Raw genomic sequence first — 72,089 nt, forward strand, 5'->3', positions numbered from 1 at the left:
ATAGTCGTGTTGTAGCCCACGTCCCTGAGTGTGACGTGCTGCTCACCCGTATGGCTGGCGACTCGGATCCCGTGTATTCCTCGCTCCTCTGTGGCGGTACTGGTCCTTTCGTGTGACTGAGCCTCCGGGCTTCTGTAGGCCAGGAGACCTGCAATCTCCTGCCTTGCGGTATCTGCTGCTGGGCTTGAAGGGTCCCACAGCCTCGGACTCCGGTGTCCGGTTCTCTGTATCTACTCCGGCTAGGACGAGCTCTGCAAGCTCCAGTCCTCAGCTCCTTGCTCCTTAGTGTCCTCAACTCGACTACAGCCCTGTCTCAGACTCAACTGACTAACTCCGCCTCCAGATCCAGTTATATAGGGCAGGATCCTCCCCTTTTCTGGTCTGGAGCAGGAGGTGTTGCATGTAGTGTGTTCCCTGACCAGGAAACTCCTGTTTTGCTCCTAGACATGGTATTACTACCACTGTGGCAACCAGACCCCCTGGGGTGCCACATATGTATTTTTTATAACTTTTTATTCCATTTTTTGTGTGTCAGTATGATGAAAAAGCGACATTTTTGGTGTTATTTGTTTTTACTGTGTTCACCATACGGATTAAATAATGTGACAATTTTATAGATCTGGTCGTTTCAGATGCGACAATTCCAATTATGTGTACGATTTTTTGTTTATTTTTGTTTCAACGCAAATGCTGCATGTTTAGTGGCAAAACGGCTTTTTGTGATTTGTGTGTGCTTCTTTTAGCGTTTTTACAGACATCATCTTCCTCTGCTGCCAGAAGATCCAGAGATGGCCAGAACCCCTAAGGCTATGTGCCCACGTAGCGTTTTTCAAGCGTATATGCTGCGGAATTTCCGCAGCGTAAACGCTTGTGAAACACTAGGTAATCCGCTCCCCATGGTCCCCAAGGGGATTCCGCAAGTTCTATGTACATGCTGCGGATTTTTCCGCAGCGTTTATGCTGCGCTCAAAAATCCACAGCAGGTCCATTAATTTTGCGTTTCCGCAAGCGGAATTGCCTTTGGCAATGCAATAAAAAACGCAAGGCAATTCCGCATGTGGAAAACGCGCGATAAACGCGTGCGGAATTCCGCATGCGTTTTTCTGGGAGAGGACTTGCAGAAATTTTCTGCTTCATTTCTGCAACGTGGGCAGATAGCCTAAATCTAAAATGGCGGCCCAAAACAGGATAGTATGTTGCAAGATGGAGGCGCTGTGTGGTGAATGGCTGTGATAAGAGCAGGCAATAGACCTTGCACATTCCCTGCCTAACCAGCCCTACTGTTATTGAGTGAAAAAAAGGTTTAGCAATCATTTCTATTGTCTCTGTTTCCTATGCTAATGAGGCTTTGGCTAGTTCCCCAGACTAGTAAGCCCTCTTTGTTGGTGTGATTACATAATTTGCACGAGCAGCATCATCGCCAGCTGATGCAAACCCTGCACATGCGCCGCTTATTCTGGCAGCGTCACTGCTTCTCCGAGGCCGGGTGGACACTCCCCCGCATCAGAGGCGCACTACGCATGTCCGGTGGTTCAGAAGATGGTTTCCGGACATGCCCAGTGCGCCTTTGTAGCCGAGAATCGTCCACCCGGACTCAGAGAAGCAGTGACACTGCCGGAATGAGCGGCGCATGTGCAAGATTTGCATCAGCTGGCGATGATGCCGCTCGTGCTAATTATGTAATCACACCAACAGGGTGTGATAACATGGAAAGAGGGCTGACTAGTCTGGGGAAGGAACACCCTATCAACTAGTCAAACCTTCATTAGCATAGGTAATGGGGAACTTGTAAATGCTTTTGACGCGCCCCCTGGGACATATTCCTTTTTGAGGGGAATACCCGGCACCGGATCAGATGGGGGGTTGTAGTCTCCGAGCGGCTGTGACCCGGTCCCGTGCCCAGGGCGTCAAGCTCAGGGTTATGTGGCAGTCTTTACTGATGTTATTAAAGTTCGTTGTGTCGACTACGCCACCCGTTGTGATGCGGTCACTGTGGCCGCCGCTGCAGCAGGGTCCGCTGAGGCTGATGGTGGATGCGCAGCTTGGTGGGATAACCCCCAACGGGAGGGGTATAGCCTCAGAGGGGACAGGCGCAGAGGATGGGGGTTGTGGTGGTGCGGTGCAGCCGGTAATGATGACAGACTCGGGTAGTGCAGTTAAGGGTCTTTACTTACTGCAGATGTTCCTGGTCACTCTAGCTCCAAGTGACCTCCCGAGCGTGCTGCGTCCACCAGGTCCTGGATCCGGCCAACCCCCAAACAAGTCCGGAGCGTGGCCCTGAGCTCTCCCTCTGTCCTTACTTCAGCCGTCCCCACCAGTGATTCACCTAAGTCCAGCTCCCTCGGGCCTTCTGTTGGGCAACCTTTGGCCTTAGGTTCCCTGACCCTTCCTGTGGTGTGCCTTCAGGGTGAATGTAGTGGGTGACCGTGACAGACACTGCCCACGGTCTCCGGTCTCTGGCTGGGGAATGTCCTTGCCCCCACCAGCTTGGGTTCCGGTACCCTCTTGCTGACTCCTCACCCGGTGTTCTTATTTGGGTTCTTGGGTCCCTTCTTTGTCCCCCTCTGGGTCTTTCTTCACTCCACTCTCTCTCTCTCCAGGGCTGCTGTTTCCTGCTCTCTGCATCTGACTTGTCCTCTGCAGCTGACTGACCCTGATTCTAAGTTGGTGCCCTCCTTATATATCCCTCTATGTGTGAGCTCAGGTGACCAGCACCCAATGAGCTCCTACCACTACCCAGACTGCTCCCCCTATCTGCCCCTACACTACATGGGATGTTCCTCCCCCCTCCCACTCCAGCCAGGAACAGGCTCGGTCGCACCTGCACATTTCTAAGTGGGAGTGCCGTCGGCCTGCTCCTCTGGAATGGGATGTATGTAGTGCATGCAGTCTATCTGAGCTCAGTTCCACACTCCATCCTTACCCGGGAGTGGAATATCACACCTCTGGGTTGAGGTGCAATACTCCTGTAGCAGCCGAATCCTCAGGGTGCTACATTCCCCCCTGGTAAATCACAGCACGTCCTCGGGCTGCAAAGACAAAAACACCAAAACATACAAATTTTTATAAACATATAAAACATATAAAATATTATATATATATAACTTTTTCATATAGACATCATTATAACATTCTCGTCGTCTCTTTCTTTCTTCCTCCTCTGGTCACCGTGCAACTCGTGACCAGGTAAAGTGCGACAGTCTTTTGATAAGCAGTTTCTCATAAAACCAGTAGGGGGCGCTTTAGGAAGCGCAACTATATACAGGGGAATTTGAAAGTTGGCCGCTCTCAGTCCTCGGCCAGGTAAAGGGAAAGGGATGGCTGCTCACAGTCCTCAGCCTGGTTTGGGTAGGGGACACACGGGTTGAACTGTTCACTGGTCCCAACGGGGACTAAACTTTAAAGCAGCCACGGTTACTTGGGTACCCCGACAGGTAACTATATACAGTCCTTTGTACTATTTCAGTCATAGTACCTTCTAGCCTTGAACCCGTCCGGGTCTTCTGGCTCCTCCTCCCTACACCGCAACTCCTCCTCTGTCAGGCGATGCACGTGGAGGGCATAAGGTCCCTTGGCACACTTGTGCCGGGTGAACGTTACCTCGTCACCGACGTAGAGGTCACGGCCTTTGTGACCCTCTGGCAGGTGAGACTCGACATCCCGTCGGGTAACGAAGACGTCACCCATGGTGTTCCGGTCCTTTATGAAGCCCCACCCATGCTGCGCATTAAACTTTATTACCGTCCCGATGGTACGGGGACGATCTGCTGCATAGGGGTCCCTTCTGGTCCGACTCTTTTGCTCCGCGCTGCGGGTCCGGGCCCATTGCTCCCTGGCCCGCCTCTCCTCCCGCTCTCTCTTGAACTCTGCCAGCTGTTGACGGCAACACTCGGTACGCTCTGCTGCAGCTGCCCGAGTCTCTCCGGTGAACCCCATCAAATCTTCTCCCGTGGGGTCCCACACGAACTGGGCTTCCTCGAGTGGAGGCGAGACCCGAGTCACGGGCTTCGGAGCCGGGAATAGGGGCTCACACAAGGGCCCTAGTCTTTGCTGCCGCTCTAGCTCAGGGTACCCTTCGGGCCAGATGAAGGGCCGCCCGTCCGGCCATGTGAGCTGGCCGAAGAGGTCCTCCCCCAGGTGTGGCACCCTTGGTATTGCGGGCGCGGGCTTGGTGGTGATGGCGCCCGGGTTGCCCAGGCCTTGCGGCCAGGCCTGGGGCACCTGGAAGGTGAAGGGCACCGTTAGGACGGCGGCGCCCTGGGTCACCTGGCCTTGCGACCAGGCCGGAGGCTCCGCGGAGGTAGATGGCTCTGCTTTGGATGCGGCGCCCGGAAACGCTAGGCCCTGTGACCAGGCCGGAGGCTCTTCTTCCTGCGCCACGCTCCGGGTCACGACGCGTGACGTCACCGGGGTCGCGACGGCGGCTTCCGGTCGGGGCCTAGTCGGTGGCGGTGTCATGGCGGTCTCGGGTACGGCAGGGGGACCTTCGGGCTCTGCGACGGGGAGCTGGGGCAGGTAAGCGGTCTTCCGGTATGGGGTATAGGCGTCCCCCTTACCTGCTGCCATGCGTCTCGCTCCCTCTTCTGCGCCGTCTCCGGCCTTGGGTCCTCCCGCGTCATCCGCAGAGGCAGTCGGTGTCTTCTTCCAAGGGAGCGGGTTCCGTGGACGGGTTCCAGCTTGCTGGGCCATCTCCCGGCCCCACTCCGCCAGGATCTCCCTCTGCACTCGGGCCATCCTTCCCGCGAGGCCCTCCAGGGCACTCCGCGCGCACTCCCGATCTCGGGGAAGCTGCGCCAGGATCTCCGCTAAGCCTAGCGGGGTTGTTGACTCCAGCAGGCTCCTGACCATCGGGTCGGTGCTGCTCTGCTCTGCTTCCGGCAGGCTCCTGGCCAGCGGGCCGGTGCTGCTCTGCTCTCCTCCTTTTTCCTTTTGCAGGCTCCTGGCCAGCGGGCCGGTGCTGCTCTGCTGCTGCTCCATTCCCGGGTCTACTCTTCCTTTTCTCGACTCCGGGTGCTCTCGCTCTGAACACCTTGCCTCCGGGTGCGCTCGTTCTAGACTGCTCCAAGCGACACCCATCTTTTCTCTTCTCTTTCGTCTCCTCCCACTTCGAGGGCGGTCCCGGGGCAACTCGGTGACTGTCAGCTCCAGGGGTAGTTCTTTCACGCTGACAGACACCTCCAGCATCACAGTCTCTGTTGGTGGGGGCGGTTTCCACTTTTGGCGCCATTTTCTGTCCTGGCCCACGATGGGAGGTGGCCTCTTGCCCTCCTTTGGCACGCCCATAATGGCGTCCGCTGCTCTTCCAAGGCGGGAAATCTGCGGTTTTGGCGGGAAGCGTCGCCCAGTGGCGGGAAACTCTGCAGATGGCGGGAACAAGCTGGAAATGGCGGACAATCGGCGGGAAACGACTGGTGATGGAGTCCGATGGCGTGGACCCTCCGGAACCGGCAGGAGTCTTCTTTCTGAGGTAAACTTGCACTTTTCTTCAGGCACGCAGTACCCGGGTGTTGCGGGCACGTAATCCTGCCGACTACGCCAAAGTTGACGCGCCCCCTGGGACATATTCCTTTTTGAGGGGAATACCCGGCACCGGATCAGATGGGGGGTTGTAGTCTCCGAGCGGCTGTGACCCGGTCCCGTGCCCAGGGCGTCAAGCTCAGGGTTATGTGGCAGTCTTTACTGATGTTATTAAAGTTCGTTGTGTCGACTACGCCACCCGTTGTGATGCGGTCACTGTGGCCGCCGCTGCAGCAGGGTCCGCTGAGGCTGATGGTGGATGCGCAGCTTGGTGGGATAACCCCCAACGGGAGGGGTATAGCCTCAGAGGGGACAGGCGCAGAGGATGGGGGTTGTGGTGGTGCGGTGCAGCCGGTAATGATGACAGACTCGGGTAGTGCAGTTAAGGGTCTTTACTTACTGCAGATGTTCCTGGTCACTCTAGCTCCAAGTGACCTCCCGAGCGTGCTGCGTCCACCAGGTCCTGGATCCGGCCAACCCCCAAACAAGTCCGGAGCGTGGCCCTGAGCTCTCCCTCTGTCCTTACTTCAGCCGTCCCCACCAGTGATTCACCTAAGTCCAGCTCCCTCGGGCCTTCTGTTGGGCAACCTTTGGCCTTAGGTTCCCTGACCCTTCCTGTGGTGTGCCTTCAGGGTGAATGTAGTGGGTGACCGTGACAGACACTGCCCACGGTCTCCGGTCTCTGGCTGGGGAATGTCTTTGCCCCCACCAGCTTGGGTTCCGGTACCCTCTTGCTGACTCCTCACCCGGTGTTCTTATTTGGGTTCTTGGGTCCCTTCTTTGTCCCCCTCTGGGTCTTTCTTCACTCCACTCTCTCTCTCTCCAGGGCTGCTGTTTCCTGCTCTCTGCATCTGACTTGTCCTCTGCAGCTGACTGACCCTGATTCTAAGTTGGTGCCCTCCTTATATATCCCTCTATGTGTGAGCTCAGGTGACCAGCACCCAATGAGCTCCTACCACTACCCAGACTGCTCCCCCTATCTGCCCCTACACTACATGGGATGTTCCTCCCCCCTCCCACTCCAGCCAGGAACAGGCTCGGTCGCACCTGCACATTTCTAAGTGGGAGTGCCGTCGGCCTGCTCCTCTGGAATGGGATGTATGTAGTGCATGCAGTCTATCTGAGCTCAGTTCCACACTCCATCCTTACCCGGGAGTGGAATATCACACCTCTGGGTTGAGGTGCAATACTCCTGTAGCAGCCGAATCCTCAGGGTGCTACACTTTTTAAACCTTGTTTTCACTCATTAACATTATACGGGGCTGGTTAGGCAGGGATTTTGCTGATACATAGGTGAATCCTGCTGTGTTGGAGGGCATAGAGGACCTGACAGGCTCCCTTTAAAGGGAATCTATCACCCCCTGGCACTTTTCAGACCGCTAATATGGGCCATACAGGTAAGTATAGATTCACATTTCTGTAACGTGTATACCCATATTAGCGGTCTGAAAAGTCCCAGGGGGTGAGAGATTCCCTTTAAGCGTATTCACATAAGGGCAGCATGCTGCATTGTATTTTATTAATGTATTTTTTTCTGTCGTGAAACCTGTAAAAAGACAGAAAAAGATAAATTGCTGAATAAGAAACCTACCGTACTTCGGGATCGTGCTTGGGCCTCTGATCTTTTCTGACCTTAAAACGCACCTGTCAGCAGGATTGTGCTTAGTAAACCACATACACTGTCAGGTGGGCGCCATTACACTGAATAATATGATACCTTGGTTGATTAAATCCGTCCAGTGGTTCTTGTTTAACCCCTTCATGACCAAACCATTTGTCATTTTTGTGTTTTCGTTTTCTGCTCTACCTTCTTCCCAGAGACATAACTTTTTTTTATTTTTTGGTCAATATGGCTATGTGAGGACTTATTTTTTTGAGAGACGAGTTGTACTTACCATGTTTGCTGAATGCTAAAACTGACCTACCATTATTATTTTCCATGTCATTACGAGTTCGAAGACACCAAACATGTATAGGTTCTTTTTTTAAGTGGTGAAAAAAAATCCAAAGTTTGCTAAAAAAAATACTGCCATTTTCCAGGACCCGTAGCGTCTCCATTTTGTGGGATCTTGGGCCGGGTGAGGGCTTGTTTTTTGCGCGCCAAGCTGACATTTTTATTGATGCCATTTTGGGGTAGATCCGATGTTTTAATCAAGGTTATTGCATTTTATTGCAATGTTGCGACGACCAAAAAAGTAATTCTAGGTTTTTTAATTTTTTTCTCGTTACACTGTTTATCGTTCGGATTAATTATTTTTTTATATTGATAGATCAAGTGATTCTGAACGCGGATATGTGTATGTGTGATTTTTTTATTGTTTTATTTGAATGGGGCAAAAGGGGGGCGATTTAAACTTTTATATATTTTTTAATTTTTTTAAAATATTTTTTAACTTTTTTTACTTTTTGCATGCTTCAATATTCACAATGGGAGACTAGAAGCTGCAGTTTTCTGATCGCCTTTGCTACACACAGGCGATGATCAGATCACATGTGTGTAGCAGAAATGCTCACCGGCTATGAGCGCTGACTGCTGGGCGGCGCTCATAGCAATCTGGCAATGACAATGGCTACAGTTTCCTGCAGACCCGGGTTGTCATGCCAACCCATCAGCAACCCGCGATCATTCACGTGGTTGCCGATGGGCGGATCCAACGATGCTCTTCCAGGAAACGCAAGTTAAATGCCGCTTTCAGAGATTGACAGCGACATTTAGCTAGTTAATAGCCGCGGGTGTATCGCAATTCCACCCGCAGCTGTTGCGGGCACATGTCAGCCATATATATCAGCTGTCGTGTACCTGGAAAACTGCGGGCTCAGTGCTGGAGCCTGCATCAAATAGGGGGTTCTGACGTTTGTCTTACTATTACCGCACACGTCGGAAAGGGGTTAATTTTTACTTTTAGTTTGGAGATAATGATATGCTCGTGCTCCGGGACGGCCTGTGGGGTGGGCTCTATCTGGTGCTCTGCTTATACAGTCAGCTATATGCTCTTATGACAGCTCACTGATCTTTCAATTATCTGCCAATTTTACATAGTATATACATTATGTGGGGGATAGAAAAAAAAATGACATCACGCAAAATGGTGCCCGCACAGGCGCAGTAGCATCTATCGCTTGGCCATACATACTACTGCGCACGTGCCATTTTGTTGGAGCAAAAGAAAAATTTGTCTCCAGCAAAATGGCCACGTCGCATGCACAGTTGCATCTATCAACAAGCGATGCTCTTAATCTACGCAAGCCCAGCCCACTGGCGGCTGGCGCTTGAAGCAGATTGAGAGCATCGCTTGGCGATAGATACTACTGCACTCGCGACGCTGTCATTTTGTTGGCGCAAAAAATCTGGCTCCAGCAAAATAGCCATGGCACATGCGCAGTTGCATCTATCGGCAAGCGATGCTCTTACTCTGCGGAGGCTTTGCCTACTGGTGGGCGCCGCTTGCGCAGAATAAGAGGATCGCTTGCCAATAGATGCTACTGCACAAGCGCCGTGGCCATTTTGCTGGAGAATAATTTTTTTACTCCGACAAAATATCCGTGGCACGTGCGCAGCAGCATCTATAAGCATGAGATAGATGGTATTGTGCAGGCACCGGCGCCATTTTGCTTGATGTCATTTTTTTTCCCCACATAATGTATACACTATGTAAAATAGAAATAGGAGGCAGGTGAATAGATGAATATGTAAGCAGAGCACCAGATAGAGCCCACCTCACAGACTGCGCCGGAGCACGAGCATATCATTATCTCCAAACTGAATGTAAAGAACCACAGGACGAATTTCATCAACCAAGGTATCATTTTAATCTGTAACAGCGCCAATATGATGCTGTATGTAGTTTACTTAGCACATTCCTGCTGACAGGTTCATTTTCAAGGCGTTGTCCGTTGTAAATCGATAAGTCTGCAGTCACTCTGTGTGCCTGCAGACTTCTGAATCCCCACAGAGCACAAAGTTTAAAAAATATTTATATTGTCCCCCTTTCCTATGCTAATGAGGGCTTCGACTAGTGAGTGTTAGTTACCCGAGAAGAGTCAGCCTCCTTTCCATGTTATCACTACAAATTTCAAGAAGAGAAAGGGGTTATGCACCTAGGCAGTGATCACCAGAAAAAATAACTAATCAAAAAAATGATTTGGATATAAATTACATCAATTTATTTTTAATATCTCCTGACACATATACAAATAATGGACATACCAAAAAAATATTAAAACACCATTAAAAATAGTGGAAAGGTCCACTACATGAGGACCCCACTACTTAAGAAACCTTCCTGTATTATAATGATATAAAGTGCACAAATGTGCAGACAAATAAGTAAGCCCACACAGGCTATGTGGATGTCTGTAATGGTCAATATTGCACAAACCCAAACTATTCTATATAGATAGAAAGTACAAAAGAAAATATATACGTAAAGTGCAGCAACAGGTACCTATGTGCGAGTTAATATGGTATCCCTGTGTATAGGGTGATGGGTCAATAAGACAATATAGTTGTAAATTTGCTGTTACAGATACACCCTTTACCTCACACTGAAGATAACCACTGCATAATCAATCATATATTCAGTTACGGTGACCAATGCTGCCCCTCACAAAAATAGAGAACCAATTATGCAGCATGACCATAGATAGAAAATACCCAGTCAAATCAGCCTGTTAATAGGAAGGTGTAGATGGGACCTCAGTGCCCAACGCGTGTCACCACTCACGGTGGCTTCATCAGGGACATTAAAGGTACATTTCCCTGTGTCACTATGTATATAGCCCAAGATCAAATAATTACCGAAAGATCAGCTGTATTCCGGAAGACGCCGGAGCTCCGGGCATCGCAGAGTGGAAATGCAGAACACATTCTATTGAAAAAGACACATTCCTTAATGTAATCACATATAGCTCACAAGATTGTGTAAATGAACGCCACCCCCATATCCAAAGGAGGAGGCAGCCTCCCTGAGATCACAGGGGAAAGTTAGACTATCCCCTGGTTTCAAGTGTCCCTTTATATCTACTTTGTGTCCATTGACACAGGTCTGTTATACATTTTTTTTACAACAGGCAACCAAATCCCTCAAAAAAAATCTGTGGTAAAAATAGAAGTATACATACATCTACCCCATCATAGACTCTGTGTACACAATACATCAATCACATGCCCAAAATAATAATAAAGGCCCATATCACCAGCACATGAAAATTATGGAGGGATACATTCAGTTGACCGATCCTCAATGAAATCTACAGGCCCACAAGATATAGTGGCATGGGTGCCCAAAACACTTCACAAGGATAATTAGATGTCATAATTCTGTCGGGCCGATACAGCCGCTCTCGGCATTGTCATCATTGTTTATCACCACAGGCATATCCCAGGGATCTAACGAGATGACCCATATCCCTTTACCTAGTCGAAGATTATGGAGAGGGGGATTTTTGGGACCACATTAGTAATATCTCTAGAGGAATCCATTGATGCAATGGAATACAAAAAGGGTGCTTATTGTTCACAAGATTGTGGACATGTGCGTCCAAACCCCTCCGATATCAAAACTCTGTATAGCTGTTATATATTCCGGAAGCTTCTAGGAATCTCCCTGATTCCCCAGCAGATCCATGAAGCTGAAGGATATAGGTATCATGTATTGTGTAGGAAATTACAACCCCCCCACCACCACGCCGTAACCCAGCCACAAGGCATATTCAATAAACATATGTTCACTGGAGATAAATATACCAATTTTTATTAATCGTCAATGCAATGCACTGACCTGCATGTGACATGGCGGGGTGAACACCTGGGTCATCTCACAAAGGAGACTTAACAGATGATGATATAAGGCAACGTTATGCTTGACCGCTATGTATACGCTCCAAGCAATGTCATCGCTATTGGCCACCACAGACATATCCAGAAAACAGAGGCACAAGCCGGAGGCAGCAGCAGAGATGAGACAGGTTTCCCACTAAATGAATAAAAAATGTGAAAATACGGAATGATCACCCAATTAATTTTCTATAAAGTCTGCAAGACCATCGTATTTGTCCTATTGGTCTTTCTCATTCCAATTTGTCTTAAATTCCGGATGAATCCTGTGAAGTGGCGACCATTTTTGGTTCAATTTTTCCAAACTTTTGGTCCACAGTCCAATGTAGTGCTGATTAAATGAGCACTCCTTATCCCTTCTTTTCTCTCCTTTTGGTCACACCATAGCTGTATGTCACACAATCAGTAAACTTCCTCCCTTCATCCATCACAGGTCAACTTTTCTGTTCATCCAATATATGCCACAAGGTGAATGTTGGTTTTGACCCAATGGGCACCAACCCATACTGCTCGAAACGTAAACCTTAAGGGAGAGAGGATACAAAAGGGATGAGGGTGTGTACCAAATCATCTCACAGCTGTTTATAGAAACCTGTGAATAGGAGTTCGCCATTTAAAACCTCAGGAGCCAAACTTTGCAGATTGAAGATCCATTTAGATTCACACCTCAAAAGGGCATTTGTGCGGTCTCCTCCCCTTATGTTCGTTCTTATCTGTTCTAATCCAATTACCTGTAATCCGGCCAAGCAGCCATTATGAACGTCCAAGAAGTGTGCCTCCATGGACGTTATTGTTTTGTCCTTGTCACGGGTCCTCCTAGCCGTAGAAATGTTTGAGATGTGATGTTGAATCCTTTTCCTGAGTTCTTGTGATGTCTGTCCGACATATATCTTTGAGCAACCGCAAATCAGGGCGTAGACCGGGTTTCGTGATCTACAATTAAAGTAAGCCTTTGGTTGGATCTGGTAAGGAAAAATGGAAAGTGTTATACCATCCTGTGCCACTGCATATTGGCACATGTTACAGCCACCATAAGGGTAGGTACCAGAAATCCCCCCCCCCCTCTATCAAGTCTGGTAGAAGGTCGCGTGTAATGGCTCCGACACAGTTTGTCCTTTAGGTTCCTTGCTCTGCGAGCTACTATATTGGGGGTCATTGAGATATGTTTGATCAATTTCGGCTCACTAAGAAGAATTCCCCAATTATTTGTGAGGATATTCCGAATATCAAACCACTGGTTATTAAATGTGGTGATCAAACTCAAGGGCCTAGAAGATCTAACCTCTTGTGTCCGTAATAAATCATCGCGATTCCTACCTCTTGCATTCTGGAATGCGCCAGAAATGACACGTCATGGGTAGCCCCTCTTTTGAAATCGTCGCGAGAGATCCTTGGATTGTAGCTGGAACTCCTCAACCGTGGTGCAGTTCCTCCATGCTCGGAGAAATTGTCCCTTCGTGATCCCGTTCCGTAAATGCAATGAGAGGAAACTTGTATAATGCAATAAATTATTTGTGGCAGTGGTTTTTCTGAAAAGAGTAGTACAAATTTGGTTACCCGTCTTTATTAACTTTAGATCCAAATAGTCTATCTCCACACTGGAGAGATTCGACGTAAGTCTAATGTTGAATGCATTGTTGTTTAAATCATTAATAAAAGCCTCACATTCAGTTCGGGTGCCCGACCATAACAGAAACACATTGTCAATGTATCTTAGCCATGTGAAAACCTTGTTTTGGAAGGCCTCATGTCCATACACTACCGTTTCCTCCCACCACCCTAAGTACAAATTTGCATATGAGGGCGCACACCTCGGGCCCATAGCGGTGCCTGCAATCTGTCGATAGAATTTTCTATCGAAGACAAAATAATTTTTGTCAAAAATGAAATACAGCAAATCCAAAATAAATGAGTCGTGTTTTCGGTCCCCCCGTGGAACGATGGTCCAAAAAGTACATAACTGCTCTCATACCCAAGTCATGTGCAATACTTGTGTAGAGGAACTCTACATCCAATAAAACCAAGATGGTGTTGTCGGGGATGACCAGTCCATTGAGATGTTGGATGAGGTGGGAGGAGTCCCTGACATAGGACTTCAGAGATAAGGCCAGTGGTTGTAAGAAATGGTTTAAATATATACACGGGCATTCGAAAAGGCCGCCAATGCCTGACACAATTGGTCTACCGGGCAGCTCAATCAAGGATTTATGCACTTTGGGTAACAGATAGAAAGTCGGCACTATTGGGTGGGGGGTGGTAAGGAAATCCATCTCTTTTTTGTTAAGAATGTTGTTGTGTCCAGCTTTCCCAATCAAGGTGTCTAATTTATCCTTAAAAAACATGGTTGGGTCTCACGGTAACATGTGATAGCAGGTGGTGTTAGATAGTTGCCGACTGGCTTCTTTAATATATAATGCATTGGGCCATAACACAATATTGCCACCCTTATCCGCTTCCCGGATGATGAACTCTTGATTTGTTGTCAATTTAGTGAGTGCCTGTCTCTCTACCCTGCTTAAATTGTTATTTCTATGTGGGTCAATTTTTAAAGTTTGGATGTCCCTGCACATATTGTCAAAAAAGATTTGTACCACTGGAAACATGGAGAAAGATGGTGTGGCCTGTGAGGGAATTCTACCTGTGAATCTGTTGCGTGATCGAGGTTCTTCGTTTTCCTGCAGTAAGTCTAAGAGATCTTGAAATGTCCATTTTTCATCAGATGGTAGATCATCAATGAGTGAAGGCTGATGGTACAAGAGTTTGAAAGTCAGTTGTCGACAAAATAAATGCACATCCTTAACCAGTTCAAACTTATTTAGGGTATTCATGGGTGAGAAAGACTAACCCCTTGTTAAAACAGACCTCTCAACCTCGGTAAGTGTATAAGTTGATAAATTAATAATTTGTAAATTACCTTCATTGTTTTTGGGATGACCATTTGTATTTAAGTCTAGCGTCTTCTGTTGCGGGTTTCCCGTTAGTATGACGGGGACCAGGCTCTGTAACCCCTGTTCCTCTTCCCTTTTGTCGCAGGAGTAGCTTCTTGTTCTCCTTGTTCTTCTTCTTGTTCAAATCGTGTATTTACATCCACCTGAGGTCTGGCCTCCACTGTACCCCGACGTCTATTTCCCCTATGGCCCCACTTGAAGGTCCTTCCATTGTCAAAGTTCATTTTGTCTCTGTGGAACTACTGTTTCTTTCCATTTATAATATCTTTTTCAAATTGGTCAATGGACACCTTGAGGTGTTCCTTGAAAGGTGCAACAAGGGTGTCATTATCAAAATCCTTCAATTTATTTTCTCGCCCCCTGATGTCCTCTTTAAGCTTATTGAGTAGCACCTGACCGTGCTCAATCAACATGTCCATTAAAATGGTGGAGCATTTGAGGAGACCTATTTCCCAGGTCTTTTGAAAGACATCATCCGCTTCCCATGCTGGGAAGATCTGTACACGGAGGCCCCAGGGCACCAGACCCAGTCTCTTATACTCCTCTAAACTTCTCACATTCCACCAAACTTTAGTCAAAGATTTATGTAAATTGGTTAAATCTTTGGTTAGTGATTGGAAATCCGAATCACTGGCAGCACCCTCGGTTCCCTGTCGCGATTCCGTTTCAAAAACACCCAGTGCCCGATTACTCCAGGCTATCTCCCTAGCTGAAATATCCATATTTCACGGGGCCAAATGTGCCAACACTCCAGAAAATTAGAAGGTAAATGGTCCAAGGAAGGACCACTTCCAAAATATAACTATACAACTACCATTTTAGGAGGGCACCATCCAATAACCGGGATCTACCTGCAACATGTCATAAGTTAACAATACAAATTTCAAGAAGAGAAAGAGGACATGCCCCTAGGCAGTGATCACCAGAAAAAAATAAATAATCAAAAAAATTATTTGGATATAAATTACATCAATTTATTTTTAATATCTCCTGACACATATACAAATAATGGACATACCAAAAAAATATTAAAACACCATTAAAAATAGTGGAAAGGTCCACTACATGAGGAACCCACTACTTAAGAAACCTTCCTGTATTATAATGGTATAAAGTGCACAAATGTGCAGACAAATAAGTAAGCCCACACAGGCTATGTTGGCGTGATAACATAATTTGCACGAGCGACATCATTGCCACTCCTGCAAATCTTGAACATGCGCTGCTCAATCCAGCAGCGTCACTGCGTCTCTGAAGCCAGGTTTACTTCTGGAAGTTTAGAAGATGGATTATGAACATGCGTAGTGCGCCTCTGTAGCCGGGAAGCGCACACATGGCCTCAGAGAAGAAGTGACGGTGCTGGAATGAGCGGTGCATGTGCATGATTTGCATGAGCGTCGATGACGCTGTTCGTGCAGATTATGTAATCATGCCAACAGGGGCGTGACAACATGGAAAGAGAGCTGACTAGTCTGGGGAACTAACGCCCCTTCGACTAGCCAAATCCCTCATTAGCATAGGAAATGGGGACTATGTGAATGTTTTTTAAAGCTTGTTTTTACTCAGTAACGTTATACGGGGCTAGTTAAGCACAGAAGTTGCTGATACATAGGTGAATGCTGCTGGGTTGGACTGCATGGGGAACCTGACAGGATCCTTTAAGCGTATTCACATAAGGGCAGCGCACTGGATTGTATTTTAGAAATGTAATTTTCTTTGTCGTAAAACCTGTAAAAACAAGCTGAAAAAATAAATTGCTGAATAAGAAACATACTTCAGGATCGTGCTTGGGTCTCTGATCTTTTCTGAATTTAACCGGTTCCCGACCGCCCACTGTAGATAAACGTCGGCGCTTGCCGGGCTCTGTGCAGCGCCGACGTTTAAAAACGGTGGGTGGTCTCGCAGCGCTCAGGACCCCCAGGGTCCTGCAAGCGCTGCGATTCCGGTGCAGAGCGTTAGCTCTGACAGGGAACATCATCGGGACCTGATTAGATCAGGTCCCAGTGATGTTAACCCTTAGCTGTCTTCTATATGCTGTGATCTATAGTGATCGCGGCATATAGGAGACAGCAGGAGGAGAGGGGGTCGTCAACTTACCTCTCCGAAGACCTCAGAGTCCTTCCAGGACCTGGGGTTGCTATGGCAGCTGGAGGTCACATGACCGCCTCCAGCTCTGCCATATATGGTGTCCTGTCTGGCTCAGCTGCAGCTGTAGCCAGACAGGAGACTCTGACTGAAACAGTCAGGGAAGATCTCATGTAATGTAATATATGTCTATTACATTACATGAGATCAGAGATCAGAAAAATAAAAATTAATGTCCCATACATGGACTAAGAAAAAATGTGAAAAAAAGTAAAAAAAAAGTTTTTAAACTATTAATAAAAAAAACACAAAATAAATAAAAATAAATAAATAAAATATTAAACCAATAAATCCGTATATTTTTACAAAACCAAAAAAAGTACACATATTTGGTATCGCCGCGTCCGAAACAACCCGAGCTATAAAACTGTCACACTAATTAACTCCTTCTGTGCACACCGTAATAAAAATAAATAAAAAACGGAGCAAAAAAATATGCTTTTTCATCATATTGCCAAACAAAAAGTGGAAAAAAATGCGATCAAAAAACAAAATAGAAATAAAAATGGTACCACTGAAAACGTCATCTTGTTACGCAAAAAAAAAGCCGCCATACAGCTCCATCAGCCGAAAAATAAAAAAGTTATAGCGCTCAGAATAAAGCAATGCAAAAAAAATATTTTTTTCTATAAAATAGTTTTATTGTGTAAAAGCGCCAAAACATAAAAAAAATACAGTAAGTGTAGTATCGCTGTAAACGTACTGACCCGAAGAATAACGCTGCCTGATCACTTTTACCACACGCAGAACGGCATAAAAAAAAAACTCAAAAAACAATTCCTGAATTGTTTGTTTTTGTTAATTTTACCTCCCAAAAAACGGAATAGAAAGCGATCAAAAAATGTCACGTCCCCAAAAATGGTACCAATAAAAATGTCAACTCGTCCCGCAAAAAACAAGCCATCACATGACTCTGTCGGCCGAAATATGGAAACATTATAGCTCTCAAAATATGGTGATGCAAAAACTAGATTTTGCAAAAAAAGCGTCTTTTAGTGTGTGACAGCTGTCAGTCATAAAAACCCGATATCAATCTGGTATCTCTGTAATCACACCGACCCGAAGAATAAAGTAATCTAATCAGTTATATCACACTAGGAACGGCGTAAAAAATAAATAAAACCAATTCTTCACCTGCTACTGATTTGTTTATTATGTCCCCAAAGATCCCAGTAAGGCTCTGCCCACATTTATCCTGTGCTCTGCGCTGAGCACTTACACCAGAGTTTCCGTGTAACTCTCTGAAATACATGATTCAGCCGGAACCCATGACGGAAGATTCCCTGTAATGAGACAGATATAGGCCACTGTGGACGCCGTCTAGCCTGGGATCCCACGGTGTCATTTGTTTTAGGCGTGCATAAAAGTGCGGTTGGCCACAGTTTTGTGCACTTCTGAAAAAAAGGACACCGCTACACAGAGGCCAGACGGTGTCCAGAGTAACTCTGCTGCCTCATTACAGTGAATGGATCCTGCAGGGGTTTCATCTGAATTACATCACTTGGAAATTTAGATGGAAACCCCGATGTAAGTGCTCAGCCTAGAGCGCCGGATAAATGTTACGTAAAATGTTCCCAATAAAAGCTTCAACTCAGTCCTCAAAAAAAGCTAGTCCCCACTCAGGTCCGTCATCTGTTAAAAATATAAGGGACTTCCAAGTTACTGGTAGCAGAAAGGCTCTGGAAAAGCAAAATGACCCTTGCCCCCCAAAAGAAATTCAGAAAATTTTGTGCTCCCAAATCCAAATGCCTATTCTACAATAATTTGTTCTCCAATTGTCAAATAGCACTCCGTCCCCCCCAGATCTCACCGTATGGCTAAGCGGTACGATACAGCCACATATGGGGTATTGACACTTTTAGAAGAAATTGTGTGACACATTTCGGCACCATTTTTACCCATTGCCCTGTGTGAAAATGTAAAATCTGAGGGTAAAACATTTTTTTGTGGTAAAAATATAATTATGATTTTTTCACTGCCCAATGGTATAAATTTAAAAATTAAAAAATACTCACTACTTCCCTAGATGAATTCCTTGAGAGGTGTAGTTTACAAAATGGGGTCATTTGTGGAGGTTTCTGCTGTTTTGGCATGTCAGCGACTCTTCAAATGTGACATGGTGTCTGCTGCCTATCCCAGCCAACATAGCGCTCCTTTCTCTTCCGAACCCTGCCGTACACCAAAGCAGTGGTTTTCCCCCACATATGGGGTATCGGCGTACTCAGGAGAAATTGTACAACAAATTTCATGGTGCAATTTCTCCGGTTATCCTTATGATAATGCAAAATTAGGGGATGAAAAACATTTTTTATGGGAAAAATGTGAAAATTTTATTTTCACGGCTCAATATTATAAACTTCTGTGAAGCAGCTGGGGGTGCAAGGTGCTCACCACACATCTAGATAAGTTCCCTAAGGGGTCTAGTTTCCAAAATGATGGCACTTGTGGGGGGGTTTCCGCTGTTTAGACACATTAGGGGCTCCACAAATGTGACATGGCGTCCGCTAATTATTCAAACAAATTTTACATTCAAAAAGTCAAATGGCGCTCCTTCCCTTTCAAACCCTGCCGTGCGCCCAAACAGTGGTTTTCCCTCACATATGGGGTATCGGCGTGTTCAGGAGAAATTGCACAACAAACTTCATGGTGCAATTTATCCTGTTACCCTTATGATAATACAAAATTAGAGAATGAAAAAGATTTTTTGTGGGAAAAATGTGAAAATTTTATTTTCACGGCTCAATATTATAAACTTCTGTGAAGCAGCTGGGGGTGCGAGGTGCTCACCACACATCTAGATAAGTTCCCTAAGGGGTCTAGTTTCCAAAATGGTGGCACTTGTGGGGGGTTTCCACTGTTTAGTCACATTAGGGGCTCCCCAAATGCGACATGGCGTCTGCTAATTATTCAAACAAATTTTACATTCAAAAAGTCAAATGGCGCTCCTTCCCTTTCAAACCCTGCCATGCGCCCAAACAGTAATTTGCCTCCACATATGGGGTATCAGCGTGTTCAGGAGAAATTGTACAACAAATTTCATGGTGCAATTTATCCTATTACCCTTATGATAATGCAAAATTAAGGGATGAAAAACGGTTTTGTGGGAAAAATGTGAAAATTTCATTTTTACGGCTCAATATTATAAACTTCTGTGAAGCAGCTGGGGGTGCGAGGTGCTCACCACACATCTAGATAAGTTCCCTAAGGGGTCTAGTTTCCAAAATGGTGGCACTTGTGGGGGGTTTCCACTGTTTAGTCACATTAGGGGCTCCGCAAATGCGACATGGCGTCTGCTAATTATTCAAACAAATTTTACATTCAAAAAGTCAAATGGCGCTCCTTCCCTTTCAAACCCTGCCATGCGCCCAAACAGTAATTTGCCTCCACATATGGGGTATCAGCGTGTTCAGGAGAAATTGCACAACAAATTTCATGGTGCAATTTATCCTATTACCCTTATGATAATGCAAAATTAAGGGATGAAAAACGGTTTTGTGGGAAAAATGTGAAAATTTTATTTTTACAGCTCAATATTATAAACTTCTGTGAAGCACCTTGGGGTTCAAGGTGCTCACCACACATCTAGATAAGTTCCCTAAGGGGTCTAGTTTCCAAAATGGTGTAACTTGTGGGGGGTTTCCACTGTTTAGGCACATCAGGAGCTCTCCAAACGCAACATGGCGTCTGCTAATTATTCAGACAAATTTTACATTCAAAAAGTCTAATGGCGCTCCTTCCCTTCCGAACCCTGCAGTGCGCCCAAACAGTGGTTTTCCCTCACATATGGGGTATCAGCACGCTCAAGAGAAATTGCACAAAAAAATTTGGGGTCCATTTTTTCCTGTTACCCCTGTGAAAATAAAAAAAATTAGGTCTAAAGTAACATTTTTGTGAAAAAAGTTAAATGTTAATTTTTTTTTTCCACATTCCAAAAATTCCTGTGAAGCACCTGAAGGGTTAATAAAGTTCTTGAATGTGGTTTTGAGCACCTTGAGGGGTGCAGTTTTTAGAATGGTGTCACTTTTGGGTATTTTCTGTCATAAAGACCCCTCAAAGTGACTTCAAATATGATGTGGTCCCTAAAAAAATGTTTTTGTAAATTTTGTTGGAAAAATGAGAAATCGCTGGTCAACTTTTAACCCTTATAGCTCCCTAACAAAAAAAAATTTTGGTTCCAAAATTGTGCTGATGTAAAGTAGACATGTGGGAAATGATATTTATTAACTATTTTGTGTGACATATCTCTCTGATTTAAGGGCATGAAAATTCAAAGTTTGAAAATTGCAAAATTTTCTAAATTTTCGCCAAATTTCCGATTTTTTCACAAATAAACGCAAGTTATATGGAAGAAATTTTACCACTATCATGAAGTACAATATGTCATGAAAAAACAGTCTCAGAATCAGGGGAATACGTTGAAGCATTCCAGAGTAATTACCTCATAAAGTGACAGTGGTCAGAATTGAAAAAATTGGCCCGGTCACGAAGGCAAAAACAGGCTCTGGCGCGAAGTGGTTAAAGCGCACCTGTCAGCAGGATTGTGTTCAGTAAAGTAAATACACTGTCAGGTGGGCGCCATTACACTAATTAAAATGATACCTTGTTTGACGCTTGGTAATAGATAATACTGTGCATGCGCTGCGGCCTTTTTGTTGGAGCCAAAAAAAATAGTCTCCAGCAAAATGGCCGCCCTGTGTGTACAGTTGCATCTATCAACAAGCGATGCTTTTAATATGCGCAAGGTGGACGGCGCTTGCCCAGATTGAGAGCATCTCTTGGCGATAGATACTACTGCACACGCGCCGCTGCCAACTTGTGACTAGTGACGCGACTGTCCAGTGGACGTGGCCTCTATGTAAAGTTGGTCTGAGATCAGTGGCCCAAAGTCATTTAACCCTTAAAAAACACCAGTTACTTATTCAAATCTGTGAAAGGTGGCTATTTGCCCCATTTGATTTGATGCCAGTTCTCATGCCAAGAGCACATTTTAAACAGGCTAGAGTGACCTGAACTTGATGCGTACATTACTATGTATGTAATGGTGGTGTAAGATCAGTGGCCCAAAGTCATTTAACCCTTGTAAAACACCAGTTACTTATTCAAATATGTGAAAATTGGTTATATCCCCACTTTGATGTCCGTTTTGATGCCCAAAACTTATTTTGGCCAGGTCTGAGGGAATTGTATTTGATGCGGGCAACCACTATGTAATGGTGGCGTGAGATCAGTGGCCCAAAAAAATTTAACCCTTTCAATAAAGTCCTTCATTGCCCACTTTGATGCCCATTTTTATGCCATTTTTATAACATTTGCAGCTGCTTTTAATCATATTCACATCAGGGCACCTTGCTGCATTGTATTTTATTAATGCATTTTTTTTTGTCAAAGCGCACCTGTCATCAGGATTGTGCTCAATAAACCACATACACTGTTAGGTGGGTGACATTAAACTAATTAAAATGATACCTTGGTTGATGAAATCCGTCCTGTGGTTCTTGTGTAATCTTTACTTTCAGTTTGGAGATAATAATATGTTCGTGCTCCGGGGCGGCCTGTGGAGCCTCCTATTTTACATAACGCATCTAGTAGTGCGGGGCTAGGTAAAATAGGAGGCAGGTCAGTGAAGGCACAGTGACCTGTAATGAGAGCATACAGATGAATATGTAAGCAGAGCACCAGATAGAGCGCCCCCCACAGGCCGCCTCAAAGCGCAAGCATATAATTTTCTCCAAACTGAAAGTAAAGATTACACATTTTAATCAGTTTAATGTCGCCTACCTAACAGTGTATGTGGTTAAGGCTGTGTGCCCATGATGCCTCCCAGCCTGTGGCCCCGATGCTGCGGAGGAGCCACATGCGGATATGCAAATGAGCGGCACTTTTTTTTTTTTTTTGTTTTTAACTTACGGACTTTCCCCATAGAGGTTAGGTCTATGGGGAAAGCTTGCAAGCGGTCTCGCAAGTGAACTTGACATGCTGCGTTCTGTTTCTGCGGGTGAGCCACAGACGCGTAGTGGACATGGGATTTCTAGAAATCCCATCCACTATGCTGTAACATCTGGCCGCTGCGGATTTGACGCTGCATAAGTCCGCAGAGTCAAACCTGCAGTGGCTCTGGATCGTGGGCACACAGCCTACTGAGGACAGTCCTGTTGACAGGTGCGCTTTAAATCTGTAGAAAACAGAAAAAAATAAATTGCCGAATAAGAAACCAACTGCAGCATCATGCTTCACACAGCTTCATACTACTATATGATGGTATATAGTATAGTGCTATGTATACATTACATGTTATGTAGTGTGAACTCCCCCCTATATATTATATACACATGCACAGCTTCACACTGCGAGATATCTATTATATGTTGGTATATGGTATAGTGATATGTATATGTGGCGCCCTGCTGCGCATTGGTGCCACAGATCCCAGAAGGTTGCATGGATGGACTTCTCCACAAGAGGCCCTCACTACATTCATACACCTCCACCTTCCACCTCAGACCAGCAGAGGTAGCCTGTTAGGGATATATAAAGGGAGGGTGGAGCCAGGTAGCTCAGGTGAGTTCGTTCAGTCAGTCAGTCAGCTCAGAGTGAGCAGAGAGCGTGCCGACGCTCAGAGAGTGGTGAAGAAGCAGCACGCCAACTGCCGAGTAGTGAGGGCCCCGAGTGTGGTCGATGGCGAGGAGGAAAAGAGAGTGGAGTCAGAGGAGCAAAGTAAGCTCACCCCATTATACAAACCGGACACCGGGTCTGAGCCTACAGGGACCCTTTACACCCAGTAGGGATAACCCGGAATCCCAGGAGGACTACAAGTCCCTGGCAAACCTGAAGCTAGACACCTACAGGACCAGGAACCACGAAGGCCCCGACGTCCATGGAAAGTGGTTACCAACCAGAGGTCCTACTTCTGAGCAACAGGTGAAGTAAAAGCAGGACACATAGTCTAGGCTCAGTTGCAGGCTGGCCAGGAACAAACACAGAGACAGACACGGATCAGGAGGCCCTATACCCGCTCACTGGGGCGAAGTCCAAAAGTGCGCCCTTCACCTGGAGAACCAGTAAAGGTAATGAAGCAAATCCCCTGTCTCTGTCCGTTACTTCTGCTGCACCATCGCTCCCCCTGCACCACAACGCCAAGCGCAACCTGCATCGTTTACACTGCCCTGAGGCCTGCTCCACCTGTGGGGAGTCGTTCCATCCCAAGCTGCCCTAACACCTGCCTCAGTGGACTGTCGCAGCGCTAGTGATCCTCACCAGACACCACAGGTGGCGTCACGACAAATCCCCTATAAATATCCCCTTTTTGCACTGACTGCCCTGGGTCACGGACCGGGCCAGCCACCGTGATCTCCCCCAAAAGCAGCCATAAGGCCCGGCTGCCGAGTACCCCACGGCCCTGGGGGCGAGTCATATACACTCTACAGTGGATACGGAAAGTATTCAGACCCTTAAAATTATTCACTCGTTGTTTCATTGCAGCCATTTGGTAAATTCTAAAAAGTTCATTTTTTTTCTCATTAAAGTACACTCTGCACCCCATCTTGACTGAAAAAAAACAGAAATGTAGACACTTTTGCAAATTTATTAAAAAAGAAACACTAAAATATCACATGGTCATAAGTATTCAGACCCTTTGCTCAGTATTGAGTAGAAGCACCCTTTTGAGCTAGTACAGCCATGAGTCTTCTTGGGAAAGATGCAACAAATTTTTCACACCTGGATTTGGGGATCTTCTGCCATTCTTACTTGCAGATCTTCTCCAGTTCCGTCAGGTTGGATTGTGAATGTTGGTGGACAGCCATTTTCAGGTCTCTACAGAGATGCTCAATTGGGTTTAGGTCAGGGTTCTGGCTGGGCCAGTCAAGAATGGTCACAGAGTTGTTCTGAAGCCACTCCTTTGCTGGCTGTATGCTTAGGGTCATTGTCTTGTTGGAAGGTGAACCTTCGGCCAAGTCTGAGGTCCAGAGCACTCTGGAAGAGGTTTTCATCCAGGATATCTCTGTACTTGGCCACATTCATGTTTCCTTCAATTGCAAGCAGTCGTCCTGTCCCTGCAGTTGAAAGACAACCCCATAGCATGATGCTGCCACCACCATGTTTCACTGTTGTGATTGTATTGGGCAGGTGATGAGCAGTGCCTGGTTTTCTCCACACATACCGCTTAGAATTATCACCAAAAAGTTCTATCTTCGTCTCATCAGACCAGAGAATCTTATTTCTCATAGTCTGGGAGTCCTTCATGTGTTTTTGAGCAAACTCTATGCGGGCTTTCATAAGTCTTGCACTGAGGAGAGGCTTCCGTCGGGCCACTCTGCCATAAATGCCCGACTGGTGGAGGGCTGCAGTGATAGTTGACTTTGTGGAACTTTCTCCCATTTCCCTACTGCATCTCTGAAGCTCAGCCACAGTGTTCTTGGGGTTCTTCTTTACCTCTCTCACCAAGGCTCTTCTCCCACGATTGCTCAGTTTGGCTGGGCGGCCTAGTCTAGGAAGACTTCTGGTGGTCCTAAACTTCTTCCATTTAAGAATTATGGAGGCCACTGTGCTCTTAGGAACCTTGAGTAATGCAGAAATTATTTTGTAACCTTGGCCAGATCTGTGCCTTGCGACAATTCTGTCTCTGAGCTCCTTGGGCAGTTCCTTTGAGCTCATGATTCTCATTTCGTCTGACATGCACTGTGAGCTGTGAGGTCTTATATAGACAGGTGTGTGCCTTTCCAAATCAAGTCCTATCAGTTTAATTAAAAACAGCTGGGCTCCAATGAAGGAGTAGAACCATCTCAAGGAGGATCACAAGGAAATGGATAGCATGTGACTTAAATAAGAGTGTCTGAGGAAAAGGTCTGAATACTTATGACCATGTGATATTTCAGTTTTTATTTTTTAATAAATTTGCAAAAATTTCTACATTTCTGTTTTTTTCAGTCAAGATGGGGTGCAGAGTGTACTTTAATGAGAAAAAAAAATTAACTTTTTAGAATCTACCAAATGGCTGCAAGGAAACAAAGAGTGAAACATTTAAAGGGGTCTGAATACTTTCCGGAACCACTGTAGTATGAGTTGGTGAAGTGAAGAGAGAAAAATATAGGCATTGAAGGGAGCCTGTCATCAGCTTTGCCCCATATGAGATACGGCCACAACCTTTCAGCCCTCATAAACAGCATACAAATATGCCGTGTATATGCCCCCGATCCGGACTCCAACAAAAGAAAAACACCTTTTATTATACTCATCTGCGGGGCGGTCTGCTCCGAGGGCTTCGCTGGTCCTGGACCGGTGCCTCCCTACTTTCGATGCTGTCCTCCTTCTGTGCTTCATGTGGATGATACATCCCTACGTCATCCACACAGGGTCCCCGACATCGCGCTATTGCACAAACGTACTACTCTGCCCGGTTGAGGGCTGACTAAAGTACTGCAGTGCGCATGCACCAGAGCTCTTTGAACTTTCCCGTCACGTGCGCTTGCAGTATTTTACTCTGATAAGTAAGCAATGGGTCAAATAGGTAGAACCACTAAATAAAGAATATGATATAGCAAGATGTGGTAAAATCAAATGTAGCTATGTCATCCAAATAGAGTCCCTGGCATCCATATATAAAGAAGGGAATAACTTCTACATATCAAGTATACGCAACAAAGCAAGAAAAAAGAGGAATGTATACAATGGTGATCACCTTCAAAAATAGTTTATTACAATTGACAATGAAAAACAGGGCAAAAACAAATTAAAAACATTTAAAAAACCAAAATGGCTGAGACAAAAACAGACCTAGTCTCTGCAGGACTTAGGTCCACCCACCCTGGAGTGCCCTTAGACCTTAAACAATGCATAACATAATTGGCTTAATAATCTCATCATTCTCATCAAGAGAAGGCCAAGAGTGTGCAAAGCAGTCATCAAAGCAAAAGGTGGCTGCTTTGAAGAACCTAGAATATAAGACATATTTTCAGTTGTTTCACACTTTTTTGTTAACCCTCCGTCACATACAATAGGCCTGACAGGCACATCTCTTTTACTTTCATTTCTCCTTCCTCACCAGATTGTGAGGAAATCTCCTCCCTCCAGGTAGTCTCCTGTCTCTAGCAGCTCTGTGAAACCTCATACCACAGTTGGATTGCAGAGCTTCAGGAGGACAGATATAGCTGCGCTAATCTCTCAGGCTCATTGTATGTGAACACGTCACACTCAATAAGGTTGGTATTTTATGTTTTTATTCATCACAGTTGTTTATTTAGCTTGTTTTATGAATGTATAGCACAAAGTGTGAGGATATTTCATAGAAATAAGGCAGATTAAAAAAGAAAGTGTGCTGCTCAGGCATATACAGTAGTTCCCTAACACATATTCCTTCTCTTGCTTCAGATTATCTGCTGAAATGGAGAGGAAAATGTACAATTTATCAAAAAACCTTGATGTTGAGGAAGTAACAAACATGCTGTTAGATGATGCAGACCCCACACTGAATGAGGATATAGGAGAGGAAAGTGAGATTGATTCTCATGATGAGGTGGAAGTATGTGAAGTGGATTCTGAAACAGAGCAAGATGGTGACAGTGATGAGGATGAAGATGTAGAATCTTATTATATGGGAAAAGATAAAAAAAAACAATGGAACAAGAAGCCATTCCAGAAAAAACGTAGGGAACCTCAAAACATTATTACTCACCTTCCTGCAGTTATAGGAACTGCAAGTAATGCAAAAACTGCAGTTGAATGCTGGAATAGTTTATTCACAGATGGCATTCTGGACTCTATTGTCACATATACCAACCAATATATAGACATTATAAAGGACAAGTTCATTTGCAACAGAACCATCAAGGCCACAGATGAAATAGAACTGCGTGCTTTTTTTGGATTTTTATACCTTGCAGGAGCTTATAGGGCAAATAGACAAAGTTTGGAGGAACTTTGGAGTAAAGATGGGGATGGAGTTGAAAAATTTGGCATTGTTATGTCCATAAACAGATTCAAGCTTCTAATTCGTTGCCTTCGGTTTGAGGACAGAACTACCCGAACCGAACGTAAAACACATGACCGACTTGCTCCAATTCGTAATATATTCCAAAAATTTGTTGAAAACTGTAAAAAAAGCTATTGCCCTGGGGAGAATCTCACTATTGACGAAATGCTCCCTGGTTTTCGTGGTAGATGTGCCTTTCGTCAATATATTCCATCAAAGCCTAACAAATATGGAATAAAAATGTATGCCCTTGTTGATGCCAGTAAGACCTACACTTACAACCTGGAAGTTTATGCAGGAAAACAACCAGAAGGTCCTTACTGTGTCAGCAACAAACCCAGTGATGTTGTAAAAAGACTGGCTGAGCCCTTTTTTGGATCGGGTCGCAATATAACAGCTGACAATTGGTTTTCAAATTGTGATCTGATTGATTATTTGAAAATGCAGAAGCTTTCATATGTCGGAACTGTAAGAAAAAAATAAAAAAGAATTGCCTACACAGTTTGTAAGTGTGAAAGGGAGACAACAGTACAGCAGTATGTTTGCATTCCATAATGGAAAGGTTTTGGTTTCCTATGTACCACAAGCAAAATAAATTGCCATCGATCCTGGGACTGAGGCACAAAAAACCCCGGAGATAATTACATTTTATAATGCAACCAAAGGGGGTGTTGATACAGCTGATCAGATGTGCTCAGCTTTCAACGTCAGCAGAAACACCAAACGCTGGCCAATGGTCATATTTTTTGCTATGTTGAATTTGGGTGGTATAAATTCACAAGTCATTTACCTTGAAAACAAGCTTGAACCACACTGTAGACGATTCTATCTGAAAAAATTGGCCCATGAACTAGTGCTTGGAGAGCTACGCAGGAGAAGTATGAAAACAATTGGTATCCCCTCTCGCCTTCAAGTTCAGCTCAAAAGATTCCGCCCAGAAGATGATAGTGAAAATTCACCACCTGCACCACCTCCCAAAAGAAGGAGATGCACCACCTGCACCACGGAAAGCGGAATCAGAAGGCTTTCTAATTATGAATGTCACAAATGTCATAATGCAATCTGCCTGACACATGCAAAAATGATGTGTAATTCTTGCTCTTTGCTCTGCAAGTGTAATTTTTCTGGGGAAACTTCAGGATCTAATTCTGATTGAATATGTGTTTAATAGTACTTAAGGTACCTTAAAATTAAGTTTGTTTCCATAAATTTTCTTTGTAGAGTTTTTTGACAGAGTCGAACTGGGGACTATTTAGCGGGAGTTTTGAAATGTTTGTATTTCAGAGTTATTAGTTTTATGTTAAGTAAATGGGTTTTTTTTGCACCTGATTATGAGTAGTCTCTTTTATTACATCCCTATGAAGGTCACTGATCACTTTTAGAGCACTGAAATTGCAAACATTAGATATTATAGGTATTTTTCTAGCCTGCGCCTGACAGTCACATTGTATGTGAACTTGTTAGAACCGATATTGTATGTGACGGAGGGTTAAGTATATAATTCCATATGTGTTAATTCATAGTTTTGATGCCTTCAGTGTGAATGTACAATTTTCATAGTCATGAAAATACAGAAAAATCTTTAAATGAGAAGGTGTGTCCAAACTTTTGGTCTGTACTGTATATCTTGACACTGTATATACACATAATTCATTAATTAAGGCAACTTACAGCTGAAGGGGTGACCGCCTCAGCAAACAGACATCCGCCAAAATACTCTGACGTCATTTCCTCATAAGTGCCGACCCGATGTAGTATGAACATGAAAAATGGCTATTTTATATTTCAAATCCATATTGAAATATAAACCAGACATGTCAGCATTTGTAGATATTCTACCTCAGTAGACTAGGGGTCATTAGTCCAGACATACTAAAGCATTAGGTTAAGTTTGCTAAGTCTGAGGTTTAATCTTTATTACTGAAGGGAATTAGACTTTGTATACGCTGTGTTTGTCATCCGATGTAGAACCAGACAGACGATTGCACAAAATTGTAAATAAGACTACAGGCATATGGCTTAAGATGGAGAAGCTTATTGTAGTGCCAAAAATACAAGTGGCTATCTGAAACCCATTATGATGTATCCAACCTTTAATTAATATTCTTATTATATATTCTGTGTTAAGGTATACTTTATCTGTGAATGTATCTCACTGATACATAAATTCTTAAAACAGTATAATGTCTGGGAAGAAAACCTTGTTCTGATTTGTAACCCTGTGTAGGATTTACTCTTATCATATGTAAACATTATGACAAAAGTAGAATGGTCCGTGAACAGGTCTTGTCCGGCATTGCTTATCTGTGATAGCTGGCCACTGTAACGGAATTGGAATGCTGGACAACAACCTATGAATTTTCATGCTTACGTAATATTAGGTTGGGTAAGCCTTTTCTAAAATGTATAAAGCTGTTGAAGAATTCAGTTATGGCAGAAGCATTGTGGACCTGTGAAGAGGACGCTCTTCACAGTATAGGACCTAGTACGCATTCTCTGCCCATCGCTGAACGCTTCTCCAGCTGAATTTTCCGGACAGATGATGTACATGCTACTAGGGAAATCTTTTTCTTCTTCTATCCAATAGTAATTATGTAACCTTTATACGTATTTAACCTTAGTAACCTTTAACCCCTTTAAAGCCCATGACGTACTAATACGCGTCTGTGCCCTGGGACTTAAGAGCCTGACCCGTATTAGTACGTCATATCTTTAATGCGGCACCGCGACTTAAGTCGCAGTGACAGCATTAAAGTTACGGTGCCATCTTACCTCTGGGTAGATGGCGCCGTCATCCCAGGGGGTGTCTCCGCCCCCCTGCACCAGCGATCGCTGTGATTGGCTGTTCAAATCTGAACAGCCAATCACAGCATTTCTCACTGTTTCCGGCAATGTGAATGCCGGAAACAGTGATCTGCAGCCTAGGATCGGTGCTCCCAAGAGCACCGATCCTAGGCTGTTGCTAGGACACCCCAGCCCTGGCCCCAAACTGCTATGATCGGTGCGATCGCCGATCACATCGATCGCACCGATCGTAGCGCAACCGCGCGGTGACAGGGCGGCCATGGGGCGGTGACCGGCTTGTGACCTGCCTGTCACCGCCCCATGACCCCCTGTAATGTAATCAAAGCCCCCAGACTGCTGTGATTGGAGCGATCGATGATGACATCGATCGCTCCAATCAGAGTTCCTGAATACAGGTGACAGGGAGGTGTCACCTCCCTGTGACCCCCTGTGGTGCGTGCTCTGCTCCAGCTATGTCTAATTGGTGCAATCAGTGTCACCAATCAGATGGCTGGGGCACAGCATGCACCACAGGGGGTCACAGAGAGGTGACACCTCCCTGTGACCGCCTGGTCACCTGTATTCAGGAACTCTGATTGGAGCAATCAATGTCATCAATGATTGCTCCAATCAGATTACCTCCACCTGTCACCACCCCATCATCACCCTGTGAACGCCCTGCAGACCCTCAAACTTGGTGAGGATTTCTACAGAGCGATCACATCTGATGTGTCTGTGCTGGGCCTTGTAGTGACACAGAATATTCTGTGACACCACAAGACCATCTTCTCACTGTTCCAGTCGCTGCTGCTGCTGCTCCTGGATCTTCTGCTCCAGTGTCCTGGATCTTCTGCTCCTGCTCCTGGATCTTCTGCTCCTGACCTGCTGTGGTTCCTGCTCCAGAGCCTGCTGCTGATCCTGTAGAGAAGACTTTGGTAAGTCTGTTCTCCCCTCATCCACCCCAATGCCCCCTCCCCCCTCTTTTTACCCCCCCTTACCACCATTTTTTTTCTGCGTCCTGCAGCGGTCTCCAGCTCCGGTCCCAGTCTCCAGCTCCGGTCCCAGTCTCCAGCGCCGGGCTCCTGCTTCGGGCTCCCGGTCACCAGCGCCGGGCTCTTGCTCCGGGCTCCCGGTCACCAGCGCTGGGCTCCGGACTCCCGGTCACCAGCGCTGGGCTCCTGCTCCCGGTCACCAGTGCTGGGCTCCTGCTCCCGGTCACCAGCGCCGGGCTCCTGCTCCCGGTCACCAGCGTCGGGCTCCTGCTCCCGGGCACCAGCGCCGGGCTCCTGCTCCCGGTCACCAGTGCCGGGCTCCTGTGTGTGGGGGGTTTCCACTGTTTAGGCACATCAGGGGCTCTCCAAATGCGAAATGGGGTCCGCTGTCAATTCCAGCAAGTTTTACATTGAAAACGTCAATTGGCGCTCCTTCCCTTCTGAGCCCTGCCGTGTGCCCAAACAATGGTTTACCCCCACATATGAGGTATCGGCGTACTCAGGAGAATTGCACAACAACTTTTGGAGTCCAATCTCTCATAGTACCCTCGTGAAAATAAAAATATTGCAGCTAAAAGATCGTTTTTGTGGAAAAAAAAATATATTTTTTTTTCACGGCTCTACGTCATAAACCTTTGCAAAACACTTGGGGGTTCAAAGTGCTCACCACACATCTAAATAAGTTCCCTGAGGGGTCTAGTTTCCAAAATGGGGTCATTTGTGGGGGGTTTCCACTGTTTAGGCACATCAGGGGCTCTCCAAACGCAACATGGGGTCCGCTGGCAATTCCAGCGAGTTTTACATTGAAAACGTCAATTGGCGCTCCTTCCCTTCCGAGCCCTGCCGTGTGCCCAAACAATGGTTTACCCCCACATATGAGGTATCAGAATACTCAGGAGAAATTGGAGAACAACTTTTGGTGTCCAATTTCTCCTAGTGCCCTTGTAAAAATAAAAATATTGTGGCTAAAAGATCGTTTTTGTGGAAAAAAAAATGATTTTGGCTCTACATCATAAACTTTTGCAAAACACCTGGGGGTTAAAAGTGCTCACTACACATCTAAATAAGTTCCTTAAGGGGTCTAGTTTCCAAAATGGGGTCACTTGTGGGGGGTTTCCACTGTTTAGGCACATCAGGGTAACTCCAAACGCGACATGGGGTCCGCTGGCAATTCCAGCAAGTTTTACATTGAAAACGTCATTTGGCGCTCCTTCCCTTCCGAGCCCTGCCGTGCGCCCAAACAATGGCTTACCCCCACATATGAGACATCTGCATACTCTGTAGAAATTGCACAACAACTTTTAGGGTCCAATTTCTCCTAGTACCCTTGTGAAAATAAAAAAAATGGGGTCTAAAATAAAATGTTAGTGAAAAAAAGTTAAATGTTCATTTTTTCCTTTCACGTTCAATTAATTGGTGTGAAGCACCTGAAGGGTTAATAAAGTTCTTGAATGTGGGTTTGAGCACCTTTAGGGGTGCAGTTTTTAGAATGGTGTCACTTTTGGGTATTTTCTGTCACAAAGGCCCCTCAAAGTCACTTCAAATGTGATGTGGTCCCTAAAAAAATGGTTTTGTAAATTTTGTTGTAAAAATGAGAAATCGCTTGTCCACTTTTAACCCTTATAGCTCCCTAATAAAAAAAAATGTTGGTTCCAAAATTGTGCTGATGTAAAGTAGACATGTGGGAAATGTTATTCATTAACTATTTTGTGTGACATATCTCTCTGATTTAAGGGCATGAAAATTCAAATTTTCAAAATTTTCAAAATTTTCAAAATTTTCGCCAAATTTCCGTTTTTTTCACAAACAAACGCAAGTGATATCGAAGAAATTTTACCACAATCATGAAGTACAATATATCACAAAAAACATCTCAGAATCAGGGGGATCCGTTGAAGCGTTCCAGAGTAATTACCTCTATAAAGTGACAGTGGTCAGAATTGTAAAAATTGGCCTGGTCATTAACGTGCAAACCACCTTGGGTTGTAAAGGGGTTAATCTACAAAAGTGTACGCAATATCATAATATCATACTATTCCTTTGATTCTGTATTTTATCTTTCAAATTAACTATTATAAATAAAATTGCGTTATATTACAAGTGGTTGCCTTCTTTAAAGCCGTATCCGAACCTTATTGCTAAAAACTTGGCAATACATAATTTGGAGTAGTCGGCAGGCTACGCAGAAGGCTCAGAAGTTCGTTTTATTGGAAAGTAGAATGGTTCTGTGTGATAGTGTGATATTGCGTACAACATGCCTCTCTTTAAGAAAATAGAGGTCGTGTTTCTGTAGAAATTCCAGGGTGGGAGCAGACTCCTTACCATATTTTGACCAAAGAGTGGTCGCAATGTGTTGGATTAAGTGAATCATGGGACAAATATTTGAATGATGCTGAACCTGATGATGTGGTTGCATGCTTGCAAAAAGTGAGAGTGGGAAAAAAACAGGAATTGGGTGCTGTGAGCAGAAGAGGATGGATTTTGTTACATGCTTATAGGAGACAGCACGAGGAACGGATTCAATTGCTGCAAAGAATGCAAGCGTTAGAACAGCAAAGGTGTGAAATGCAGAGTGCTTTGACAGTGGTGCAATGTCAGAATAGGCTGCTAATGGATAAATGTGATGGATATTAGCATGTTGCAGAAAGGGCTGCTGTATGTTTAGCGCAGTATAAATACAGAAGGAGGCGAGGGAAGGTTCATAAAAAATCAGGAAGTTCACAAAATAAAAAGGTTACAGTAAAAGATTCTGAATCCCCACAGCAGGGGCCGGGCAGGACATGGGGAGAGAGAGGGCCCACTCCCTCCTCGTCGCCAGCAAAGCCCACAGCACCGGGGTTTGAGGATCTTTATGCTGAAGTTAAATCCTTGATACAGGAATTCAAAGCCAAACAGAAGGGGGCATCATTTTCTCCTAATAAGATGTCTTCATCTGAAATGGAGGATCGATGGAGGGAGACAGATAAAAGTGATTGACATGCTGTCCACGCCCCACAAATGTTTGTAGATACAGGGGCGGAGGCCAATTTGATTAATGGAACTCCAAAACAATTCAGTGAGTGCAAGGTTATAACTACATAATTAGGAGGAAAGGAAACTGAGGCAATTCAGGACAGAGCAAAACCAGGAGTTAGTGGAATCTCCACATTGCATGAGAAGGTAAGAAAAGTCCTTGTGAGACTTCAGGAGCAGGAAATACCCTTTGAACAATTGATTCCTGAGCAGAGGAAACAAGTGTGGTTTACAGAAGGGTCAGCTAGTTACTAAGGTATCAACCTTGTGTGGAACGCAGTGGACTATCAGACTACAAGTATACATAGCAAAGAAGTATGGGGAAAAGAGTTGTGGCAAGATATCTGGGCAATTGTACAAATAATTAAAGTGACTGTGTTTCATGTTGATGCTATTTGTGCTTCAGATACCCTGAAAAGATTCTTCAACTCAGTAGCAGACGAACATCCCAAAATATCAGTCACTGAATCGAGTGAAGACTGACACCACTGAGGAGCTGCTTGGACTGACTCAATGGGCACAGACCAGAGGGTGCCCATCAGGTTAGATGCAATCAAGGAAACAATTATGAAATGTCCAGTATGCCAACATTCACAACAAAGACCTGTCCCCCATGTTGTTAGGGGTCAAATAGCCCAAGGTAAACTACCTGGACAAATTTGGCAGGTAGATTACATCGGCCCCCTTCCACAAGATGGATGGTGTGTGTATGTATGCTTGTCCATGTAAAACGGTCAATGCTAACAGTACCATTAAAACCATGCAAACCATAATATTATATTACGGTATTCCATTGCAAATTCAGAGTGACAATGGTAGTCACTTCAAGAACAGGAAACACCATTAATGAGAATGATTACCCCCAATTTACAGATCATGCCTTTAAAAGCTACTACCACAGGACAGACAGTTCTCTATTGGGAACTAGAGCCAGGGGCTCTGGGACCTTATAGAGACACCCCACAGGCAGCAGGACTAGATTTACACTCTCATGAGGAAATTAGATTAGAAATAGGGGTTGTAAAGGCAATCAGAACTGCTATAGGATTACAAATGCCTCCTGAGCATTTTGGTCTCATAGCTCCAAGATCAGGTTTGGCCCTGAGAGGAATTCAAGTGATGGGAGGAGTGATAGATCAGGATTATCAAGATGAAATCAAGGTACTCCTGTTGAATAGTGGGGATAGTGACTTGTTGATCCAAAAAGGAGACTGGATAGCTCAATTATTAATATTGTCTATCCAGAAAATGAAAATAATCAAGGGAACAGCTCCTGCAATAACAGTTGGAGGAGACAGAGGTTTTGGCTCCACTCATTTTCTGAATGATGGTGCAAAAATCTGGGTGCAGCAACCTGGAGATAAAGGTCCTCCAGAACCTGCAGAGGTGATCGCCCAAGGGGCAGACAATGTGTTAATAGTGATGAAGCCAGGACAAGAGAAGTGGGAACATGTTCCTGCAAACAAGTGTTATCTCAGAGACTAATGTATATATTTCCATTTTTAGATTCAAAATTGGAGATGGTGGATAATCGGTGTTACAGGCATGGTCCTTTTGGTCTCTGTCACTACCCAATCATTATACAGATGGGAAAGAGAAACGCCGGACGAGAAGAATGAGGCTTTATGGAAAATTAAGCAGAATTTATGGAGTTACTTGGCACAACTGACAAACATGAGCCATTTTTGTATGGCAAAGACTGCAACGGCTACAAATGTGTTGGAAACTTGTAGGGTAGCTATACCAACCCCCTTACGACTATAGACCAAATTGATAGGGGGATTTATCCAAGATGAGCAGGTGGAAGAAGGAGATGTGCTTCAGAATTATACATACAACCCGTATTACGCTTGTATAAACTGTACTGGAGAAGATTTTATTACTGAAGATATGATCACTACAAAGACTCAAAACATTGCATCTGTTGAAGTTATTCCTTTGGGATATGGCGTTGGATATAAATAATATATGGTTTCAGATAACCAAGGGTGGATTGTAGTATGAACATGAAAAATGGCTATTTTATATTTCAAATCCATGTTGAAATATAATTGGAGCCAGACATGTCAGCATTTGTAGATATTCTACCTCAGTAGACTAGGGGTCATTAGTCCAGACATACTAAAGCATTAGGTTAAGTTTGCTAAGTCTGAGGTTTAATCTTTATTACTGAAGGGAATTAGACTTTGTATACGCTGTGTTTGTCATCCGATGTAGAACCAGAGACAGAACAATATTGTAAATAAGACTACAGGCATATGGCTTAAGATGGAGAAGCTTATTGTAGTACCAAAAATACAAGTGGCTATCTGAAACCCATTATGATGTATCCAACCTTTAATTAATATTCTGATTATATATTCTGTGTTAAGGTATACTTTATTTGTGAATGTATCTCACTGATACATAACTTCTTAACACAATATACTGTCTGGGAAGAAAACCTTGTTCTGATTTGTAACCCTGTGTAGGATTTACTCTTATCATATGTAAACATTATGACAGAAGTAGAATGGTCCGTGAACAGGTCTTGTCCGGCATTGCTTATCTGTGATAGCTGGCCACTGTCACGGGATTGGAATGTTGGACAACAACCTATGAATTTTCATGCTTACGTAATATTAGGTTGGGTAAGCCTTTTCTAAAATGTATAAAGCTGTTGAAGAATTCAGTTATGGCAGAAGCATTGTGGACCTGTGAAGAGGACGCTCTTCACAGTGTAGGACCTAGTACGCATTCTCTGCCCATCGCTGAACGCTTCTCCAGCTGAAGTTTCCGGACAGATGATGTATATGCTATTAGGGAAATCTTTTTCTTCTTCTATCCAATAGTAAGTTTGTAACCTTTATAAGTATTTAACCTTAGTAACCTTTAATCTACAAAAGTGTACGCAATATCATAATATCATACTATTCCTTTGATTCTGTATTTTATCTTTCAAATTAACTATTATAAATAAAATTGCGTTATATTACAAGTGGTTGCCTTCTTTAAAGCCGTATCCGAACCTTATTGCTAAAAGCTTGGCAATACACCCGAGTACTGTGGTCCCCAGTAATCTGCCCAGGAGCCACAGAAAAGTTAATCGCAGGCCCGAGGTTCCCCACCCCTGCTCTAATGGAAATGTACTCCAGAGGAAACAAGCTATTGCAATGACAAGGACTCATAAACATCTAATCAAATAAAAGTTAAAAAACCTAGCTAGGACTGTATGTAGACTGCATGGGAATTCTTCATTCAGCAAGGAACAGCAACATTCCTTTTTGGAGTGCTTAAAATTATGTATATAATATAACTAAAGTGTCGGTTGCAGGGTACAGTGCAAACCAAAGCCATTCAAGATTTTTTTTATGAATGAATCAGTGGACATCCGTTTAGGAATGAGCGATTGAGTTATGCATGTGGAAATTCTGTTTTTCAGACTACATAAGTGTAAATATACTGTATATGTAATTTTCCACTTACAGTAGGGCAGTCTCAAACACTTTTCTCCCAAAGACGGGGCAAATACAACCATTACATAGCCCTTATTTGTTTACTGGTATGTATAAAATTTCCTGTACAGTTTTTCTGTTATTATTGATTGAATTTATTTAATTTAATATATTTGTTATAAATAATAAAACATTTTAATAGATAAATAAATATCTTTGAAAAATCTGGCACTCTGAAGTGAGTATGATGAAAAACATGAGACTTTTTGTAACATCACTGGCGGCGTGTCACCATGGCTTCCTATCATTCACCATGCAAGGCTGCCATCCAGGCTGTGCACTGTGTTCCTCTTCTTGCTGTGTGCATGTTTCCTGGTGGAATGCCTAGAGCGGCGGCATCACTTCCTAATTCTTAAAGGAACATTCCTAATGCATCCCCAGCCTATTGCTGTGAGGCACTGGGTACTTAAGGCACCTCTACCCAGTGGGAGGTCCCTGAGCCACAGTCGAGGTTGGTATTGCCAAACCTTGGTGGGTTGGCCCTCGCCCCCATCTTATTTCTAACCCTAAGAACGACAGACATCATGGCTTGGATACAATTGGCCACAGTGGCCCTTATTGCAATTAAAACTGTGTTATATAAACAAATTGTGTTAGGGTCCTTGAAGCCAAGAAGAGTCTGGTGACCCCAATGACACAAACCCCACTTACACTCAGCTGCGAACCTCAAGCTCAGGAGCACCAAGAACCCCCTCGAAAGTGGGTTCAGAAACGGTTGAAACCGCCACACCCGGGACTCGATATTCCTTTGTCATAAGTTCCATAAATCACCAGACCCAAATACCACTTATAACTGAGGGATCCATGTCCTGTTGACACTCCCATACCAATTTATAACCAACTTCAAGGACCCTAAAGCACGCCACCTCAAGAGTAATTGACAACCTTAAGTACTCAAGACCCCCTTTCCTTTCATAAACATCGCCTGCTCGATGCCCCCTTGTAAAGCTAATGACCATAAATCAATTCCGACGTCATTCAAATGAGCTCCGTCAGCCAACCAAAAATCTTCCGAGCCATTCTCCAAATCAAAATGCCGAATTAACGCCCCCCCATTTCTGGAAACAAAATTGGAAACCGCCCTGTTCACCTTCTTCTGTGCTCTATTCAAACTCTCTATGGACCAGGTGTTTTGCCATCTCTTTCGGGGAACAATCTCAGAGCAGATCATTATCATCCCCGGAAAAGATGCCCAAAGCCGTAATAAATTGCGTCTCTGATTAGATCCCTTCACGGCCGAACCTCTAAGTCATTACCCCCTATGTGTAATAGCAGTATGTCTGGGGGGCGATCTAAATGGACAAAATTATTTACCTCCCTCAACAACCTGTTCCACCCCATACCCCTAAACCCAAGCCAACGAATAACGACTTTATCCCTTGAAACACTGAGTTGCCTTCCATCTCGTCGCACGTCTGCCCACACCGCGCCCAGTGAACATAGGAGTGGCCCATTATCCAAATCAATAGAGGGAAACCTATCCAGAAAACAACATGTGATAAGAACACAACAATACACATTTTTTTCACAAGTTAACTGTCGACTCCGGTCTCACGCAAGACAAAATATGCCTCGATTCCCATCTCCCTATCCGTTTTACGATATCCGAAGTCAGGTCTCAAGACACCGCCTCCATAGCGGCCCCTATCCAAAAATTATGCGGTTCCAACCCCGACTTGTTCAAGCACCTCCTAAAAATGCCGGTGTATTGATACTGCAATAAAAATGTTCCGTCTTCGTGACACAACAATGGCCCGTCCGAATTCTGTCCCAGTCCCCTGGAGGACTCAAAAGTTTTTAAAGGACACATCCCTGACCCTTGCACCTCTCCCAACCATACTTTTTTTCCCCTTCCTAACTGGTCTGTTTTTGAAAGCCTCAACCAAAATTCAAAACCTTCTTTCGTTGTGAACACATCTCCTGCTAATACCCCGCCCACCTTTCTTCTTAGATGGAGCTACTAGCTCGCTAACCCTTAGTGCCCCCAAAAATGGCCATGAAAAAGCTAACAGGAAAAGCCTTACCTCATACTCCGAGCTACAAATACCTCCCAGCTCCTTTCCCAAATATTTCAGGAGCCTAAATGAAACCGGGTGCTGACCATCATTCTTTTCCCGCCCCCTACGAATACCCTTAACTGCTTGCTTCACTAAGAAATTCTTTGTCAGACCCCTACCCCCCCTCATCCTAAAGCCGAATGCCAAACCTGCGATCAACCGATTAACCTTGGATACTGACCAATCCTCTTGAGCCCCATCCCCTAACCATAGGAGCAGCAAGCCTACCTGATCTTCTTCAGACAATGTATTTTTGATACCCCTCAGCCGACCCTCCCACAGCCCCCAAGCAGCTTGATAGGCCTTCCATGTGCTAAGGGATACGGATGATTGAATTAATGGTTGGGCTGCATAAATACCAATTTCCATAAGTGCTGCGGGCACTCGAGCCCCCTTTCCTCTGCATCCGGGGCCAGCGACCGAAAGCGATCCCACAGGAAGCGAGAAAGGTCATCAGCAATTGAATTCCTTTCACCTGGAATGTGAGAAGGTGTTATACAGGCATTCATTACTAAACATTCCAATGCCAGTTGCCGTAACACCTTGATTACTGGTGGAGAAGATGCCGTAATAGTGTTGATCGCCAACACTACCCCCATGTTAGCACAGCGGAAACTGATCCATTTGTTTCAAAATTGATGACCCCACAGTGTCACCACAAACATTATTGGGAAAACTTCCAGCAACGCTACATTTTTTACCAGTCCTGCCACTCTCCAACTCTGGGGCCACTCCCCTGCACACCACTGGCCCTTGAAATAAGCGCCAAAACCTGGGCTACCTGCAGCATCCTTGAACAGCTCCAAGTCCACTTTGTCTGTTACCTCCTCCATTATCAAAACGCCCATTATACGCTTCGAGGAAATTGTCCCACACTGACAAATCTTCCTTATGCTCATTTGACAATCTAATGTAATAATGAGGGGCCTTTACCCCCACTGAATCTGAATCAATAACGATCCCCAGAAAACTAATACAAGATGCCAGGCCCTCGGTTTTTTCGGAAGCCAGGGGGACTCCAAACAGCTTCGCAATCCATTCAATGGCATGCAATGTGGATTCACACAGCGGTGAATCCTTCGGGCCGAAACACAAAAAATCGTCCAGATAATGAATGATCGGGTCCCCCCCCAAGATACGTCTCGGACAACCCATTCCAGGAAGCAACTGAATGCCTCAAACAAGGAGCAAGAAATGGAACAGCTTATTGGCAGGCAACGATCTATGAAAAATGCTCCGTCCCAGAAACAACCCAGCAGTCGAACACTATCCGGGTGTACCGGCAATAACCTGAACGCCCCTTCAATGTTTCTCTTGGCCATCAATGTCCCTTTTCCTTATTTCCTGACCCATCCCACCGCCTCGTCAAAAGAGGTATAAACAATGGAACATAATTCTGTTGCAATTCCATCATTCACCGACCTACCCCTTGGATAAGAGAGATGATGAATTAACCTAAATTTGTTGGGCTCCGTTCTTGCAGGGAAGATGCTCCTGGTACCGTCCGTTCTCCACAGTCGGCGATCCGGGCCACTTGCTCCTCCAGCCAGCCAGGGGGGTGATCCATGGCCGACGTCCTAAGGGTCTCCAGCAGCAATATTTGGTATTGCCGCATCTGAAACGACCTGACCTATAAAACTGTCCCACTAGTTAACCTCTTTAGTTAACACAGTAAAAAAATAAAATAAAGCAAAAAACGATGCTTTATCATCATACTGCCAAACAAAAAATGGAATAAAATGCGATCAAAAAGACAACTGTAAATAAATATGGTGCCTTTGAAAACGTAATTTTGTCCCGCAAAAAAAGCCGCAATACAGCTCCATCAGCTGAAAAATAAAAAAGTTATAGCTCTCAGAATAAAGCAAAAAAATATTTTTTTTCTATTGCGTAAAAGCGCCAAAACATAAAAAAAAGATATCAATGTGGTACCGCTGTAAACGTACTGACCCGAAGAATAAAGCTACCTTATCAATTTTACCACACGCAGAACGGCATAAAAAAAAAAAACAATTCCTGAATTTTGTTTATTCTGCCTCCCAAAAAATGTCACATGCCCGAGTATGGTACCAATGGAAAATTTATAGCTCTCAAAATATGGCGTTGCAAAAAAAAAGTTTTTTTTAGTGTGTGACAGCTGTCAATCATAAAAACTCGATGTGAATCTGGTATCGCTTGAATCGCACCGACCTGAAGAATAAAGTCGTCTGATCACTTATACCGCACGAGGAAAGCCGTAAAAAATAAACTCTAGGGTTAAGGTTGTGCTTGGGTTAGCTTTTTGCTAGGGTTAGGGTTGTGCTAGGGTTAGGGTTGTGCTAAGAATAGGGTTGTGTTAGGGTTATGTTTGCCAAGTATTTAAAGGGCTCGGACACGGCTTTAAAGAAGGCGATTAATTTTTATTATAATTAAATGATTACAGAAAATAAGAAGTCGTGTGATATTGCGTACACTTTTGCATAATATAAATCACAAAGGTAAAGTACTTACAGCGCACACTATACAGGAAAAACTTCAATAGGAGCAACATACATCATCTGTCCGGGAGACATCAGCCGTTAGAAGCAAAACAGCGAAGACAGAGAAAAGTCCTGGGATGAATCCACACTGCGACCTCAGGGTGTCCCCTTTTAGTTCACAGGTCAACATGCTTCTGTCTTAGCTGAAAACTTCACTAGCTTATATCTTGTTTGAAAACAAATGCTTGCGTAACCAAATGTTACACAAATTCTGACAGGTTCTATTTGTTCAATATACAACCCCTGGCAAAAATTATGGAATCACCGGGCTCGGAGGATGTTCATTCAGTTGTGGAAAAGAAGCAGATCACAGACATGGCACAAAACTAAAGTCATTTCAAATGGCAACTTTAGGGCTTTAAGAAACACTAAAAGAAATTGAGATTAAAAATGTGGTACTCAGTAAGGGTAATTTTTTTCAGTCCAAGCAGAGGGAAAAAATTATGGAATCACTCGATTCTGAGGAAAAAAATATGGAATCACCCTGTAAATTTTCATTTCCAAAACTAACACCTGAATCAAATTAGATCTGCTCATTAGTCTGCATCTAAAAAGGAGTGATCACACCTTGAAGAGCTGTTGCACCAAGTGGACTGACATGAATCATGGCTCCAACATGAGATGTCAATTAAAACAAAGGAGAGGATTATCAAACTCTTATAAGAAGGTAAATCATCACGCAATGTTGCAAAAGATGTTGGTTGTTCACAGTCAGATGTGTCTAAAATCTGGACCAAATACAAACAACATGGGAAGGTTGTTAAAGGCAAACATACTGGTAGACCAAGGAAGACATCAAAGCATCAAGACCGGAAACTTAAAGCAATATGTCTCCAAAACAGGAAATGCACAACAAAACAAATGAGGAACGAATGGGAGGAAACTGGAGTCAATGTCTGTTACCGAACTGTAAGAAACCGCCTAAAGGAAATGGGATTTACATACAGAAAAGCTAAACAAAGGCCATCATTAACACCTAAAAAGAAAAAAACAAGGTTTCAATGGGCTAAGGAAAAGCAATCGTGGACTGTGGATGACTGGATGAAAGTCATATTCAGTGATGAATCGCGAATCTGCATTGGGCAATGTGATGATGCTGGAACTTTTGTTTGGTGCCGTTCTAATGAGATTTATAAAGATGACTGCATGAAGAGAACATGCAAATTTCCACAGTCACTGATAATATGGGGCTGCATGTCAGGTAAAGGCACTGGGGAGATGGCTGTCATTACATCTTCAATAAATGCCCAAGTTTACATTGATATTTTGGACAGTTTTCTTATCCCATCAATTGAAAGGATGTTTGGGGATGATGACATCATTTTTCAAGATGATAATGCATCCTGCCATAGAGCAAGAACTGTGAAAACATTCATTGAAAGAAGACACATAAGGTCAATGTCATGGCCTGCAAATAGTCCAGATCTCAATCAAATTGAAAATCTTGGAAGTTGAAGAAAATGGTCCATGACAAGACCCCACCTGCAAAGCTGATCTGGCAACAGCAAGCAGAGAAAGTTGGAGCCAGATTGATGAAGAGTACTGTTTGTCACTCATTAAGTCCATGCCTCAGAGACTGCAAGCTGTTATTAAAGCCAGAGGTGGTGCAACAAAATACTAGTGATGTATTGGAGTGTTCTTTTGTGTGTTTGTTTTTCATGATTCCATAATTTTTTCCTCAGAATTGAGTGATTCCATAATTTTTTCCCTCTGCTTGGTCTGAAAAAAAATGACCCTTACTGAGTACCACATTTTTTATCTTGATTTCTTTTAGTGCTTTTTAAAGCCATAAAGTTGCCATTTGAAATGACTTTAGTTTTGTGCCATGTCTGTGATCTGCTTTTTTTCAACAACATTAAACAACTGAATGAACATCCTCCGAGCCCGGTGATTCCATAATTTTTGCCAGGGGTAGTAGTATCTTTCTTCTGAGTGGCCAGCTCTTCAGATGTCACTTAACTCCGATCAAATATATATAAAAATTATTCCTAAAATATAGCGTAAATAACCAAAATCAGGCAACCAATAAAATAAACAATCCTACCATTTACCATTACTCTGTGTGATGTGATCAATGTCATCATGTAACTTATCTATCTGAAATTGAAAATCCTGACTATGATCTGAGAAGTTAAAACCACACATACCTTCAATCTCTTGACATCCATGGCGGTAAATTAATAACTAGTGTTGAGCGAGCATGCTTGACACTGCTCGGTACTCGCCCAAGCATCTCACTACTCGGGATGTTCGGTGAGCACCGAGCATTTCCGGGTTACTCGGGCGGCAGCTCGGGTCTCCGCCCTGCACGTTTGGCGCTCTTTACCGAGCCAATGAACATGCAGGGATTGCCAGCCAGTCACTGTAATGCCGCAGCCATGTTGTTTGTGGGCATTACAGTGATTGGCTGGCCGCACAGCTTCACCTCAAGAATTTAAAACCGGGCGCAGCCATCTTGAACATTTATACTGTGAAATAGTTAGTGTAGGGTCTCTAAAGCCTGCCAAATCAAACAAACAGTTCTTCTCAGGACTAATATCCTTCCCAGATATCAGGCAGGCAGGCAGGCTGTATAGGAGACGCAGTGGTTATACCAACAAACACTGCATTACAGTCCTGTGTGCTCCTGCTGGTCAAATTGCTAGACTTATCCCCAGGTCTCAGGGGCCAGGAAAAATCCTTTTTTTTTCATCTAAATCCTGTTTTGTTTTTTCCTCAGTCAGACTGTACAAATACGTGTCTTATTAACCTTTTGGTATTCCCCCTCCCCCCCAAAAAAAAAAATTGAGTGTGTCTGTGAGTGTATGCAGCAGCTAAAGGGGAATTGTATAACAAATGGTTCACTCCACTAAATGTATGTATAAAGAGAATAGCAATGAGTGTTGAAAAGAGGATAAAACATAACCTTTAATGAATAAATATTAAACGAATATGACCATATAAAAATATAAGATTACCACTAGGACCATACTAGCAATGAAATGTCCGCCTAGGATGTAATATATTTGCCTAGGCAACAAATGTAACCGTCTTGAATGAAATAAACAAGAACTCACATCTAGGACATATCTCGCCTGTCAATTATAATGAACCTGTGACAGGACGTATAATTCAGAGCTGGCAAACAATCTAAAGGAGTTATATATAATTAAGCTGATGCTAGTGATTCTAGATGAGAGTCCATGCTTAAAAATACAAAAGGAACAGTCTCACCGTGCATGTTCTCAGCTCTCATACGCTCCTCAAGGCAGCTCACTTAGTGGGGCATTAGTATCACTATATCCGCTATCCACATGTCACAACACCGCTCCCAACGCATTTCTATGCCTCATTGCTCATCAGGGGAGATGGGGGTGTCCGTTGCCAACCATATACTGAGGATGGCACAGTTTGTGTAAGATCCTGTAGTCTTTTTAAATTACAGCGCGCTCCAGACACACGCGCGCGTTACTTCCGGTTTCGGGTTCCTCACTTCCTGTTTGTGGAACGCAGGTGACACGCAGACTGACGTCCGGTGCACACGCTACCGACCGCGCGTGCGCACTAGATTCAGCGCTGGCATGATCACGTGAGGTAGCAATCAGTCACGTGATGGTGGGGGTTGGAGCACGCAAATACTCAGCCTGCGATATCCCTATCTACCTCGCAGTGGGAGGTGTGTCCATATGTGCCATATATCCGGACACAGTCCCCACTAAACACCCCATGCAGTGCTATAAAACACCGCATGGTCCCCAGGGGGTATAATGGCTTAAAAGAGCGGCACACAAAATCAGGGGTCACTGATATATGGGGTAAAATAGAGTGGAGAGCACACACTGTTTGACCCAAAAGAGGAGATAGACTGAAAGGTCAGGGGAGACCATAGCAAGGACCACAAGAAAAGGAAAGTAAAAAAGGGGGGGGGGACAAGAGGCTAATAGTCCCTAGTAAAGAACTAACCATGCTGCCCCTACCTGTCAGTGGAGGTTGGCACCCTAAAAACCTGCACAAGTGGCGCCCCCACTCCGCGACGGCTCGCCCTACACTCCTGTCCCTGGTATGCCCTAAAATTCAGAGGAAGCATCTAAAGGATAACTGCTCGTTCAGTCCATGTGGGACCATTGTTTGTAACTTGAAGATCCATTTGGTCTCTCTCTGTAGGATCGCCTTGTCCCAGTCCCCTGCTCTTGGTGGAGCGTTTACCTTGTCGATTCCCATGAATCGTACCACGTCCACACAAGCTGAATGGGCGGTATTGACATGGCTTGCTAAGGGGTTGTCCCTTTTTAGAGCGATGTCCCTCTGGTGCTCCCCCACCCTCCTCCTCAGCTCCCTTTTGGTTTTCCCTACATACTGCAACCCACACACACACGTGGCCTTGTAAACAATCCCCTTTGATCTACAATTGATGAAGTGCCTGATGACAAAGGGCTCGCCGGTGACATTACTTGTGAAGTTTCTGCCCTGCAATATGACTCTGCAGGCTACGCATCCGCTACATTTAAAACTAACTTTTGTGGGGTTTTGGATCCAATTGCTTCCTAGGTGGCCTGTACAGTGGCTGTTAACCAGCCTGTCTCGCAAAGATCTTTCCCTCCTATAGGTCACTGAGGGTCCTGGACCAACCAATGTATCCACGTCATCATCCATTTGCAGGATAGGCCAGTGTTTCTGTAGAATCTTACGAACGGTGTGGGCTCTATTATAGAATGTGGTAACCAATCTACAAGAGTCATCGGCCTCAACCGATTTTGGGGGGGGATGCAATAGAGAGGTGTTGTCTCTTGCCATGGTCGCCCCATAGGCCTCAGCCACCACCCTCTTAGGGTAGCCTCTATCATAGAACCGCCGACATAAATCATCCGCTTGCTCCCGAAGGGTAGCATCACTTGAGCAATTCCTCCAAATTCTCATAAATTGACTCTTCGGAATACCCCTTTTCAGGGGTAACGGATGGTTACTATCCCATCTGAGAAGAGAGTTTGAGGACGTTTTCTTTCTATATGTTTTCATCCCTAACATTCCGTCCGTGCCCCTCTCAATGAGGATGTCCAAGAAGGGTAATTTATCAGTATCATGTTCAGAGGTGAAATGGAGGTTTAGATCATTGACATTCAGCCTTTCGACAAACTCCACAAATGTTTCCCCCCCCTCTCCACATAAGCAACACATTGTCAATATAGCGAATCCACAATAGAATATTCTCACTCCCTTCCACGGGCACATCACCAAAGACGACCGTTTCCTCCCACCAGCCCAGGTACAGATTGGCATATGAGGGGGCACACGGACTCCCCATTGCTGTACCCCTGAGCTGGTGGAAGTACTTCCCGCTGAACAGAAAGACGTTTCTTGCTAGACAAAATTGAAGGGCCTCAAGAATGAAAGCATTGTGTCTTCCAAACTGTCTACCCCTACCATTAAGGAAATACCGTACCGCCTCAATCCCCTTGTCATGCGGTATTGAGGAGTACAGAGATTCCACGTCAATGCTTGCCAATAAGGTGTCATTCTCCACCGCCATATTTTCCAATCTTCGGAGAAGATCATTAGTGTCTCCGATGAAGGAATTCAGACCAGTCACAAAGGGTCTAAGGACTCTATCAAGGTAAACCCCCAGGTTCTGTGTAAGGTTGTTCACCCCAGACACAATTGGACGTCCCTTCAATGGATTTCTTCCCTTATGGACCTTGGGTAGGCTATAAAACGTAGCCATTACAGGGTGCTTGGGGCATAAAAACTCGCACTCCTGCTTACTCACAATCCCATCTTCCAGTGCGTCCCTTACCAACCAGTTTAGTTGGGTAGAAAATTCCCTTGTGGGGTTACTATCCAAAGTACAATAACAATCCTTGGATAATAATATCCTTGTGCACATTAGATAGTAATCACTGGTGTTCATAACCACTACATTTCCGCCCTTATCGGACGGCTTGATGGTGAAGGAGTGATCCCTCTCAAGGGCCAAAAGGGCTTGCATTTCCTGTTGTGTAAAGTTGTGGTTAGACCAACCCGGTTTATCTCCCAGCTCTCTTAGGTCCTTCGTGACCATATTAAGAAACACGTCAATTGGACTTTGGTCATTTAGCGGGGGCGGCATTTGTGTGCTCTTCAATTTTAAGTCTGTAAATGGTCCTATCCCTTCCTGATTTGGGTCGGGGTCGCTGAGGTGAAATAAGGTCCTGATGTCTGATAATAGCTCCTCACGGACGCCATACTCAGCACATGTCTGTTTGTCGTTTCGGATAAAATGTTTCCGCCATTTCAGTTTGTGAACATACAGATTAATATCCTTGACGGTATCAAAGGATTCATAATCTGTTGTTGGCACAAAGGTCAAACCCTTGGTTAGGACACACATCTCTACAGCTGACAGTACCCTGGAAGACAGATTGACAATTTGTAGACTCGCTATGTTGCTGGAGGACCGCTCAAGTTGAAGCGGCTGCGCAGAGGATACCCTTCTTCTAAAAAATGGGCTCTTGAGGGAGATTTCCTGTTATTGTGCCCTCTACCACCCCTTCCCCTCTGTCTGCCTCGGAAAGATTTTGTCCTAGCCTCGGACTCCGATAGGTCCGTATCGGTGGATGATAGGTCCGTTTCCTGACTTCTAGGACCTCTGTACACCTGAAAGTTATAAGCCTTATTATCCCTGAATTCCTGTAGATCTTTCACGAAAAATTTGTGTTTCCTTTCTTTAAGATGATACTGAAATTTTTCCAGAGTACTGTGGAGTAGAGTTTCTTTAGAGGTATACCGGACGTCAGTCTGCGTGTCACCTGCGTTCCACAAACAGGAAGTGAGGAACCCGGAACCGGAAGTGACGCGCGCGCCTGTCTGGAGCGCGCTGTAATTTAAAAAGACTACAGGATCTTACACAAACTGTGCCATCCTCAGTATATGGTTGGCAACGGACACCCCCATCTCCCCTGATGACCTTATAGAGACACCCCACAGGCAGCAGGACTAGATTTACACTCTCATGAGGAAATTAGATTAGAAATAGGGGTTGTAAAGGCAATCAGAACTGCTATAGGATTACAAATGCCTCCTGAGCATTTTGGTCTCATAGCTCCAAGATCAGGTTTGGCCCTGAGAGGAATTCAAGTGATGGGAGGAGTGATAGATCAGGATTATCAAGATGAAATCAAGGTACTCCTGTTGAATAGTGGGGATAGTGACTTGTTGATCCAAAAAGGAGACTGGATAGCTCAATTATTAATTTTGTCTATCCAGAAAATGAAAATAATCAAGGGAACAGCTCCTGCAATAACAGTTGGAGGAGACAGAGGTTTTGGCTCCACTCATTTTCTGAATGATGGTGCAAAAATCTGGGTGCAGCAACCTGGAGATAAAGGTCCTCCAGAACCTGCAGAGGTGATCGCCCAAGGGGCAGACAATGTGTTAATAGTGATGAAGCCAGGACAAGAGAAGTGGGAACATGTTCCTGCAAACAAGTGTTATCTCAGAGACTAATGTATATATTTCCATTTTTAGATTCAAAATTGGAGATGGTGGATAATCGGTGTTACAGGCATGGTCCTTTTGGTCTCTGTCACTACCCAATCATTATACAGATGGGAAAGAGAAACGCCGGACGAGAAGAATGAGGCTTTATGGAAAATTAAGCAGAATTTATGGAGTTACTTGGCACAACTGACAAACATGAGCCATTTTTGTATGGCAAAGACTGCAACGGCTACAAATGTGTTGGAAACTTGTAGGGTAGCTATACCAACCCCCTTACGACTATAGACCAAATTGATAGGGGGATTTATCCAAGATGAGCAGGTGGAAGAAGGAGATGTGCTTCAGAATTATACATACAACCCGTATTACGCTTGTATAAACTGTACTGGAGAAGATTTTATTACTGAAGATATGATCACTACAAAGACTCAAAACATTGCATCTGTTGAAGTTATTCCTTTGGGATATGGCGTTGGATATAAATAATATATGGTTTCAGATAACCAAGGGTGGATTGTAGTATGAACATGAAAAATGGCTATTTTATATTTCAAATCCATGTTGAAATATAATTGGAGCCAGACATGTCAGCATTTGTAGATATTCTACCTCAGTAGACTAGGGGTCATTAGTCCAGACATACTAAAGCATTAGGTTAAGTTTGCTAAGTCTGAGGTTTAATCTTTATTACTGAAGGGAATTAGACTTTGTATACGCTGTGTTTGTCATCCGATGTAGAACCAGAGACAGAACAATATTGTAAATAAGACTACAGGCATATGGCTTAAGATGGAGAAGCTTATTGTAGTACCAAAAATACAAGTGGCTATCTGAAACCCATTATGATGTATCCAACCTTTAATTAATATTCTGATTATATATTCTGTGTTAAGGTATACTTTATTTGTGAATGTATCTCACTGATACATAACTTCTTAACACAATATACTGTCTGGGAAGAAAACCTTGTTCTGATTTGTAACCCTGTGTAGGATTTACTCTTATCATATGTAAACATTATGACAGAAGTAGAATGGTCCGTGAACAGGTCTTGTCCGGCATTGCTTATCTGTGATAGCTGGCCACTGTCACGGGATTGGAATGTTGGACAACAACCTATGAATTTTCATGCTTACGTAATATTAGGTTGGGTAAGCCTTTTCTAAAATGTATAAAGCTGTTGAAGAATTCAGTTATGGCAGAAGCATTGTGGACCTGTGAAGAGGACGCTCTTCACAGTGTAGGACCTAGTACGCATTCTCTGCCCATCGCTGAACGCTTCTCCAGCTGAAGTTTCCGGACAGATGATGTATATGCTATTAGGGAAATCTTTTTCTTCTTCTATCCAATAGTAAGTTTGTAACCTTTATAAGTATTTAACCTTAGTAACCTTTAATCTACAAAAGTGTACGCAATATCATAATATCATACTATTCCTTTGATTCTGTATTTTATCTTTCAAATTAACTATTATAAATAAAATTGCGTTATATTACAAGTGGTTGCCTTCTTTAAAGCCGTATCCGAACCTTATTGCTAAAAGCTTGGCAATACACCCGAGTACTGTGGTCCCCAGTAATCTGCCCAGGAGCCACAGAAAAGTTAATCGCAGGCCCGAGGTTCCCCACCCCTGCTCTAATGGAAATGTACTCCAGAGGAAACAAGCTATTGCAATGACAAGGACTCATAAACATCTAATCAAATAAAAGTTAAAAAACCTAGCTAGGACTGTATGTAGACTGCATGGGAATTCTTCATTCAGCAAGGAACAGCAACATTCCTTTTTGGAGTGCTTAAAATTATGTATATAATATAACTAAAGTGTCGGTTGCAGGGTACAGTGCAAACCAAAGCCATTCAAGATTTTTTTTATGAATGAATCAGTGGACATCCGTTTAGGAATGAGCGATTGAGTTATGCATGTGGAAATTCTGTTTTTCAGACTACATAAGTGTAAATATACTGTATATGTAATTTTCCACTTACAGTAGGGCAGTCTCAAACACTTTTCTCCCAAAGACGGGGCAAATACAACCATTACATAGCCCTTATTTGTTTACTGGTATGTATAAAATTTCCTGTACAGTTTTTCTGTTATTATTGATTGAATTTATTTAATTTAATATATTTGTTATAAATAATAAAACATTTTAATAGATAAATAAATATCTTTGAAAAATCTGGCACTCTGAAGTGAGTATGATGAAAAACATGAGACTTTTTGTAACATCACTGGCGGCGTGTCACCATGGCTTCCTATCATTCACCATGCAAGGCTGCCATCCAGGCTGTGCACTGTGTTCCTCTTCTTGCTGTGTGCATGTTTCCTGGTGGAATGCCTAGAGCGGCGGCATCACTTCCTAATTCTTAAAGGAACATTCCTAATGCATCCCCAGCCTATTGCTGTGAGGCACTGGGTACTTAAGGCACCTCTACCCAGTGGGAGGTCCCTGAGCCACAGTCGAGGTTGGTATTGCCAAACCTTGGTGGGTTGGCCCTCGCCCCCATCTTATTTCTAACCCTAAGAACGACAGACATCATGGCTTGGATACAATTGGCCACAGTGGCCCTTATTGCAATTAAAACTGTGTTATATAAACAAATTGTGTTAGGGTCCTTGAAGCCAAGAAGAGTCTGGTGACCCCAATGACACAAACCCCACTTACACTCAGCTGCGAACCTCAAGCTCAGGAGCACCAAGAACCCCCTCGAAAGTGGGTTCAGAAACGGTTGAAACCGCCACACCCGGGACTCGATATTCCTTTGTCATAAGTTCCATAAATCACCAGACCCAAATACCACTTATAACTGAGGGATCCATGTCCTGTTGACACTCCCATACCAATTTATAACCAACTTCAAGGACCCTAAAGCACGCCACCTCAAGAGTAATTGACAACCTTAAGTACTCAAGACCCCCTTTCCTTTCATAAACATCGCCTGCTCGATGCCCCCTTGTAAAGCTAATGACCATAAATCAATTCCGACGTCATTCAAATGAGCTCCGTCAGCCAACCAAAAATCTTCCGAGCCATTCTCCAAATCAAAATGCCGAATTAACGCCCCCCCATTTCTGGAAACAAAATTGGAAACCGCCCTGTTCACCTTCTTCTGTGCTCTATTCAAACTCTCTATGGACCAGGTGTTTTGCCATCTCTTTCGGGGAACAATCTCAGAGCAGATCATTATCATCCCCGGAAAAGATGCCCAAAGCCGTAATAAATTGCGTCTCTGATTAGATCCCTTCACGGCCGAACCTCTAAGTCATTACCCCCTATGTGTAATAGCAGTATGTCTGGGGGGCGATCTAAATGGACAAAATTATTTACCTCCCTCAACAACCTGTTCCACCCCATACCCCTAAACCCAAGCCAACGAATAACGGCTTTATCCCTTGAAACACTGAGTTGCCTTCCATCTCGTCGCACGTCTGCCCACACCGCGCCCAGTGAACATAGGAGTGGCCCATTATCCAAATCAATAGAGGGAAACCTATCCAGAAAACAACATGTGATAAGAACACAACAATACACATTTTTTTCACAAGTTAACTGTCGACTCCGGTCTCACGCAAGACAAAATATGCCTCGATTCCCATCTCCCTATCCGTTTTACGATATCCGAAGTCAGGTCTCAAGACACCGCCTCCATAGCGGCCCCTATCCAAAAATTATGCGGTTCCAACCCCGACTTGTTCAAGCACCTCCTAAAAATGCCGGTGTATTGATACTGCAATAAAAATGTTCCGTCTTCGTGACACAACAATGGCCCGTCCGAATTCTGTCCCAGTCCCCTGGAGGACTCAAAAGTTTTTAAAGGACACATCCCTGACCCTTGCACCTCTCCCAACCATACTTTTTTTCCCCTTCCTAACTGGTCTGTTTTTGAAAGCCTCAACCAAAATTCAAAACCTTCTTTCGTTGTGAACACATCTCCTGCTAATACCCCGCCCACCTTTCTTCTTAGATGGAGCTACTAGCTCGCTAACCCTTAGTGCCCCCAAAAATGGCCATGAAAAAGCTAACAGGAAAAGCCTTACCTCATACTCCGAGCTACAAATACCTCCCAGCTCCTTTCCCAAATATTTCAGGAGCCTAAATGAAACCGGGTGCTGACCATCATTCTTTTCCCGCCCCCTACGAATACCCTTAACTGCTTGCTTCACTAAGAAATTCTTTGTCAGACCCCTACCCCCCCTCATCCTAAAGCCGAATGCCAAACCTGCGATCAACCGATTAACCTTGGATACTGACCAATCCTCTTGAGCCCCATCCCCTAACCATAGGAGCAGCAAGCCTACCTGATCTTCTTCAGACAATGTATTTTTGATACCCCTCAGCCGACCCTCCCACAGCCCCCAAGCAGCTTGATAGGCCTTCCATGTGCTAAGGGATACGGATGATTGAATTAATGGTTGGGCTGCATAAATACCAATTTCCATAAGTGCTGCGGGCACTCGAGCCCCCTTTCCTCTGCATCCGGGGCCAGCGACCGAAAGCGATCCCACAGGAAGCGAGAAAGGTCATCAGCAATTGAATTCCTTTCACCTGGAATGTGAGAAGGTGTTATACAGGCATTCATTACTAAACATTCCAATGCCAGTTGCCGTAACACCTTGATTACTGGTGGAGAAGATGCCGTAATAGTGTTGACCGCCAACACTACCCCCATGTTAGCACAGCGGAAACTGATCCATTTGTTTCAAAATTGATGACCCCACAGTGTCACCACAAACATTATTGGGAAAACTTCCAGCAACGCTACATTTTTTACCAGTCCTGCCACTCTCCAACTCTGGGGCCACTCCCCTGCACACCACTGGCCCTTGAAATAAGCGCCAAAACCTGGGCTACCTGCAGCATCCTTGAACAGCTCCAAGTCCACTTTGTCTGTTACCTCCTCCATTATCAAAACGCCCATTATACGCTTCGAGGAAATTGTCCCACACTGACAAATCTTCCTTATGCTCATTTGACAATCTAATGTAATAATGAGGGGCCTTTACCCCCACTGAATCTGAATCAATAACGATCCCCAGAAAACTAATACAAGATGCCAGGCCCTCGGTTTTTTCGGAAGCCAGGGGGACTCCAAACAGCTTCGCAATCCATTCAATGGCATGCAATGTGGATTCACACAGCGGTGAATCCTTCGGGCCGAAACACAAAAAATCGTCCAGATAATGAATGATCGGGTCCCCCCCCAAGATACGTCTCGGACAACCCATTCCAGGAAGCAACTGAATGCCTCAAACAAGGAGCAAGAAATGGAACAGCTTATTGGCAGGCAACGATCTATGAAAAATGCTCCGTCCCAGAAACAACCCAGCAGTCGAACACTATCCGGGTGTACCGGCAATAACCTGAACGCCCCTTCAATGTTTCTCTTGGCCATCAATGTCCCTTTTCCTTATTTCCTGACCCATCCCACCGCCTCGTCAAAAGAGGTATAAACAATGGAACATAATTCTGTTGCAATTCCATCATTCACCGACCTACCCCTTGGATAAGAGAGATGATGAATTAACCTAAATTTGTTGGGCTCCGTTCTTGCAGGGAAGATGCTCCTGGTACCGTCCGTTCTCCACAGTCGGCGATCCGGGCCACTTGCTCCTCCAGCCAGCCAGGGGGGTGATCCATGGCCGACGTCCTAAGGGTCTCCAGCAGCAATATTTGGTATTGCCGCATCTGAAACGACCTGACCTATAAAACTGTCCCACTAGTTAACCTCTTTAGTTAACACAGTAAAAAAATAAAATAAAGCAAAAAACGATGCTTTATCATCATACTGCCAAACAAAAAATGGAATAAAATGCGATCAAAAAGACAACTGTAAATAAATATGGTGCCTTTGAAAACGTAATTTTGTCCCGCAAAAAAAGCCGCAATACAGCTCCATCAGCTGAAAAATAAAAAAGTTATAGCTCTCAGAATAAAGCAAAAAAATATTTTTTTTCTATTGCGTAAAAGCGCCAAAACATAAAAAAAAGATATCAATGTGGTACCGCTGTAAACGTACTGACCCGAAGAATAAAGCTACCTTATCAATTTTACCACACGCAGAACGGCATAAAAAAAAAAAACAATTCCTGAATTTTGTTTATTCTGCCTCCCAAAAAATGTCACATGCCCGAGTATGGTACCAATGGAAAATTTATAGCTCTCAAAATATGGCGTTGCAAAAAAAAAGTTTTTTTTAGTGTGTGACAGCTGTCAATCATAAAAACTCGATGTGAATCTGGTATCGCTTGAATCGCACCGACCTGAAGAATAAAGTCGTCTGATCACTTATACCGCACGAGGAAAGCCGTAAAAAATAAACTCTAGGGTTAAGGTTGTGCTTGGGTTAGCTTTTTGCTAGGGTTAGGGTTGTGCTAGGGTTAGGGTTGTGCTAAGAATAGGGTTGTGTTAGGGTTATGTTTGCCAAGTATTTAAAGGGCTCGGACACGGCTTTAAAGAAGGCGATTAATTTTTATTATAATTAAATGATTACAGAAAATAGGAAGTCGTGTGATATTGCGTACACTTTTGCATAATATAAATCACAAAGGTAAAGTACTTACAGCGCACACTATACAGGAAAAACTTCAATAGGAGCAACATACATCATCTGTCCGGGAGACATCAGCCGTTAGAAGCAAAACAGCGAAGACAGAGAAAAGTCCTGGGATGAATCCACACTGCGACCTCAGGGTGTCCCCTTTTAGTTCACAGGTCAACATGCTTCTGTCTTAGCTGAAAACTTCACTAGCTTATATCTTGTTTGAAAACAAATGCTTGCGTAACCAAATGTTACACAAATTCTGACAGGTTCTATTTGTTCAATATACAACCCCTGGCAAAAATTATGGAATCACCGGGCTCGGAGGATGTTCATTCAGTTGTGGAAAAGAAGCAGATCACAGACATGGCACAAAACTAAAGTCATTTCAAATGGCAACTTTAGGGCTTTAAGAAACACTAAAAGAAATTGAGATTAAAAATGTGGTACTCAGTAAGGGTAATTTTTTTCAGTCCAAGCAGAGGGAAAAAATTATGGAATCACTCGATTCTGAGGAAAAAAATATGGAATCACCCTGTAAATTTTCATTTCCAAAACTAACACCTGCATCAAATTAGATCTGCTCATTAGTCTGCATCTAAAAAGGAGTGATCACACCTTGAAGAGCTGTTGCACCAAGTGGACTGACATGAATCATGGCTCCAACATGAGATGTCAATTAAAACAAAGGAGAGGATTATCAAACTCTTATAAGAAGGTAAATCATCACGCAATGTTGCAAAAGATGTTGGTTGTTCACAGTCAGATGTGTCTAAAATCTGGACCAAATACAAACAACATGGGAAGGTTGTTAAAGGCAAACATACTGGTAGACCAAGGAAGACATCAAAGCATCAAGACCGGAAACTTAAAGCAATATGTCTCCAAAACAGGAAATGCACAACAAAACAAATGAGGAACGAATGGGAGGAAACTGGAGTCAATGTCTGTTACCGAACTGTAAGAAACCGCCTAAAGGAAATGGGATTTACATACAGAAAAGCTAAACAAAGGCCATCATTAACACCTAAAAAGAAAAAAACAAGGTTTCAATGGGCTAAGGAAAAGCAATCGTGGACTGTGGATGACTGGATGAAAGTCATATTCAGTGATGAATCGCGAATCTGCATTGGGCAATGTGATGATGCTGGAACTTTTGTTTGGTGCCGTTCTAATGAGATTTATAAAGATGACTGCATGAAGAGAACATGCAAATTTCCACAGTCACTGATAATATGGGGCTGCATGTCAGGTAAAGGCACTGGGGAGATGGCTGTCATTACATCTTCAATAAATGCCCAAGTTTACATTGATATTTTGGACAGTTTTCTTATCCCATCAATTGAAAGGATGTTTGGGGATGATGACATCATTTTTCAAGATGATAATGCATCCTGCCATAGAGCAAGAACTGTGAAAACATTCATTGAAAGAAGACACATAAGGTCAATGTCATGGCCTGCAAATAGTCCAGATCTCAATCAAATTGAAAATCTTGGAAGTTGAAGAAAATGGTCCATGACAAGACCCCACCTGCAAAGCTGATCTGGCAACAGCAAGCAGAGAAAGTTGGAGCCAGATTGATGAAGAGTACTGTTTGTCACTCATTAAGTCCATGCCTCAGAGACTGCAAGCTGTTATTAAAGCCAGAGGTGGTGCAACAAAATACTAGTGATGTATTGGAGTGTTCTTTTGTGTGTTTGTTTTTCATGATTCCATAATTTTTTCCTCAGAATTGAGTGATTCCATAATTTTTTCCCTCTGCTTGGTCTGAAAAAAAATGACCCTTACTGAGTACCACATTTTTTATCTTGATTTCTTTTAGTGCTTTTTAAAGCCATAAAGTTGCCATTTGAAATGACTTTAGTTTTGTGCCATGTCTGTGATCTGCTTTTTTTCAACAACATTAAACAACTGAATGAACATCCTCCGAGCCCGGTGATTCCATAATTTTTGCCAGGGGTAGTAGTATCTTTCTTCTGAGTGGCCAGCTCTTCAGATGTCACTTAACTCCGATCAAATATATATAAAAATTATTCCTAAAATATAGCGTAAATAACCAAAATCAGGCAACCAATAAAATAAACAATCCTACCATTTACCATTACTCTGTGTGATGTGATCAATGTCATCATGTAACTTATCTATCTGAAATTGAAAATCCTGACTATGATCTGAGAAGTTAAAACCACACATACCTTCAATCTCTTGACATCCATGGCGGTAAATTAATAACTAGTGTTGAGCGAGCATGCTTGACACTGCTCGGTACTCGCCCAAGCATCTCACTACTCGGGATGTTCGGTGAGCACCGAGCATTTCCGGGTTACTCGGGCGGCAGCTCGGGTCTCCGCCCTGCACGTTTGGCGCTCTTTACCGAGCCAATGAACATGCAGGGATTGCCAGCCAGTCACTGTAATGCCGCAGCCATGTTGTTTGTGGGCATTACAGTGATTGGCTGGCCGCACAGCTTCACCTCAAGAATTTAAAACCGGGCGCAGCCATCTTGAACATTTATACTGTGAAATAGTTAGTGTAGGGTCTCTAAAGCCTGCCAAATCAAACAAACAGTTCTTCTCAGGACTAATATCCTTCCCAGATATCAGGCAGGCAGGCAGGCTGTATAGGAGACGCAGTGGTTATACCAACAAACACTGCATTACAGTCCTGTGTGCTCCTGCTGGTCAAATTGCTAGACTTATCCCCAGGTCTCAGGGGCCAGGAAAAATCCTTTTTTTTTCATCTAAATCCTGTTTTGTTTTTTCCTCAGTCAGACTGTACAAATACGTGTCTTATTAACCTTTTGGTATTCCCCCTCCCCCCCCAAAAAAAAAATTGAGTGTGTCTGTGAGTGTATGCAGCAGCTAAAGGGGAATTGTATAACAAATGGTTCACTCCACTAAATGTATGTATAAAGAGAATAGCAATGAGTGTTGAAAAGAGGATAAAACATAACCTTTAATGAATAAATATTAAACGAATATGACCATATAAAAATATAAGATTACCACTAGGACCATACTAGCAATGAAATGTCCGCCTAGGATGTAATATATTTGCCTAGGCAACAAATGTAACCGTCTTGAATGAAATAAACAAGAACTCACATCTAGGACATATCTCGCCTGTCAATTATAATGAACCTGTGACAGGACGTATAATTCAGAGCTGGCAAACAATCTAAAGGAGTTATATATAATTAAGCTGATGCTAGTGATTCTAGATGAGAGTCCATGCTTAAAAATACAAAAGGAACAGTCTCACCGTGCATGTTCTCAGCTCTCATACGCTCCTCAAGGCAGCTCACTTAGTGGGGCATTAGTATCACTATATCCGCTATCCACATGTCACAACACCGCTCCCAACGCGTTTCTATGCCTCATTGCTCATCAGGGGAGATGGGGGTGTCCGTTGCCAACCATATACTGAGGATGGCACAGTTTGTGTAAGATCCTGTAGTCTTTTTAAATTACAGCGCGCTCCAGACACACGCGCGCGTTACTTCCGGTTTCGGGTTCCTCACTTCCTGTTTGTGGAACGCAGGTGACACGCAGACTGACGTCCGGTGCACACGCTACCGACCGCGCGTGCGCACTAGATTCAGCGCTGGCATGATCACGTGAGGTAGCAATCAGTCACGTGATGGTGGGGGTTGGAGCACGCAAATACTCAGCCTGCGATATCCCTATCTACCTCGCAGTGGGAGGTGTGTCCATATGTGCCATATATCCGGACACAGTCCCCACTAAACACCCCATGCAGTGCTATAAAACACCGCATGGTCCCCAGGGGGTATAATGGCTTAAAAGAGCGGCACACAAAATCAGGGGTCACTGATATATGGGGTAAAATAGAGTGGAGAGCACACACTGTTTGACCCAAAAGAGGAGATAGACTGAAAGGTCAGGGGAGACCATAGCAAGGACCACAAGAAAAGGAAAGTAAAAAAGGGGGGGGGGACAAGAGGCTAATAGTCCCTAGTAAAGAACTAACCATGCTGCCCCTACCTGTCAGTGGAGGTTGGCACCCTAAAAACCTGCACAAGTGGCGCCCCCACTCCGCGACGGCTCGCCCTACACTCCTGTCCCTGGTATGCCCTAAAATTCAGAGGAAGCATCTAAAGGATAACTGCTCGTTCAGTCCATGTGGGACCATTGTTTGTAACTTGAAGATCCATTTGGTCTCTCTCTGTAGGATCGCCTTGTCCCAGTCCCCTGCTCTTGGTGGAGCGTTTACCTTGTCGATTCCCATGAATCGTACCACGTCCACACAAGCTGAATGGGCGGTATTGACATGGCTTGCTAAGGGGTTGTCCCTTTTTAGAGCGATGTCCCTCTGGTGCTCCCCCACCCTCCTCCTCAGCTCCCTTTTGGTTTTCCCTACATACTGCAACCCACACACACACGTGGCCTTGTAAACAATCCCCTTTGATCTACAATTGATGAAGTGCCTGATGACAAAGGGCTCGCCGGTGACATTACTTGTGAAGTTTCTGCCCTGCAATATGACTCTGCAGGCTACGCATCCGCTACATTTAAAACTAACTTTTGTGGGGTTTTGGATCCAATTGCTTCCTAGGTGGCCTGTACAGTGGCTGTTAACCAGCCTGTCTCGCAAAGATCTTTCCCTCCTATAGGTCACTGAGGGTCCTGGACCAACCAATGTATCCACGTCATCATCCATTTGCAGGATAGGCCAGTGTTTCTGTAGAATCTTACGAACGGTGTGGGCTCTATTATAGAATGTGGTAACCAATCTACAAGAGTCATCGGCCTCAACCGATTTTGGGGGGGGATGCAATAGAGAGGTGTGGTCTCTTGCCATGGTCGCCCCATAGGCCTCAGCCACCACCCTCTTAGGGTAGCCTCTATCATAGAACCGCCGACATAAATCATCCGCTTGCTCCCGAAGGGTAGCATCACTTGAGCAATTCCTCCAAATTCTCATAAATTGACTCTTCGGAATACCCCTTTTCAGGGGTAACGGATGGTTACTATCCCATCTGAGAAGAGAGTTTGAGGACGTTTTCTTTCTATATGTTTTCATCCCTAACATTCCGTCCGTGCCCCTCTCAATGAGGATGTCCAAGAAGGGCAATTTATCAGTATCATGTTCAGAGGTGAAATGGAGGTTTAGATCATTGACATTCAGCCTTTCGACAAACTCCACAAATGTTTCCCCCCCCTCTCCACATAAGCAACACATTGTCAATATAGCGAATCCACAATAGAATATTCTCACTCCCTTCCACGGGCACATCACCAAAGACGACCGTTTCCTCCCACCAGCCCAGGTACAGATTGGCATATGAGGGGGCACACGGACTCCCCATTGCTGTACCCCTGAGCTGGTGGAAGTACTTCCCGCTGAACAGAAAGACGTTTCTTGCTAGACAAAATTGAAGGGCCTCAAGAATGAAAGCATTGTGTCTTCCAAACTGTCTACCCCTACCATTAAGGAAATACCGTACCGCCTCAATCCCCTTGTCATGCGGTATTGAGGAGTACAGAGATTCCACGTCAATGCTTGCCAATAAGGTGTCATTCTCCACCGCCATATTTTCCAATCTTCGGAGAAGATCATTAGTGTCTCCGATGAAGGAATTCAGACCAGTCACAAAGGGTCTAAGGACTCTATCAAGGTAAACCCCCAGGTTCTGTGTAAGGTTGTTCACCCCAGACACAATTGGACGTCCCTTCAATGGATTTCTTCCCTTATGGACCTTGGGTAGGCTATAAAACGTAGCCATTACAGGGTGCTTGGGGCATAAAAACTCGCACTCCTGCTTACTCACAATCCCATCTTCCAGTGCGTCCCTTACCAACCAGTTTAGTTGGGTAGAAAATTCCCTTGTGGGGTTACTATCCAAAGTACAATAACAATCCTTGGATAATAATATCCTTGTGCACATTAGATAGTAATCACTGGTGTTCATAACCACTACATTTCCGCCCTTATCGGACGGCTTGATGGTGAAGGAGTGATCCCTCTCAAGGGCCAAAAGGGCTTGCATTTCCTGTTGTGTAAAGTTGTGGTTAGACCAACCCGGTTTATCTCCCAGCTCTCTTAGGTCCTTCGTGACCATATTAAGAAACACGTCAATTGGACTTTGGTCATTTAGCGGGGGCGGCATTTGTGTGCTCTTCAATTTTAAGTCTGTAAATGGTCCTATCCCTTCCTGATTTGGGTCGGGGTCGCTGAGGTGAAATAAGGTCCTGATGTCTGATAATAGCTCCTCACGGACGCCATACTCAGCACATGTCTGTTTGTCGTTTCGGATAAAATGTTTCCGCCATTTCAGTTTGTGAACATACAGATTAATATCCTTGACGGTATCAAAGGATTCATAATCTGTTGTTGGCACAAAGGTCAAACCCTTGGTTAGGACACACATCTCTACAGCTGACAGTACCCTGGAAGACAGTTTGACAATTTGTAGACTCGCTATGTTGCTGGAGGACCGCTCAAGTTGAAGCGGCTGCGCAGAGGATACCCTTCTTCTAAAAAATGGGCTCTTGAGGGAGATTTCCTGTTATTGTGCCCTCTACCACCCCTTCCCCTCTGTCTGCCTCGGAAAGATTTTGTCCTAGCCTCGGACTCCGATAGGTCCGTATCGGTGGATGATAGGTCCGTTTCCTGACTTCTAGGACCTCTGTACACCTGAAAGTTATAAGCCTTATTATCCCTGAATTCCTGTAGATCTTTCACGAAAAATTTGTGTTTCCTTTCTTTAAGATGATACTGAAATTTTTCCAGAGTACTGTGGAGTAGAGTTTCTTTAGAGGTATACCGGACGTCAGTCTGCGTGTCACCTGCGTTCCACAAACAGGAAGTGAGGAACCCGGAACCGGAAGTGACGCGCGCGCCTGTCTGGAGCGCGCTGTAATTTAAAAAGACTACAGGATCTTACACAAACTGTGCCATCCTCAGTATATGGTTGGCAACGGACACCCCCATCTCCCCTGATGAGCAATGAGGCGTAGAAACGCGTTGGGAGCGGTGTTGTGACATGTGGATGGCGGATATAGTGATACTAATGCCCCACTAAGTGAGCTGCCTTGAGGAGCGTAAGAGAGCTGAGAACGTGCACGGTGAGACTGTTCCTTTTGTATTTTTAAGCATGGACTCTCATCTAGAATCACTTGCATCAGCTTAATTATATATACCTTCTTTAGATTGTTTGCCAGCTCTGAATTATACGTCCTGTCACAGGTTCATTATAATTGACAGGCTAGATATGTCCTAGATGTGAGTTCTTGTTTATTTCATTCAAGACGGTTACATTTGTTGCCTAGGCAAATATATTACATCCTAGGCGGATATTTCATTGCTAGTATGGTCCTAGTGGTAATTTTATATTTTTATATGGTCATATTCGTTTAATATTTATTCATTAAAGGTTTGTTTTATCCTCTTTTCAACACTCACTGCTATTCTCTGTCTATGAGTGTTCAGACACAAATATATCTGTTTAAAAGAGTCTGGTGTAGGCCAGAGAACTAGAACTGTGTTTTTCCTTTTCCACGGTTCAAATCTAGGTGTTATCAACCTGCTTGCCATTTTTCCATTAAAAAAAAACAGTTTGAGTGTGTATCGCTGACTGTTCAGACACTAATATATCTATTTTAACAAGTCTGGTATACACCAGGAAATTATAACTGTGGTTTTGCAGTTCCACGGTTCAAATCTCTGTATTATCCACTTTTTTGTCTTTTTTCCATAAAAAAAAAACATTTTCAGTGTCTCGCTGACTGTTCAGACACCAATATAACTGTTTAAAAGAGTCTGGTGTAGGCCAGAGAAATAGAACTGTGGTTTTCCTCTTCCACGGTTCAAATCTGGGTGTTATCAACCTGCTTGCCTTTTTTCCATAAAAAAAACAGTTTGAGTGTGTCGCTGACTGTTCAGACACAAATATATCTATTTTAACCCCTTTACCCCCGAGGGTGGTTTGCACGTTAATGACCAGGCCAATTTTTACAATTCTGACCACTGTCACTTTATGAGGTAATTACTCTGGAACGCTTCAACGGATCCCACTGATTCTGAGATTGTTTTTTCGTGACATATTGTACTTCATGATTGTGGTAAAATTTCTTCTATATCACTTGCATTTATTTGTGAAAAAAATGGAAATTTGGTGAAAATTTTGCAATTTCCAAAACTAGAATTTTTATGCCCTTAAATCAGAGAGATATGTCACACAAAATACTTAATAAATAACATTTCCCACATGTTTACTTTACAGCAGCACAATTTTGGAACCAAAATTTTTTTTTGTTAGGGAGCTATAAGGGTTAAAAGTTGACCAGTGATTTCTGATTTTTCCAACAAAATTTACAAAACCATTTTTTTAGGGACCACATCACATTTGAAGCCACTTTGAGAGGTCTTTATGACAAAAAATACCCAAAAGTGACACCATTCTAAAAACACCCTCAAGGTGCTCAAAACCACATTCAAGAACTTTATTAACCCTTCAGGTGCTTCACACAAATTTTTGGAATGTGGAAGAAAAAAATGAACATTTAACTTTTTTCACAAAAATGTTACTTTAGACCCATTTTTTTTTATTTTTGCAGGGGTAACAAGAAAAAATGGACCCCAAAATTTGTTGTGCAATTTCCTCTGGGCACGCATATACCCCATATGTGGGGAAAAAACACTGTTTGGGCGGACGGCAAGGCTCGGAAGGGAAGGAGCGCCATTTGACTTTTTGATTGTAAAATTTGCTTGAATAAATAGCGGACGCCATGTTGAGTTTGGAGAGCCCTTGATGTGCCTAAACAGTGGAAACACCCCACAAGTGACCCCATTTTGGAAACTAGACCCCCCAAGGCACGTATATAGATGCAGAGTGAGCCCATGGAACCCCTAGGTGCTTTACAAATTGATTCGTAAAATGAAAAAGTATTTTTTTTCCACTTTTTCATTTTTATGAATCAATTTGTGAAGCACCTAGGGGTTCCAAGTCCTCACTATGCATCTAGATAGGTGCCTTCGGGGATCTAATTTCCAAAATGGGGTCACTTGTGGGGGAGCTCCAATGTTTAGGCACACAGGGGCTCTCCAAACGTGACATGGTTCCAATTTGTTAGCGGTCACCATGTCGCGTTTGGAGAGCCCCTGTGTGCCTAAACATTGGAGCTCCCCCACTAGTGACCCCATTTTGGAAACTAGACCACCAAAGTCACCTATCTAGTTGCATAGTGAGCACTTGGAACCTCCAGGTGCTTCACAACTTGATTCGTAAAAAATGAAAAAGTGGAAATAAAAACACTTTTTCATTTTTACGAATCAATTTGTGAAGCACCTGGGGGTTCCAAGTGCTCACTATGCATCTAGATAGGTGCCTTGGGTGGTCTAGTTTCCAAAATGGAGTCACTTGTGGGGGAGCTTCAATGTTTAGGCACACACGGGCTCTCCAAACGAGACATGGTTCCAATTTGTTACCGGACATTATGTGGCGTTTGGAGAGCCCCTGTGTGCCTAAACATTGGAGATCCCCCACAAGTGACTCCATTTTGGAAACTAGACCACCCAAGGCACCTATCTAGATGCATAGTGAGCACTTGGAGCCCCCAGGTGCTTCACAAATTGATTTGTAAAAATGAAAAAGTGGAAATAAAAGCACTTTTTCATTTTTACGAATCAATTTGTGAAGCATCTGGGGGTTCCAAGTGCTCACTATGTATCTAGATACGTGCCTTGGGTGGTCTAGTTTCTAAAATGGGGTCACTTGTGGGGGAGCTCCAATGTTTAGGCACACAGGGGCTCTCCAAACGCGACATTGTTCCAATTTGTTAGCGGACACCATGTCGCGTTTGGAGAGCCCCTGTGTGCCTAAACATTGGAGCTTCCCCACAAGTGACTCCATTTTGGAAACTAGACCACCCAATGCACCTATCTAGATGCATAGTGTGCACTTGGAACCCCCAGGTGCTTCACAAATTGATTCGTAAAAATGAAAAAGTGAAAAAAAAAAAACTTTCTCATGTTTACGAATCAATTTGTGAAGCACCTGGGGGTTCCAAGTGCTCACTATGCATCTAGATAGGTGCCTTGGGTGGTCTAGTTTCCAAAATGGGGTCACTTGTGGGGGAGCTCCAATGTTTAGGCACACAGGGGCTCTCCAAACGCAACATAGTGTCCGCTAACAAATTGAATGGAAAATCGGCTCAAATTGTTAGCGGACACCATGTTGCGTTTGGAGAGCCCCTGTGTGCCTAAACATTGGAGCTCCCCCACAAGTGACCCCATTTTGGAAACTAGACCACCCAAGGCACCTATCTAGATGCATAGTGAGCACTTGGAGCCCCCAGGTGCTTCACAAATTGATTCGTAAAAATGAAAAAGTGAAATAACACTTTTTAATTTTTACGAATCAATTTGTGAAGCACCTGGGGGTTCCAAGTGCTCACTATGCATCTAGATAGGTGCCTTGGGTGGTCTAGTTTCCAAAATGGGGTCACTTGTGGGGGAGCTCCAATGTTTAGGCACACAGGGGCTCTCCAAACGCGACATGGTGTCCGCTAACAAATTGGAACCATGTCGCGTTTGGAGAGCCCCTGTGTGCCTAAACATTGGAGCTCCCCCACAAGTGACCTCATTTTGGAAACTAGACCACCCAATGCACCTATCTAGATGCATAGTGAGCACTTGGAACCTCCAGGTGCTTCACAAATTGATTCGTAAAAATGAAAAAGTGGAAATAAAAACACTTTTTCATTTTTACAAATCAATTTGTGAAGCACCTGGGGGTTCCAAGTGCATACTATGCATCTAGATAGGTGCCTTGGGTGGTCTAGTTTCCAAAATGGGGTCACTTGTGGGGCAGCTTCAATGTTTAGGCACACACGGGCTCTCCAAACGCGACATGGTTCCAATTTGTTACCGACATTATGTCGCATTTGGAGAGCCCCTGTGTGCCTAAACATTGGAGCTCCCCTACAAGTGACTCCATTTTGGAAACTAGACCACCCAAGGCACATATCTAGATGCATAGTGAGCACTTGGAGCCCCCAGGTGCTTCACAAATTGATTCGTAAAAATGAAAAAGTGGAAATAAAAACCACTTTTTCATTTTTACGAATCAATTTGTGAAGCACCTGGGGGTTCCAAGTGCTCACTATGCATCTAGATAGGTGCCTTGGGTGGTCTAGTTTCCAAAATGGAGTCACTTGTGGGGGAGCTCCAATGTTTAGGCACACAGTGGCTCTCCAAACGCGACATGGTGTCCGCTAACAAATTGGAACCATGTCACGTTTGGAGAGCCCCTGTGTGCCTAAACATTGGATCTCCCCCACAAGTGACCCCATTTTGGAAACTAGACCACCCAATGCACCTATCAAGATGCATAGTGAGCACTTGGAACCCCCAGGTGCTTCACAAATTGATTTGTAAAAATGAAAAAGTGGAAAAAAATACACTTTTTCATTTTTACGAATCAATTTGTGAAGCACCTGGGGGTTCCAAGTGCTCACTATGCATCAGGATAGGTGCCTTGGGTGGTCTAGTTTCCAAAATGGGGTCACTTGTGGGGGAGCTCCAATGTTTAGGCACACAGGGGCTCTCCAAACGCAACATGGTGTCCGCTAACAAATTGAATGGAAAATCGGCTCATATTGTTAGCGGACACCATGTTGCGTTTGGAGAGCCCCTGTGTGCCTAAACATTGGAGCTCCCCCACAAGTGACTCCATTTTGGAAACTAGACCCCCCAAGGCACCTATCTAGATGCATAGTGAGCACTTGGAACCTCCAGGTGCTTCACAAATTGATTTGTAAAAATGAAAAAGTGGAAAGACGGATTTTGGTAAGACCTTACCTGTAAAATCCTTTTCAGCGAAGGAAGGAAGGGAGACACAGATCCATTACCAGTGGGTAGGCGGAGCCCCACAGGATAGTTCACATCAGATTTATAAAAAGTGACGACCGGCCCCTCCAGCTTAGGCTCCTCCTACTCCCATGTTCCTCAGTCCGTACACAAGCTAAGGAAGAGCAGACAACACCAGCGGAACAACACAACCCCTTCTGAAAATTCAGAAACGTGAGAGAACAGGTTATGCATATAACAGAAAGAACACACAGTCCCAGGCACTACTCACTGGACCTGACAACTGCGATGAGCTTGCAATGCTGGAACAGAGCCCTAGCGCGCCGTCCCCAGTCCCGATGACCACCATCAGAGAGGAGTTGCGCCGCATCTGGAAAACAATAATACGCTTCTGCCCTGGGAGGGTGCTGTGTCTCCCTTCCTTCCTTCGCTGAAAAGGATTTTACAGGTAAGGTCTTACCAAAATCCGTCTTTCAGCAGCAGAAGGGAAGGAAGGGAGACACAGATCCATTACCAGTGGGACGTCCCAAAGCAGTCCAGAACTCAAGGGTGGGAAACAGTGGCAGAATCGACAACACCCCAACAACTAGGCAAACGCGCAACAAGCGCAAAAACTAGATAAAAATATAATCTAAACCACCGCCGCCTGCAGGACCCTGCGTCCCAAGTCCGCATCGGCGGAAGCACTCACATCCACTTTATAAAATTTAGTAAATGTGTTGACGGAACGCCAAGTAGCCGCCCGGCAGAGCTGCGCTGCCGAGGCCCCCTGACGAACAGCCCACGACGAACCAACCGCTCTCGTGGAATGAGCTTGAACCTTAACCGGACAAGGCTCGCCCTTGAGCCGGTACGCCTCCAGGATAGCCGAACGTATCCACCGAGCTATAGTGTCCTTGGAAGCCCGCTGACCACGCCGACGACCAGCAGGAATCACAAACAGAGAGTCCGACTTCCAAAACCCTTGCGTGATGGTAAGATAGAACTTCAAAGCCCGCACCAAATCCAACGAGTGCAAGGCCCGTTCCTTTGGATTCCTTGGTTTCGGACAGAGGGAGGGCAACACTATGTCCTGATTGATGTAGAAACATGACACCACTTTGGGCAAAAAATCGCAACGGGTACGAAGCACCACGCGATCCGAGTGGAACTCCAGAAAAGGGGGCGAGCAAGACAGTGCCGCCAACTCAAAAACCCTTCTCAAAGAGGTGACCGCCACCAGGAAGGCCACCTTCCAAGAAAACAAATAAAGCGAAGCTGAATCCATAGGTTCAAATGGCCTGTGCTGAAGAGCCTCCAAGACTAGATTGAGCCACCAAGGAGCCACAAACGCCCTCCGGGGCGGGAACTGACGAGTAATCCCGTGAAAAAATGAACGCACATCCCTGCGCGAGGCAATAGCTTTCCGAAACAGCACGGATAGTGCAGATACTTGACCCCGCAAGGTGCCAACCACCAGACCCTTGGCCAAACCCCATTGCAGAAAAGCCAAGAAGTTGGGAATGGAAAAAACCCTCGGGTTCCTTGATGATCCAGAACACCATGAATAGAAGGCCTTCCAAGTTCTGTGATAAATCCTGGTCATAGCCGGACCTCTGGCCGCCCGCAAGGTGGCGATGACTTCGGCCGAAAACCCACGATGGGTCAAGATCTCGGTCTCAAGAACCACGCCGTCAAAAGAAGCGACTTCAGGTCCGGATGGCAAATGGGCCCTTGGGTTAGCAGGTCCGGGCGAAGAGGCAGTGGAAACGGAGGCGCCGCCAGAAGAGACACCAGCGTTGAATACCACGCCCTCCGCGGCCAATCTGGCGCCACCAAAATCGTCGGAATACACTCTAGTTTGATCCGCCGGATCACCAGTGGAAGTAAGGATACCGGCGGAAACACGTAGATCAGCTCGAACTGGTCCCACGGGGCCACTAGAGCATCTACCGCCACAGCTTCCGGATCCCTGTATCTGGACATGAACGTCGGAATCCTGGCGTTCAGCCTGGATGCCATCAAGTCCACTTGGGGAGTCCCCCAATGGGAGCACAGCAGTGCAAAAACTTCCTGATGAAGACCCTATTCCCCAGGATCCACCTGCTCGCGACTGAGGAAGTCCGCCGTGATATTCAGTACTCCTGGAATGTGAATCGCGGATATGGCTGGGACCCTGGATTCGGCCCAAACCAAGATCCGAGAGACCTCCATCATGAGTCTGGAACTCCTCGTCCCACCCTGATGGTTGATATATGCGACCGCTGTCGCATTGTCCTTCTGAATCCGGGCCGGCAGACCGCTCAAAGGGACCGTCCAATGTCGGAGGCAGAGAAATATCGCTCTCAATTCCAAGATGTTGATCGGCAGAGACGACTCCTCTGACGACCAGACCCCCTGAACCCAGAGATCGTTCCAAACCCCCCCCCCCAGCCAGACAGGCTGGCATCGGTGGTGAAGACCGACCACCGTGGGAGGAGGAAGGATTTCCCCAGGGATAAAGTCTCCGGACGTAACCACCATCCAAGAGACTCTAGCACCTTACGGGAGATACCGACACAGCGATCCAGCGAAGCCGGCGATCGGTCCCAACGGGTCAGAATAAGATGTTGAAGACCCCGGGAATGAAATTGTGCAAGCGGTACCGCTTCCATTGCCCCCACCATCAGACCCAAAAGGCGCATACACCTCTGAAGAGACATCGTCATCGCCGACCTCATAACCTGGACATGGTGACGAAGGATCGCTTGTTTGTCCGGAGGCAGGGACACCACTGCCCGTACCGTGTCGAAATGCATCCCCAAGAACAGGATTGACTGCGACGGCTCCAATGACGACTTCTTCCAATTGACCAGCCACCCGAAGTCCTCCAGGTGCTGAAGGGAGAGATTGCGAGCTGTCACCGCCTCCTCCGCTGTGGGTGACACAATTAACAGGTCATCCAGGTAGGGGAGAATCATAACTCCTTGCTTTCGAAGGAGCGCCATGAGCGGCGCCAGAATCTTTGTAAAAACCCTGGGCGCCAAGGCCAACCCGAACGGTAGGGCCAAAAACTGGTAATGGGCCTGACCTATGGCGAACCGCAGGAAGCGCTGGTGAGCCCTGCCGATAGGGACATGCAAATAGGCGTCGCGGATGTCGATCGACACCAAAAAATCGTGCTGCGACAGGGCCGCCACGACAGAGCGAAGAGACTCCATACGGAATTTCCGGGTCCGGACATGCAAATTCAATTCTTTGAGGTCCAGAATGGGGCGAAACTTGCCCTCCTTTTTGGGAACCACAAAAAGGTTGGAGTAAAACCCCCTTCCCTGGTCCTCCGGCGGAACCGGAATCACCACACCCTGCTGCAGAAGAGAGTCAACCTCCCGCAGCAGTGCGGCAGCTAGCCTGGGCTCGGACGGGATGCGCGACTGACGAAACCTGTCCGGGGGTCAAGAATGAAACTCTATGAAATAACCTTCCGACATAACCCGCGTCACCCAGGCATCCGATACGTGTGACGCCCAAATCGACCCGAATTGTAGCAGACGCTTGTCCTGATGGAAATGTTGTTTCCAGGGAGTACGGGATTTCTGGGAGGTCTTTTTTCCGGAAGACGAGGGATGATCCGATCTCCAAGAAGGCTGACCGAACCGCCCCCTGGGCCGAAAGGACCGACGACCACTACCGGCACTTGACTTGCCGGACGTAGAAACCGCTGCCTTTCGCTGCGGCAAAGCTGTATCTTTGGCCTTTGCCTTAGCAATCAGCTCCGTGAGGTCCGAACCAAACAGCTGACCTCCCTTGAATGCCAGACTCAGCAAACCTTGTTTGGATACTGCGTCTCCGGTCCACTGTTTAAGCCATAGTGCTCTCCTGACAGTGACGGCCGAGGATTGAGCCCTGGACATCACCGAAGTAGTATCCAGCACTGCGTCCCTGCCATATCGGGCCGCCTCTTCCAAGAGCTGGAAGAGCCTTTCCACTTCAGCCAGTGGAGTTCCATCTTGCCTTGCCGTCCGCAGCTGATC

The sequence above is a fragment of the Phyllobates terribilis genome, unplaced genomic scaffold (genome assembly GCF_046119375.1).
Source record: "Phyllobates terribilis strain yellow unplaced genomic scaffold, ASM4611937v1 Scaffold_1__5_contigs__length_1240528914, whole genome shotgun sequence".
In the NCBI taxonomy this organism is placed as follows: Eukaryota; Metazoa; Chordata; class Amphibia; order Anura; family Dendrobatidae; genus Phyllobates; species Phyllobates terribilis.